Raw genomic sequence first — 56868 nt, forward strand, 5'->3', positions numbered from 1 at the left:
ATCCTAGTGTTTTTTGCTGTTCTGTGAATGAAATTGGGTTTTTCTCCTGGGAGACAGTCATTGTTTTGAAACAATCCTCCCCCTCCTCCCCACCTGCTAATTATCTCTTGGGGAAAAAGGTGGAACTGCAGCTGTAGGAACATTGACAGGGCTGTGTCTTGTTCTAAGAAAATCGTTTCAGGAAAAAGATTCATGAACAGTGCTGCAGAGTCACTCCATAGCATGTCTCAAAGCAGATAAGCTTTGGAAGGCAAAAAAAAATCAGCTTTTCCTGTCCAAACAGCAGATGGTTCCAGATAATTCCCAACAGCAGATATCATAATTAACCACTACTTCCTATATGAGCATTGCTAATGTTTCTCACCAAGCAACTTTTCTCCTCTGTCTTGACTAGTTCAAGGCCTCAAATACCTAAACACTGGATTTTGCTGCAGTTGGGTTGACCTTCCAGAAATGGCTACTGTGCCAAAATATCACATGTAATATTTGGAATACATGTATTTGCATGTGAAAAAGAACATACTAATAATCCAGCAAATGATGTTTATAAACTGTATGTAAATACAGAAAAAAAAACAAAACTGCAGAAGGACTCCCTGGGTAAAACTCAAGGATACCTGCTCAAAGTGCTTTTGAAGTGTCAAAAGTAGAGTGAATTCTTAGCTGAACCATACTGCAGTCATAATATTATCGTGCCTTCAGCTGAATTACTTCAAGCAGAAAACTGAAGATCTTGTAAATTAAGCAAGATTGTCTTGGGTCAACCCCTGAAGACAAAAATGTATGTGCTGTCACAACTGGTGCCAGCAACTCATTAGATAGCTTCTCAGTGGGCCTGAATAAGATGTTAGATGGTGCTTGATGCTGCAAGCACCTTCTTTTTGGTAAGAGTGACACAAGGTTGTGACAATTTGTTGTCCTTAAATATCATGCAATTCATCTTATGGTTGGATAAAAGTTTATACAGTTGGAAGGAGAGAAACAGAACATCTCTCAGGGCATCATGTAACTTTGCATAGACTGCACCAGACCTTCAGCTGAGAGAATTTTTCAGTTCTTTTTGAAACTTTTGTTCTGCATCCTATTTTTCCAACTGCTTTTTACATCTAAAGAGAAAAGATGAAACTCCAGACTGAAAATGTGTAGTATAGTAGCTATTACTGATAGCTCCCTCTCTGATGCTCTTATTACACAGTATCACTGTCTGCAAGAAGCACTCCCCTGTCTGAAAACCAAGATTTGGATACAAAAATTGGATTGAATACAAAATTGGATTGGATACAAAATTTTGATTGAAAATACAATATTTGGCTTGAAATGCCAGATTTGGGGCATTTACAACTACTAATGGCAATGGGAATGGGCACATCCAGTCTATCCAAAGCCCAAAATGCTCTTTGAGACAACCGCACAATTAACTTAGAGTTATAGATGAAGACTACTATGGCCTTCCAAAGAAAGAATAAAGCATTCTTTGTTTTCCCAGGGTGAGTGGCTAAATATTAAGCTGACTGAATTTGGCCTGTGAATGCATGATAAGAACAATAGAACTGAATGTGAAGGAGATCTCGTACTTGAAATTCAGGCCAGGTATTTTGTCCTCGTGCCCACGTGAATTCCCTTGCAAACAAGTGCTTCACTGTTACCTTGAGATGCCTGCTTCTCATACTCACCTTTGTGTGTAAATTACAAACAGTCTGTGGCAAGAACAATTATTTTTCATTAGTATAGTGTCTAGCAAGCCTCATCACCGCCAGCACCACGCTGCCAGGACCGAATGGCATTTCCAGCACTTTACAAACCACGAGATTTCAGGCCCTTTTTTCGGGCTGGTGGGGCTCGCTGAGCGCTGCGGGGCGCGCTGAGCTCCGTGCGAGCCAGGCGGGACAGGGCAGGCCCGGCAGCCGCGGCTCCGCCAGGGCCGGCCGGGGCAGCGCCGGGCTGTGACCTCAGGCGCCCGGCGCAGACCAACTCGTGCTCTGCAGTTCACCGAAGCCCTGTTGGCTTTAAGTTAATAATTCACCACTCACTTTCCATTTTTGAACAAGGTCTTTATTTGCGTGGTTCAAGGTTTAATCACCTTGTTAGCCACCGCTTTGAGCTGCTGTCCCACGGCCCGTGGGGAGGGGGCCGTGAGACCGTGACCATCACACGCGTGATGCTTTTTGCGAAAAACGGCGGAGACCCCACTGAGTCCGTCCCCCGACGCGAACCTGGCGCCTTCAATTGCAGCACCCTGAGAGCCGGGGGAGGCTCGGGGCGGGGCAGCGGGAAGCGCCAGGGCAGGGCCCGTTCCCTGAGGGGTTAACGGCGGCAAGATGGCGGCGCGCCGGCCCGCCCCTCTCCGCCCCCCGCGTGCGGAGCAGTGGCGCGCGGCCGGGCCCGCGGCTGTCGCGCGGTGATGAGTCACCGGCAGGCGCGCGGCGCGGGGGCGGCGGGCGCGCAGCGGGCGGCGAACATGGCCGGCGTTGCCGACGCCGCCGCCGCCGCCGCGCCGGGCAGCGGCGGGGAAGGGCGGCAGGACAGCGGCCGCGGGGAGCCGAAAACTCTCTGGGGGAGCAGCGAGCCGCGGCCGCCCACCGCCGGCCCGGGGCAGCCGTCCCCGCAGCAGCGAACGGAGACGTTAGGCTTCTACGAGAGCGACCGGGGCAGGAAGAAGAAGCGGAGCCTTTCGGGTGAGCGGCGGCGGCGGGGCCAGCGGGGTCCTCCTCGCGGCAGAGGGGGCCCCGGGACAGGGTGGCCCGCAGGGGGTACCGGTGTGGCCGTAGCGGCGTTGCCCAGGGCGGGCGGCTCTTGGTTCGCCCGTGCGAACTTGGGCGAGCGACTTGAAAAGTGCGCCGGGAGCGGGCGGGCCCCGGGAGCGGCGGGCGGCCCGCGGGGAGCTCTCCCTCAGCCCTGCCCGTGGGTTCGCTCCGTGAGGCGGGGTGCGCATGGCCGGCTGTGCCCCGGTCCCCGTACGGGGTGTTGGGGTGCGGAGCGCGGGCGGACGGGTCCCCGTGCCCTGTCACGCAGTTTTGTCAGCTGCTGCTCGGGAGGGGTGCGAGCAGCTCGGGCACCGTCCCTGGAGGGGTGCTGTGCCCGAAGGTGGGACTCCGGCTGTCGGGCTCGGTACCTGCCCGGTGCAGCGGTGCCTGGAGCGAGAGGGGCCGCTCGGAGCGCTCCCCGAGCCCCGCGGGCCGGGAGGCTGCGGGCTCGCTCGAGTTTCTTGCTGAAGTGCTAGAAGTGTTTGGTCGTCTCACCAGCTCTTGTTACCCGCTTACAGCTGCGACTGCAGTGGTCTTTGCCTCTGCTGCTGGCAGTGACGATGCTGTTAGAACTTGGAAGTACGCAGATTATTAGAAGTTATTTAAAGTAAATTAAATTTGCCAGCTGGGGATTCATAAGGAAAAATAAGGGGAAATGTCATGGCCTTTGTTATCAGTATGCAGCTATATTTACATTCAGACTTCAACCGGTTATTTCAGGTATCTACTAAGTAACTTTTTTAAATACCCCTGCAGTTTTTGTAAAACTTGTCAGTCACCGTGTCAGGATTAATTTAATGTTGTAAATTAATTTAAGGTTATAAATAGCTACATTGCTGCTGTGTTCTTAAATGATTGGCTTGCTGAAAATCTGGAAAGTGCTTGAAGTGTTAAACTTTCAAGGCTTTTGCAGTGTTGGCTTGAATGTGATAACACAGTCTTATCAAAAAAAAGAAAAGAAATAATAGGATTTAACTTGAGTAATATGTCAATAATTGAATGCTTTCCTTTGAGTTTGATGGGTGCAGTGTCTGTTTCTGATGTATTATATCATCAGACATGCAGCATCATGGGTTGCAGTTCTGTGGTGTTGGTGAACACTACAGAATGTAATTTTCATAGGTGTAAAGGAATTTGCTTGATTGTAGTAGCATGAGTTGCTTTTAGGTGAAAAAAAGAATGATCAAGATACATACCGATGTGCCTGAAAAACAACTGAACAAATAACTTTATAAAAAGGGGATTGTTACTGGAGGTGGTGGAGAATACTTAACTATGTTCATGCAATTTATTTGAAATTTTAAAATACCTCAAAATCTTCAGTGCTCTTTGATGTTTCATGGCAAGAAAACATAAGAACAGGCTTCTTGATTGAGCAACTAAAAATTCTAACTTGTCTGAGGGTAGCAGTATGTTAACTAATAAAGTAGGGGTTTCTTTGATGAAGCAGGACTAGTACTGTAAAGAGAAGTTGATTAGTGGAGAAGAAAATACTTTTTAAAATATATATTTTTTTGATTAATTGGTGTGCTTATGGAAGAAGTGTGTATTTAGGATTGACAGGAGTGAAGTGAGTGCCTGGAGCTGCTGTATTTAGGATTAAATTAATGATTATAGAATAGAAACTTAGTGAAGTGCAGTACATTTCACATTTCCTTAACTTTTCCTCTCCTTTCTGGTTAATGGTTATCCTTTGTGCAGCTATGCATTGAAGTATAACTTAGCTAAATCACTGTCTTCTTACCTTGAAGGAATTTGTGTCTTTTGTGTTTTTTGAAGATGCTTATGCTTTCCTGTCCTGAGGTGTGGAGGTAAATGAGCATACTGTAAGCATTAAGAGTATGAATCTGTCTGAACAGATTAAACTTGGACCACAGTCTAAAACTTTCTGACTGCAAAAGAGGGGAATTTGAAGTAGGGAAGGAATTTGAAGTAGGAGGTAGAGTTTACTTTTAAAAGAAAATGTTGCTTGATGCTTTGATAGCAGAATGAAGCTGTTTTTCAAATGATTTATTACTTTGTTCTGCCGTGGTGTCTCATGCTGTTCTTTTGGTTACTGTGTTTTTCCTACAGGGTCAGCCGCTAATCTGTTTCACAGCTGGCCCAGAGCTGAGCCTGGTGCTGGGTGGCAGTAAGCGCTCAGAAGGGAGGTGGCTCAGTGGCTGTGTGCTCCTGTGCATCCCCTGTCACTGGAGAGGGGATTTTGCACTCACACTCTGGAGCTTGTGTATTGATCAAGCTCAGTCAGGAGGATTGATTATCCCTCAATATCTAGGGCATGAAAGCGTAAAGTGTTGGAAACTTAAAATAATTTAAATAGTTAATTAAAATAATTAAAGTCGTTTTCAGCAATAGGCCTCTGAAATACTTTGTGTTAGGTAAGAAGGGGTGGGAACAAATAACCCATTAGCTAAAATCTTAGAATATCTGAAGTTGGCAGGGACTCAGAAGTTACCCCATGGTACTTGCTCGTATGCATATATTTACTGTGCAGGAAACTTCAGTTGTTTGAGATGGCTGTATCTTCAAGTTAGAGAAGGTTGGTTATTTGAGGTGGAAGAAAATACACCTGGGCATTTAACAGAGTAATTATTTGGTGTGCTTATACATACCTGTTTTTACTTTCAAGTTTTTAAACATTGAAGAATTGGAATAACCAAAAAAGTTAAAAGTGATAGTGTTACAAAGGGAGTCTCCAGAAAACAAGTTTGCAAGAGGTCTAAGCAGTGATTTCACAGAATGAACTTTGTTTGAAACTTTATATGTAAATATTTGTTTATTATTACCCATTAAGCAACATGTTGTTTTGTTTGTTTTAAAATAAATGCCTTTAGGCTTTGAGTGATTTTGGCCTACTTAGTAGAAGTAGATCACCCAAATCATTATCCAGTGACAAGCTCATACACAGGAAAATGGGTCAGTTCTCATCGTTTAAAGAAAATCATGATTTATTAACAATACATAATTAACAGGTAGTTAGTGAATTTTACAGTCAGTATATGATAAATCACAATACCAGACATATGGAGAATATTATTGCAGCACCACAAACTACAAAGTGCCTGTAATTTCCCCCAGGTTGTAATCACACCTCCCACCCAAGGTAATGCATGCTGTAAGCACACCCTCTTTTGCTTCTTTTATATTTCTGCTTGAGCTGATTCCTTCTTTGCTTTAAAACTCTGTAAACTTCTGGCTACTGTGAAAGTCTTCATCTTCAATGTGATGAATATTGAGAAGGCATTGCGTCAGACAGTTTTGGGTGAATTCTTCATGCAGAGTGTCAATACTTGCATTCTGCTCTTAACAGCTGTTACCTGAGTTGTTTTGCTAAGAATGTATATACAGCCTCTTCCTGCCCTGAAAAATGCAGAGCATTCTACCATGCAAGGTTACTTCTCCCTTCTCTGGTCCCTAAGACTTTGGCTGAAATTTGAATTTACCATTTGTGAACATGTGCTTGTATCATAGTAAGTGTCTCTAGCTTTTCATCTGTTTGTCTAGATGAGTGATTTTCATCTTCTGGGTATTGTGTGAACATTGAGAGTTTCTGGTTTTAAATGCCAATAACCGGAGATGTTGAACTTCATTGCAGTGTTCTGTCACTTCTGAAGTGTTACAAGGAGGTGATAATGTCAGACCTTGTCTGTGAGTGTTGAAACTTAAGTTCAACCTTCTTGTGCTGACAGCCTGAATTTCTTAATTATAATTTCATATGTTATAAATTTTGTAAGACTCTTCTGTGCAAAGTCTTTTTTAGGAGCCATATGAGCTGCTTAAACACAGGCCAGTCAGCCTTCAGGTTATTTACCTACAGCCATTAAAGCAGAGGAGATCTGTACGTGCTTGATGGCTTTTTGGTTGTGAAAGACCTGATCCCAAAGGTTCAGTGTGTTTGTACTGTTTGTGCACTGAATTGCTTGGGATCACACGTCTGTCATGTTTTGCTGTTGTGGAAAGCTATTCTTTAAAATAAAGAACAAGTTGCTAATGTTGCTGAGTGAGAAAATAGCTTTTAAGAAGTCAAAAATAGAGTTTAGTAAATTTAGGAGGTCTGATAATAGATTAAGGATTAGATTCACTCAGCATGTTGCATTTTGTGTAGCTGCTTTGAGTAATGTTTTGTAGAAGTGGATGTCTGATTGCCTGGGAAAAGTAGCTTGTTTGTTGGGAGGCAGCAGGGAAATGAATTGGAGAGCATTGGACTTGCATCTCCTGAAACTCCTTCCATGCAAAGTTATTTAACCATCAGCAAAACCTTCTGGGTTAGAGGCTATGCAAATGAAACATGTAGCAAGTAAAAAGTAACAAAAGTTAGCAGCTTCTCACCCTCTGGAGGTCATGCCTGAAGTGACTTCTGCCTATGTGTGTTTCTGAATAGATCTTTCCTTGCTGAGGTTCATCAGTGCTGAGCTAACAAGAGGTTATTTCCTTGAGCACAATGAAGCAAAATACACAGAGCGGCGAGAGAGAGTGTACACGTGCATGCGGATACCAAAAGAACTGGAAAAGGTGAAGTATGCTTTAACTTCTAAATCAATTTAGAGAAGAAATCTGTTGAATTAAATTATTTAAAGAACTATTTAAAACACTTTTGCTACAAGAACAAAATGTAAACCTCTATAATGATTATTTTTCAATGTAACTAACTTAAACATTTTTGTTTCAGGTTTTTTTGCCTGTTTGCTTGTTGCTGCTGGCAACTCATGTTATTAGTAGAGACAAACAAGTGCAGATGATGACAAATTATTTCAAATATAAAGATGTCATTGATTCTTAAAGGAATAATCAAGCAAAAGAAAACTTTTTACAGCAAAATGTAATTTTACATTAAAAACATTTTTTTCAAATATTTTTTCCTGTATAAAGTTCTCTGAAAATGGGAAGGTTTCAGTCTTATAAAAATATGGTGACAGATGAGTTTTTCTAAGGTTTTTAGCTTAATTTTTGTAGTCTTTTATTTTGCTTCTTGCCACTGTTTGCCGCATCTCTCCTCTCTGTCCCAGTGTTATAGCCCTTCCTGAGGGATTCTTGCCACCTCCTTTATGTCAGCTTAGATATTATTCTGGCCCTGCAGTGAGCCAAGGTTTTGTTCTGGCTTAACCATGTTGATTTGGGAGCAGCAGCAGCAGCAGTGTGCTCAGGATTGATGAGTAAGGCACCATTGGTAATAAGGTTTGGCTAGGCTGCAGTGTAATGATAACATTAAAATTAATACTGCTAAAATTCCCAAAATCTCTAGGGATGAAGTTACATAGGGCTAAATCATTTTAATTTAAACTGAAGGAAGAAGCTTGTTTTGCTCTTCTCCTACTTCAGTGTCCTGCTTTATGCATACTGCCTGTTTTGCATGAGCTGTGGCTCTTGTTGGACCATTCCAGGAGTTAAATCCGCTCATAGCTTGGCAGTGAATGTTATACTTTCCTTGCTCTGTTTGCTCTGTGCTAGAATAGTGAGCTGATTTGCTCAGCCAATAATCTTGAGAATCCAGAGTCTACACAAGGACAGAAGGGCAGCTTTATAACTAAAGATGAAAGAGCAGTGGAGGAGGGAGGAAGGTGGGCAGGATTCCTTTGGTCAGTAGTGTGCTCATGTTCCCCCTTCAGTATCATTAAATTCATCCTCAGCCGTGATGAGGCCTGGCTTTAGCAAATTAAATTCCCAGTCAGTTACTGCAGAAGATCACGGAATAAATGAGATTGGGATGGACCCATGGAGTAGTCCATGCCCTTGCTTAAAGCTGTGTAACCTACAACGGGTTGTTCAGGATTGAAGGCTTTGAACATCTCCAGGGATGGTGTCTTCACATCCTCCATATTTACACATTCCAGTTTATGATAGAATATTCATACTTCATATACTTATGGTAGAGACTCAGTTCAATGACACAGCATTTCTACATCATCTCCATTTTTAATTATGTAGATTATTACATGCTGTCTCCAAGGCACAGAAATTATTCTGAAGGATTGTAACCATAGATTTTCAATAAAATTTTAGGTGTGTAAGAACACGTAATATCCAGCAGTCTTTTTATAAATAAGATTAATGCTGTAAGTGGTGCAACTGATGGGTTTTGCATGGTAAATCAAACTTCAGTCTGTGCTTTGAATATGAAATATTATGAAACTGAATAATAAAGAGATTTTGAAAATGATTGTTATCTTTTTACACTGAGATTATGAAATATTTTTTTAGTTCTTTTCCTTGGCTTAGTCCACGTTAGTGTACATACTAACTTTATCAAATTGAGCACCTAGAAATCAACTAGATAGTGTACAGATCATCACCTGTTGCAGAAACTGCTTGCCAATGTGATACAAAAATCCACTTGCTTGAAATAAAGCATGTCAGGCACTCGTAAAGGAAGAGAAGAATTTTCTCGATGGTTTGTTTTGTTTACTACCTTATAATTACAGAATAAGAATGAAAACTATAATCAGGAAGAGTGAGAATAAATTGGAGTAAATTTATCAAAGCCTAATCTCGGGAGATATTACTTAATAGGCACTTATCTAACATCCATAGTTTTAGACAGGAGTTTAATGTTCAAAAGGTGGTATTTTTGTTGTTGCTCTGAGTATCTTTCTTTGTTTAGAGAAGCTAGATAATTCACCATGTAAGTGATACTTCCCCTCAGGCATTTTGTGTCTTAATAGTGGGAGCTTTTCATTTAGTAGGTTACTTATACTAAATAAGGTGGTCTGGTAGTTTCCATTCCTGCCATCTTAAGGGAACAGTTTTCAGTTGATCTCAAAGTTAAACTTTGTGCTCCTGTGTTAAATTATAGTTATGATGATGGAAAAGCTCTGTAGGCTTTTCTGTTAGTTCCTTAATGGAGCAGCAAAAATAATGTTTACAGAAAGGAGTAGAAGGTTTAGCACTGATTTTATTTCATTGGGTGCATGTAGTAAAAATATTAGGAAAATGAGGACATTCAGCAATAATTGCAAATCTTAATGCAAGTTTATAGAACGTGAAAAATGGTCATTGCACTTGGGGAGAAGAAATCTGTCTAAATCTAAAAGAAAAAGTAGCATTGTTTTTGAGATTATAAGGATGTCCTCAAAGAACACAAGCAAAATGACAGGCTATCTTTCTGTTTTGTTGGGGTTAAGGAGTTTAAAAATAGTAAGTATTCAGTTCTGGTCATCTTCATTGCTTTAATATTCAATACCTAGTTTAAAAGTTATTTTAAAATACATAGATAGCTTAATGACATATTAAGGCAGTGCATAAATTTATCTACAGTTCATGTAACCACTGCTCCTGATAACTTTGAATAATAACTAAAAATGATGATATTTTAGAAAATAGTACTTGAGATGAATGAGTAAATATCAGGAAAGAGACCTTAACATGATGATAGTATTGAAGTATTCTACCACTGTAGAATTGGTTGAAATAATATTATAAAGGAAAATAAAAATTCAGGAATGATGGCAGTACAGTTGTGCCTAAGTCAGTTTTATGTGGCTTGTAGATAGTTCTGGGGTGCAGTCTGTGGGATTGCTTTTGGAGTTACAATGTATGAGGTGTAAGAGGGCTCCCTGGACATGGGAGTGGCCATTGCACAAGCTAACAAAGAAGGTACTTTGAAAGGCAGAGGGACTGAGAGCTAAAAGTAATTTACTTGTACTTTGGTTTACACCCTTACCCCACTATCTTCCTTTCCCATCAGCAGTACATACAACTTCCACATGTAAATACATATCTGACAGGGATATGTGGGTCTGCTTAGATGTTGCTAGTCTTAATTGTGTAGCCAGTTAAACTGGCTTGTATAGGATTATCCTTGCAGGAAAAATTACTAGCTCATGGTCTGACAGAAGCATAAAACCATATTTCTAGACTTCATTTAGATAGAACACAGAATCATTTAAAGAGCAGATAAAGAAGGAATGTCATGTGGGGAGAGTCTGGTATATGGGAGTTGGAATTGTGGAGTTTATGTCTAGTTTAATTATCATAGAGTGGCTTGGCTTGTAGCCACAATGAATGGCTTTAATGTTTGTGTAAATTAAGGATAAGACATTTAAACTTCGTATGTTATATTCTTTGTATGAAAAAGAAAAAGAATTTCTGGATTCCTTGAAGGAGATCTACCACAGCTGTAATTAGCTGTGCAATAGAAAATTTACAAGGTAATAGAAAACTTTTTGGGGTGAGGAAATAATGTTGAAAAAGGAAATAGGAAGAAAATGGCTGTGCACATTTATGCACAACTCTGTTGGTTTTCCCCCTAAGGTTAAAACATGAACTTTGTTAACCTTACAGGAAAGTTACCATTGGAAAGTGAGTGGCAGCTATATTCAACTGCTGTTTATATATTAAATAAATGCTAAGTGCAGTGAGCTGTGAAAATCTACAAAAGCCTTCATTACTTGGACCTTGTGGTGCAGAATTGCTGAATAGTCTTCAAATGCATAGCATGTTAATTTTTTTTGTGGTTCAGCTGATTGAGCAAGTGAGAATATTGTGCTTATTTGGTTAATTAGTCTTATGTAAATGTATATTTCATAGCATAATTCTTTATAAACTTTTTGTGAATTTTATAAACTACTAACATACTTCTGTTTATTTTTGTAATTTAGTTGATGTTTTTTGGAATCTTTTTGTGCCTGGATGCTTTTCTGTATGTGTTCACCCTGCTTCCTTTGAGAGTTTTTCTGGCAATGTTCCGGTTCATCACTTTGCCTTGCTATGGCTTACGGTAAGTTGATTCAAGAGAAAGGTGTTGATACCCTTCAATGATATTTCACCATTTATGTGTATGCTTCATTTTATGGCCTTTCAGTACTGTTTGAACTACTAATGACTTCTTCCAGTGAAAAGTAGAAGTCTCAGTCTAAGCTAGCCAAAGTAAAAGTGTGTGTGTGTGTGACCTTTAAGCTTTACCAGCAGTCACTAACTGTCACCATTGCTTCCTTCAGACACAACAGTTTGATAACAGCACCACTTAGGCATATTCAGGTTAGTAAAGGAGAGAGATCTAACCTTACCTTATAGTTTTGTTCTTTTACCTAACATCTATGTGAACATTTTTTTTTAATTTCTTAGACTTGGCTCATGTATTTTGATAGGCTCTTTGATATCAAAACAGAAGTTGTTTATTTTTTAACAGTTAAAGCTTTCTTTATTTTCATGGAAAACTTTGCTGAAAAGATCCCTGAATAAAAAGTGTTCTTTTCTTTCCTCTGAAGAATCCTAGGGAGTGAAGCATGGAGAGGAAAACCAAGCAGAATATTAAGAAATATTAGATCTTAATGCCTTGATTTTCTGTTCATATCAATACTAAGAAGTTGCTAATACATAAAGTTTTTAGCTTTTCTGGTATAGGCATCAAAAATTGGATAGAATTAATCTCCTTCATAAAACCTGCTACTTCATGGTAAAGTTGGCTGTGTAAACCTTAAGTGTAGTCTAAAATAAAAGGAGCATTTGTATTGATGTAATTTTTTTTTCTTGATAAATAAAGACTTCAGGATCTTTATTCTAAATTTTCCAAAACATGAAGTTGATTTATGGTTACTGATTTTTTTTTTTAATTATGTTGTATTTGCATTATCAATATTATCTTTTATATGTGAAGATCTTTTAGATGCATAGTTTAGAAATGTATGTTCTGATTACAAGCAAATGCTAGTTAGTTGCAAAAAAATAATATTGTGAAATATAGTCCAAAGCTGAGATGTTTGTATTTGGTGATGCTAAACATAGGCACTAGATGGCAGTCTCTAATGTTTTATTGTGCTGTTAATTTTGCACTGAACCTCAGACTTAGTAGGTCAAGAGAGTTTTCTTAGCTGTGTAGAAATGACAGTTGTTTGGTTTTAGCCTGATGAAAAGGCAAATTCTGTGCCTATTTGTAGATATCTGTATAGATGCTATTACTAAATTCAGGTAAATGTAATGAAGTTCGGTGTATCATTTGAATCTTACTTTTTTCTGTTTTAAAAAATGTTCTTCCTCGTTTATAAACTCAGCTTTGCTTTTGGCAAAGAAATTTTCTGCTCTTCTGAAATTACAATTAAAGATTTCAAAGATCAATTACTGTTTTAGGTTGTTGCTCAATATGCTGACAAAATGACATTTGAAGCACCATATGCAGTCACATGGATGTGATATGTGTATATATGCATACATGCACCTGCAATGCTAATATTTAGTCTGCTTGCTTGACAGTATTTTGTGTGTCAGGGACAATAAAAAGTGCTTTAATCTGTTGAACTTGCCTGTGTTAAAGTGTTATCAAGTAAGATGCTGTGAAACTGCGATTATCTTGAGTGAAGAAGTCTTTGTTTTTGTAACAACTCCAGAAGCAATTCCTTCACAATTTCTTCCAATGTGTTGGAATTTAGTTCACTAGAATCTGCAGTTGTTCAGTAGAGGGTTTGTTTAATTCATTCATGTTCTAAAGTTTGTGGCTTTTTACTGAAAGTTTTCAGACTCATAGTATGTAATGGAACTTCTTCAGATGTAATAATTCTTATTTCCAAGTATTCAGAGCCTGCACTTTAAATTTTTGGAGTTTTTTTTGGTTTTTGTAGTTATGCTGATTTAATTTGTTATGGCAAAAAGTATTTGTGATTTTCTTCCAGCTCAGGAAATACATTTTTATGTATTTGTAACAAAATAGAGTTGAGTAAGTAAAGCACATTTGTAATTATAAAAGGTACTTACAAAGCAGGTGGCTGTTTATCTTCTGGCTTGTTCTTCCTTGCAAATATCAAATAAATGTTGACTAGTTGTTACTTGAACCTGCCACATCATATTCCATTCTGTGTAGTAAATAAAAGTGCTCCTCCCTTCATCCTGACTTTTCTTTCAACATCTCAGTGGAGTAATTGAGCAGTGAGTGTTCTGTTTCCCTTCCAGTTTTCTCTTCAGTTTATTTATTTCCTCATAATTCTATCTTCTCTTTTCAGTGTAGAGAAAGATTATATTACCCTTTTTTTTAACAATAAAACCACATTCTATATAAATGAGCTAATTCCTGTCTAGGGTATATTATGCAAAGTGCTTAAATGTAGGGGAAGTGGTTTATAGCCTCTTTCACATGTTGGAATATTTCATTTTACGGAGTTCCGAAAGGAAAGAAAGAGTAATGTATCTTAAAGAAAATAGTTTATTTTTTCTGCCTAGACAGTGTAAGCACTTCAGTTTGACTTCTATCATCCTTCCTCATCACTTGATCTTTCCTTTTAAGCAAATTTAGTTCTGTGTTTTTGTCAGAACTATATTGGTGCTGACAAAGCAATCTTTTAAAAAACTTCAAGAACTTTAGTCAGAAGAATCCAAGACTATCATTGAGTGAACTAAATGCTTTGTTTAATTACTGAGATCAAACTGGCAAGGGCTGAATCATCACATGGTTTTGGTAGTTTTGGCAGGTGCAACTTCATTAGTCTGTGCTCTATAAGTGGCAGGGTGCTTTTAAAAAAAATTAACAAGCACTTCACAAAATTAGATTACATCTTCTGAAATAAAAAAAAAAAAATCAGCTCTACTGTATTTTCTTTTGAGACAATAAAAAGAACTTTCCCAAATTATTCTCTTTGAATCTTATAGACTATTCTCACTTTATTAAAACATTCTTTGACAGCATCAAAGATTCATTGTTCCAGCGAAGTATGTGCCAAGGTAGACAGAGCAGTGGACCTGGTGGAGTTCTGTTTGAATTAGAGTCCTTGGTGACAGGTTCCTAAAACTGACTCTGCCCAAGGTTGAAAGTTTCATTTACAATTTAGACATTCATTTACAATTCAGACACTTTTTTGATCAATACCTCAGGCCCAGAGATTCTGGGTAGATTAATATCGCTGCCTGTTTTGAAGCTCTTTCATAGAGCTAACTTATTATTTTCCTTGAAAATATGTTGCATGCCAATAAAGGGCAATGTGGGATTGTGGAAAAGCTCTTCTGTATTATTTGTAAAGCACCATGATATGAAAGCTAAAATTGTGTGTTAGTGAAACTCTGATAAGACTCCCAATTTAATTATGTTTGAAGGCATTTTCCATCATCTCCACAAAACAAGAAAATATTTGGGAGGGAAAGTGAGGGGTTTTTCTCCAAATTGTAGTTTTCTCAAAAAAATACAGTAGAAGATTATGTATTTTCTTACATGTAAAGATAGATTGACAAAACCTTTACAAGAGACCTCCCACACACACCTCATCTTCAGGGGTTCCCCAGTTCCCACTGCCAGGAGTGGGTCCAGGGATGAGGGCAGCACCTTGATACTGGGAGCCCAACAAGATCCTGCTTTTGTGAGCAGCACCCACCCACCCCTCACATGCCCCAGCACCTCCAGTGCCTCACACCAGAGCTGAATCCCACCAGGAATTGGAGCATGGTGCTAATGACACCACTGTTGTGAGTTCAATCCCTGTGCAGGCCATTTATTTAAGAGTTGGACTTAATGATCCTTGTGGGTTCCCTTCCAACTCAGAATATTCTGTGAATTCTTCTATGTGGAAGTAGATATAGATAGATTGTAAATACCTGTTCTGTATTTTTCTTTTACTCTGCTCTCTGAAATAAGTGAATTTAGGTCCTGTCAGCAATAACATGAATAACTTCAGCTATACTGTATGTACATCTTAAAATTCTCATTGGCCTCCTGTGAGTTTACAGATTCCTGTTTTTCGGTAGGAAATAAATAGAACAACATTATTCCAAGAAAGAAACTGTAGAAACAAAGCAGATCTGGAACAATAAAACAAACAAATACAGTGGCATTCTTCTTATGGATGTTATTTATTTGTTCATGTTATCAGGCTATTAAAAAAAATTGAACCTCTGTTGTACACTTACTCCCAAGCCTTTTTTTTTCTTTGAGGAATTTAGCTATGAAATCCATAAACTTCCTTATCACCTGAAGTTCATTTAGGATGTTGTGCATCTGCCCACCAAAATGTGTAGCTTTCTACCAACCAAAAAAGGAAGATGCATTCATTTTTTTTCTGTAGTATACTCGCAGATCAAGTACTCCTTGCTCCTTTCCATAACAGTGCATAGTGTAGCAACATTACAACCTTCTCTTTCTTTCTTTCTTGTAAATCAGACCGAAGGGAAGAGCACTTTCACTTCCTTTATAGGATGGAATGTGGTGTCACAGGGATTCCTCCTTGGTGAGTAAATCCTGATTTTCTTTTTCCTTCTGTGCTGTCAGCCAAATTCATACATCTACAGGTAATCAGTAAAAAGGCTGGTTACAAATGGGTAGTATAGCTAAATTAACCAACATACCTCAAAGGAGAAACCAAAACTTAGTTTTAATAACAAACACATGAAATTGATTCAGTGCAATTTGTGGTAGGTGTATTTTCTTGTGTAACTTTACATCATTGTGGAAATGAGTTATCTTAGATTTAAAGCATTTTTCACATAGAGTGCCTATGGACCAATTTGGTCCAGTTTAAAAAAGAATATCTTGGAAAAACTATAGCCCCTGCTGTACTTCAGTTTATAGTGCCTTAGCCTTTTTGAGGTTTCTTCTAAGTACTGCTTCAGTCAGGTGCATAGCTATATTTTTGTTTGTACTTAAAGCAGGTATTTTCTGTAATGCTTAACCTCAGTCGTAGGGAGTTCAGAAAGTTCATTGCCAGGTGTCTTAGTATTAGACTCATAGATAATTCTATGTGTAATAAAATACAGCACTTCAGCATATGTTTGTTAACTATCTTCAGTTATATTTGATTCTGTTATTTAAAAAATAAAAGCCTAATGAAAGCTTATTCTAGTTGTCACTCTTTTGAAACCTCGTTTTTTTTTTTTATTTTTTTGAGACAGCTCTCATCGGGGCCTAACAGCAAGGTTGGTTTTGTTTCATTCTTAGCATGGTCTCGTGCTGTATTGTGTGCATGTAGAGGCTTTTTGTTGTTTGAGAAATGCAATGCCACCTAATTTTGGCAAGCTCGGCTCTCAGTTTCTTAGAAGTCCATATTTGGGACATATTTTTCTTATCAGTCTGTAGAATCACAACTGTACATCAGTGAAGTCCTGTATAGTGTATGGTGTATCACTTGTTAAAATCTCAAGCTGGAAATTAGATTTGCTCAAAGTAGTTTCTTTCCTGAAGCCAAACTTGAGCATAATTGTAGGAAAATATTTCAATAGATCACATAGTCCATTAAAAAAAATTTTAGTGTGTACTTATGTGGGCAAGTATACTCTTCAGACAACCTTGCTTGGATTTTATTTTCCCTTACATCTTTAATTATGCTAACAGGAAAATATACCTTTATGTGTTAATGTAATGATTTTTGTTAGTGCTTCATGTAAAATTAGAAATTCATGACACCACAGTTCTTTTATGAAGGATAGAGAGTTTGGTAAAAACTACACACAAAACAAAACCGTCCAAGTATCTTCAATGTAAAATGGAGAAAGAAAAGATACCTGAGCAAAACTTTAACTAGACCACAATATCAATAACTGAAATATATTATTACACTCCTCAGTGGTAGCCTGTTTGAAAGTGTTAGCATTGAATAAATAATACAGGTAGAAGAGGTTTGCTGTAAAATACATGCTTAAATTTGTAAAATGATAAAAGACGTCTTCAGTGCATTATTAGCAGAACAATAAACCCAAATAAAAAGGGCTTTATAAGTGTCAACATTTATAGAATTATTATTTTTACAAAAGCTTTAAAATATATATATGTGTATGTTATTAAGATGAAAATATCCATCTAAAACATTTTTGCAGTGACAGTGTATTCATATCTTTAAATTACTGTATATATGACATCAGTATTGGAAATTTTGTGTGTTGACTTCATAGAAGTAATTGTTTAGAGTAATGAATTATTATGAGTGAGAATTATTCATGTCATTTATTTGGATGAGACTAAATAGTCTAAACTAAAGGAACCCATTAAAATACAGTGAATTGTATCAATAAACAAGAAAATACTTGAATGCCTGTGGATTTACAAAAACCAAAACAATCAAAACCCAAATGACTCTAAAAGATGATTGGAAAACCATATGTAATCAGACTAGTGAAGAATTGAGGAGCACCAGGAGGCCTGTAAGATAAAAATAAAGGTATCATATGACATCATGTGACAGTCTGTGTAGTTAAGTTTAAAATAATATATTCAGAGTGCATATGGGTTTGATGCCAAAGTAACTAAATTCACAGACAAGTGTACTTGTCTGCAGATTACACAATGTAGTGAAAGCATTGTTCATTTTGTAGTTTCAGTTGCTGAAAAGCATACCAGAAGCAACTGTAGTGAGACTTCTTTTAAGTTTTTTTATACAGCAAGAACAAATTTCTTTTTGTCCAGGTTGCATTTCATGTTCCAAATGGTTTAACTACTTTAAATTCAATAAGCAAATCTTATTAAAATGCCCAACACACAATCTTGGTTTTCTTGGAAATCACTTGCTTAAGCAATCTTGTTCATTAGCTACTTGTGATTTTGAACATATTAAAGACAAATATTAGTAAACTGTGATTTAATTTTAATAACACTCTGCTTGATGCTGAGTAAATTCAGTTGTACAGCTTTTGGAACAAAAACAAGTTTGGAGGGGTAGATACCAATGCTTTGAAAACCATGAGCTGCTTTGCTTCTTTAATTTATTAAAGAGAAATTACTGTGAAATCCATCACACTGTTCAGTAGCAAACATTAAGGATCAGTAGCATGACCATCTGTGTAGTCACAGCCCCTATGGATGATGGAACCTAAAGCTTTTCAGCCAGTAGATGGAGACAGAAGTCTTAATGCTGTATAAAATGTGAATCATGGCATTTTGAGTATGATGTTAAATAGAAATACCTTGAAAATTACAGACAGATAACTAGTTCAACTAGTTCCTTAAACTTTGAATTGGGTTTGCTTATGATGAGCACTGGTTTTCACACTAGAATTTTCTTCATTGGGTAGGTGTTTTATGTAGATTGTGATATAAGTTTGACTTGATTTTGTAACAGAGGGGATTTTTTACAAGTGTCACAAGTCATCTTGGAAAAAAAAATTGTTGTTTTTCCTAAAACTTATCTAAGTTTGTGGGCAGCCAGTATATTTGGTAACATTCTAATTTGATAGTATTTTAATTTAATTTTATAGAATATACCAGTATTCTAGAAGTAATTATTTTGCATATTTGAGAGGCAGTTTGCTTGCTTTTAGCCTTCTGAAGGGAGGGGATATACACAGATCCAATGGTTTTCTAAACAGAGGAAAGACTTGGATTTACACTTCCTAAATTTGTCTCATGGTTCACAAACCATAAATTGGAAAGTTTGAAGCATGAGTATTAACCCTTGATTTTTGTAAAAAGTAGGTTTTTTCTGTAACACTGATTTGCTCAGTTCCTGGTTGATGTCAATCAGTGCATTGTGGAAATTTTGCCATAGTTTCACTTTGAACTGCTGTAAATACTGTGGGGTAAGCATTGAGTGTGGCATGGTTCTGCTTTTCTAACAACTGACTGGGCTGAAACAGAAACATGCTGAGGTGGAATAGAGAGGTATAGTGGTGTGGCTTGCATAGTATCACTATGTTAAATGTTAAATTAATAATAAGTTTGTATATCACCTAAAGTATGGATTTCTTTGTTCATGGTGTTCTGAGAAGTAAGGCTTTGTTTCAGTGGAGATTTTCTGTCAATTAGTAGATGTAAAGATAAGTATACCCAAAGGCTGAGGAGTTTGAACATCTTGTTAAGTACATGCTGTAGAATGGTGAAGTCTCTGTGTGATTTTTTTCTGTATTGTCATAATTTACTGGTTAAATTACAGTGCCAAGAGAGTTTATCTGTAAAGGAATGCTTGGATTTTCACTGAATTCATGCAGGTTGAAGGATCATCTCATGTTTAAACATTTTGGTGTAGTCAGTGATAGTAATAGTAAAGCAATATAAGATTTAACATAGTGGATAATAGAATGGATGTCTTACTCTTCCGTATTAAGATACTTGGCTGTTTGAAGAAGTTTTAAAATTTGATTCCTTGATAGTCTAGGCTATACAGCTAATGTGGGAACTTAAGACTTAGCATAATTAAACCACTTGTAAAATTCTGTAAAGTTCATCTTAGAGAGCATGACTCAAAGCAAAAAATATTTGAAGTAGTAATGGAATAATCATAGAATCATTGAATGGTTTGGGTTGGAAGGGACCTTAAAGATCACCAGTTCCAGCCCCCCTGCCATGGGCAGGGGCACCTTCCACTAAACCAGGTTGCTCAAATAATCCAGAAAATAATTATATGAAAAGATATAAATCATGTATCGTAACAAGGTGCATATCAAGGACAGTCCAGATGCTCTGGATCCTTTTATTTACTAGTTTGAGGTGTGAAAATTGTGAGGTAAATTATATCCAGCTAAATTTTGAAACCATGTAACATTATTTCTGGAATCTGGTAGGACATTAGAGGAACTACATCTTGGACACAGGCTCTCATGATACCGTCTTTCAAGAGCAGAGTTCACTAAAGCCAGGCAAGTGTTAATATTTAACTCACTTGTGCAGCATCACTGTATGCCTGGGATAGCTTTGAAGGAAAAGACTAACTGCTTTCTACAGAAAAATTCTTCTGCCCACTGCTTTGTTACCTTGCTGCCAGAATGATTGAAGTTGTATCGTTGTAGTGCGCTTTAATTATTGTTCTCATTTTGTCACTTATGAGAAATAAGACCCACATGTAATTTTCGTATTGGTATTCTGTCATACTTCATGCACAGCTGTAAAAATGTGCAGTGTTTGGAAGTGAGCTAAGCTGTTTCAGCTTCTCATATCTCCATTTAATGGTTTCTAAAGTTGTACAATATCACACTCTGAGTTTTCACATCAGCTCAGTAATGTCTAATTCTTAAAAACTTGGGTCCCTACTTTAAAGTGAGGTATTGAAATTACCAGCACTATGTTGTGTTTTTCTTGTTTGTTTTTTGGCTTTTTTGTAGTTGTCATAGCTTGGCCAATGTGAGCTTTTAATTTTGTTTCTTTGAGATTCCGTGGTACTCATGATGTGCATGACTACAGCAGTATGAGTTTGTGTGTGATACTAATCATGAGGTCCGATTAATTAGTGCTTAAGATATCCTGAAAGTACTTTTCAGTGTTGGCAGTGAGTAGTTACTGGAGACAATAAGTAAAAACACGTATTGAGAAAAATGAATGCAGAATGCTGGGATGCTATGACAGGCATGAAATCGCATCAACCTGTGTGTGTTTCTGTGTATTAAACAGCTTAATGCAGAGGATAGACAAATGATTTGTGACAAATACAGATTGAACTGTGTGCCTGATTGTGCACTAAAACTGCAGTGGTCAGCTCTCACTGAACACTGACTGCATCATTGCATTGCTGCAGGCTTTGCAATCAGTTCTGTGTAGCCACCAAAAGGTGACAAATCATGAGACCTAATCCATTTACTTGATTTCCTTGTCTTTGTAGGAAATAATTTTCTCTTTTCTATATTATATGCACACCTCAAAATCCTTTTTTAAATGTTATTAACCAAAGTGGAAGATGATTCTGCTACAATAAAAATGCTTCTATGGATTTATGGAGGAGACATGTTAATCTCTCTCAATTGGAAACATGTTAGTGGTACACTGTAGATTACTTGTTTAGTCAATATGAAAGGGTCTTTTCTAGTGTACAGTGAAAGAACACTGGAATATATTTTAAATACCAGGATCTTCTTACTCTTCTTACTTTCTAGAAAGCAGTTTTCTGTAGTTAATCTTTGCAGTAATCCCTTGTACGTAGTAGAGGGTTTAGATGATGACAGCTCTTCTGTCATCAAACTGAGGAAATTGAAACTGTGAGGATATTTTTGTGACTAAGATGTTGTGGTTTAGTCCCAGCTGGCAACTAAGTACCATGCAGCCACTCACTCACTCCTTCCTTCTTCTTCTCATGGGGAAGGGAATTGGAAAGTTTTGGTAAAGCTCATGGGTTGAGATAAAAACAATTTAATATTTGAAACAAAATCTGCTAATAATAATACTAAATATGATAATAATAATAGCAATGAAAAGGAGAAGGAGAGAATCTAACAGAACTCTAAGAGAAACAAGTGACAGAGTTGTCCACCAGCCACTGCCTGGTACCCAGCCAGTCCCTGAACAGTGATAGACCCCATTCTGGGTAACACTCCCAGTTTATATACTGGGTGTGATGCTCTGTGGTGTGGAATATCCCTTTGGCTAGTTTGGGACATCCTGTCCTGGCAATATTCTGTGCCAGCCTTCTGTGCAGCTCCTCACTAGTAGAGCAAATGACACTGAAAAATCCTTGACTCAGGGTAAGCACTTCTTAGTACCAACCAAAACATTCAGTGTGTTATCATCATTCTTACACTAAATCAAAAAAAACAGCTACTAAAAATAAAAGGTGCTGTGTCCCACCCCAAACCAGGACACTTGTTCTGAAGTTGTCACAGCATTACTGTTGGTCTGCTTCCCGTGTGAATGAGAAGCACAAGAAGTTATTAGAACTTTGGATAGAATATTGATAGATTGTATTTTTAATGAAAATGTCAAAAAAAAATATTGTTTATTGCAGTTTTTTTTCCTAGTCATACAGACAGACTAGTGAGAGACTAAATCCAAGTTAAGACAAGAGGACAAGAGGACTTCAAGTTATGCCAAGGGAGGCTTGGATCAGATAGTAGGAAAAATTTCTTCACCAAAATTATTGTAAAGCAATGGAACAGGTTGCTGCTCAGGGGAGTGGTGGAATCACCATCCCTGGAGGCACTTAAAAGATGGATAGACTGTGGTTTAATGATGGACTTGGCAATGATAAGTTAACAGGTGGATTCAATTATCTGAAAGGTCTTTTCCAACCTAAATGATTCTGAAATTCTCTAAAAATATTATTTGAATGGGATCTGTTCTACAAAAGTTTAATTCCTGTAAAGCACAGCAATCAAGAATTGTTGATCTGACTTTTTAGGGCAGTTTTTGAATTAAATTTCAGTGATAATCAAGTTTGTTCTGTACATAGCACATTCTCAAAATCTTTTCTAGGATGCTGTGTGCAAGTTTGTATGTGACTTCATACAGAATTAGTCTCCTGTGACAGTTTTCAGAGTTGAGACCTTTGAAGAGAAGTTGTGCTCCCGGTTTTATGTAGTCTCTTCTCAGAATTTGTAGTGCCTTGTCATGGTTGCTGTGTGCATTTACATTGGCTTCTCCTGAGTTGGTTTTACTTGAGTGTAGTCAGATGAGCATCAACACATGGAGAAGAGTGCTAGAGTTACCAGTACAGAACATCTGCAGTTTGTGACTCATGGTTGACCATCCTTGATGTTACTTGTAAGCAAGAAAACCTTTGACATGATATTCACAGTCTGTATTGACTTGTGGTCATCAAGGCATTTTCCTTTGAAAATCTTTCTGGACTCCTTCAGAAGCTTCATAAACAGATTCTACTCACTACTGCATTTCAGTGAGACCATCCTATTGTTAAAACTGGTACCTTAACAAAATTTTAAAAGACCCTGAATGAGATTTTCAGGTGGGTGTCTCTTTTGTTCATCAGGTTTTCCCTACCAGGTACTCACTACTTCTCTAATGATAAGGTAGTTGTTGGCTGGAAGAATGAAGATGCTGATATTCTGAGTAAAAAAATTCTCATTCTCTTTTTCATGTGCTAAGGCCTGGCATTACTGTTATGGCATAATAGTACCTTTATGACTGTATCCCAATCTGTAGTTCAGGGTTTGAGTGTTGGCTGGGAAACTTGTACAGAAATGACTGAATACACTTCCAAAATGGAAGTAGATTCGAGGAAAAGGAATATGCTGTTACTCAGCCTATGAACAGTAATCCTAATCATGACCTTGTTTAAGTCTTGTAAATATTTCATATATACTATTATATTTTAATAACTATAATCATTTAACTCAGATGTAATAAAATAAGGCAATAAATTTTCAAAGTGTGATTTTGCAGGTTGGGGAGGGTGCATTTTTTTTTTGTGTCATGCAAAGACAATCATAGCCTTTTTAAGCAGTGGGCAAAAGGTACACATCCAGTTTTCTTTATTTTTTTCAATTGGTGTTTGCAGTTAAAACTCAGTTTGGGGACTGAAGAAAGGAAGAAAATTCACTGAGGCATTTTGTCAAGGACTTGGGCTGAACTAAGATATGGCATGAACATTGTTTGTTACTGGAGCACTTCTGAAAGCAAGAAAATGTCTCTTAGGGAGAGAAAGCCTATGTAAGCAGTTCTGGTATGCTGGACTAGGTTGAATTCTTTTATTTAGAATGTAATTGTTTTTAATAGTTTATGCAGTAAAAACTATATAATAAAAGGAGCAGTTGCTCTCTGTTCAAAGTGTTATACTGTAAAATCTAAGAGTTCTGGGAACTTTGTTGCTCATACTGCCAGCAAGAGCATGACCTATTTGCCCAATGTGGAATGTCATTGTGTGGTTCCAGGAGTGATGGCATGTGTGAATGTTGTTTTCAGGGCGATTTCTTTTGCATGGAAAACAACAGAGAAACCCAAATTATAACACTCCAGGTGTGATTAAAATAGAATGACTGAGGTAGCAGACCCTTCTCTGCAGGGTCTGTGGAACTACTCCAGAGGTCATAAGTAGCTGTTTGGATGTTTTTTACAAATAGCATACATTTTTACAAGATAACTCTTAATTTTTTTTCTAAATGTGTTATCAGTTCATGGGAACATTGTCTAATGTCTGGATGACCTACTGATTTAAGAATACAGAAACTGAAAATTCATTACTTGAATTTTACTAATTGCTTGCAACTTCTTTGAAACATTAGCTTCTATAGAAGCATTTCAGTGTATTTAAAAAAATATATATATTTAATATAAATTATTTCCTCCTTTTTTATATTTAATTCTCAACCTTTTGATATAATTCAAAGGCTTTTTAACTGCTTTGCATCCTATTAATACTAAACTAAGTTAATAGACACGTGAATATGGCCTTGCTATTTCACTATCCTTATGTATACTGTCGTGGCAATTGAGATAAAGCTATTTTCTTCCTGTAGTTTTACTAGGAAGAAATTGTGTAATCATTCCTTTAGTCTGCTGGGTTACTCATGGAAAACTTCTGCATTTGGTTCACAATCCACCTCCAGCTCTGATGTCAAATTGTTTGCATTTACTGCTGCAGAGCTTAGAGCTAAATGAAGATACAGAATTTACAACCTCTTCCTCAGCATCTGGTTCATTATACTGAAATTGAAGATGACTGCTTCATATCTTTTTGATCATAGTGAATACAATTTCTGTACCTGAGGAAGTCAAAATCATAGAATTGTGTGGAAGTGGGAAGGTAAATTAGAAACCTAGGGCATGCATACAGAAGGTTATTGAAAAGTGGAATCTCTCAACAAATATAATGTTTCAATTACAGGGATGTGGCTAGTAAGAGACTGTGATCCTGTGATTGTGAGTGTGATCTATAAATGTGGGTCATAGTCGTGGTGGTGGAGCGAGGGGCAGGGGAGGAGGCATAATAAACTACATTAAAATATATCCATGATGAACAGCTTTGTACATTCATAATGACTTAGTAACATCTGTATTTGGTGGGTATATGACATTTAGTGGAACTTTTTGCCCTTTCTATTTCAGTGACAGACGTTTGCTGCAACCTGCTCAGGTATGTGACATGCTCAAAGGAGTTATATTGGTCATCTGCTACTTCATGATGCACTATGTTGACTACTCTATGATGTATCATCTGATAAGGGGACAGTCTGTCATAAAGCTCTACATCATCTATAACATGCTTGAGGTAAGGATGTTGACATCAGAATATGAAGCATGCTTTTGTCAGACAGTCTAAAATATTTTGTGTTCCAGTATTGACTTAGAATGTGGCACATCTGGTATTCTCACAAATCTGCACATAGCTAAGATAATAAGCTCAGATGCAGTGAAACAGGTTTGTGAACAATAAGGGTTTAGATACTGTTTCATAATGCCTAATATATGGAGCTTATTAATCAATTTCATAGCAAGAAACTTGAGAAATGGAAATGAAAGAAGTGTCTTATAAAGTGCCAGGTAATGAATGAGATTTTGAACTCATCAAGAAAAGTAGAAGCTGTTGATATGAAATAATGATAAGATCCTGAGAGAGAGAGGAGAAGGAGGGTAATAGAAAACATGGAATTGGCGTTTTAATTCATCATTATGGAAATACATTGTATGCAAGGACACACATTACAGCTTTACCTCAGTCCTGGCTAGCAGACACAAGCATTTAAGGTGAATGAATGAATGTAGAAAAGGAAATTCTGTTTTGAGAGGTAAGATAAATTGTGTCAAGAAAAACAGTTTCTGTTTTTCTATTAATATAAAGCATAAGATTTTTAATTGTGCGTCTATGATCAATGGTTCACAAAGTAAATAATGTTTTCATGGGCACAATCTTATCTCCATCCTGCAAATATAGGACATAGTAGGAATACAACCTCTTAAACAGACTCAATCAGAGCTTTGTACACAAAAGTTATTCTGCTAGGTATCTGGGATTCCTGAATGAAATATTAATCTTTATTTGAACATCTGTTGTACCCTTGTTTGAGGACTGCTGAAACAGGGTGACATTCTGCAAAATCTGAATATTTTGTCTGAAGGCATTTGTTCTTTAGTAATAAAATATGAAAATATTGCATAATGAACACACTTTGTTATAGTAAGTGAAATAAATATCATACAAGCCACTCCAGTTGTTTATTCATAGGGTTTTTGTTGCTTTTGATTTTACATTTGCTGGAAAATACATACAAATATTGAATTGGCACTGAGTTACTATCTAGATTTTAGTTGTGTGGGGAAATACTCATCCATATGTACTTCCATAATTGATGAGGGATTATCACTTACTAAATAAATCCATGTACTTAAAATAGTATTTCTCTTTATTTCACGACTACAAATCACTTAGTGCTGTACTTTATGTGTACTTTATGTACTCAGCTTTATGTGCTTACCACATTATTTGAAGCAATACTGCAGTGTTTCCTGTGAATTGGAAGCCATGTGACATTCTGTTTGGAATGAGGAATTGAATTACTTTGCTATGTTTGGCAGAACTAAAATTGTGTGTTTTAACTAAGAAAAGTGCTGCATTGTTTCTTTTAGGAAAGGGGGAAGTTTGTTACTACTCATGGTTATTAGAAAAATTACGTTAGACTTTGAATTTGGGAACAGTATTTAATTTCTATGGTGTCTCATGAAACCCAGCAGAGTGTGTGTTTTAAGGGGCTTTTTTACCATGACAGGTTGCAGCAGTATTGGCAGAAAATGTTCATGGTATCCCACTGAAAGACTTGGATAGTCAGCTTTCAACAGTTTGAATATTGGCTTGCTTAGAGTACTTTGGTGATTTTTATTAAAAGTCTTTGCTACTGATGCAAGCAATTCTTTTTAAGGAATTCTTAATATGCTCTTTTTTAAGCAATATGCTTTACATATTTTACCAAGTTTTCAAAATAAGGAAGATCTTTTCAGTCTAGTAAATCACCGAGCAGCAGAGATGTTTACAATGTCCTAATGTTTTCGGCTGTTGGCAAGTCCGGGGAGTATTGTCCTGGACAGATATGAGGAATGCAAAACCTTCAAATTATGTGCTGAATGCTCCCAGCTGACAGGCTAAGGGGAGCATTCAGCACATTTGGCTTAAATGACACTTTTCTTTTTTAGATTCAGACCCACCGGCTCCTGCTCCTTGTGAAGCCCCAGTGTGCGTTACGCTGGTGACAGCACTCACCATGGAATTCTGCTGGAGCCTGGAGCCGGCATGTAGGGTTTAGGTAAGTCACATTTGGAAAAGCAAGCAACAATATTGTGTGGTGGGTTTTAATATTTTCTATCCTTTCAGCAAAGAACCAAGGACTGCTTAAATAGAAAGGAAAGCAAAGCCACCATTTTATCTATTAAAACCCTCACAATATTGTGAACAAAAACTTACCAAACTCTTAAGTTTCTGTAGCTGGTGTTACTACACCAGGTGTAATTACTCAATGGGTCATCACAATGAGCAGGAACCAAATAATGCAGACAATCTCAATTTGCAAAATCTAAAAGCCGAAAACAATGCCACTGTAAATATCTCTCAAACTGATGGGGTTGGGAGCTTCAGATCTATGATAATTCATCTGCTCCTGGCTTTGTTCATTTTATTTCATAGGTGATTCTTAGAGCACGGCACATTGTACATCTGCTTGAGGCATCCTGTAAAATTTTGTTTTAATTCAATGTTCATATTTTAGCAAACTTCATTCAGTAATAGTGTCAGAAATAAGTATGACTTTACTCACTTCAATATCTTTACCTTGACAATTATTTAGTTTAAAAAGTCAGGAGATTATCTGAAGTCTAGGTTTGTGTTGTCCCAAGAACTTATTTTCTATCTAGTAGGATCAATACTTGCAGGAACATTGTGCACCTGGTTCTGTACTGCTGCATGTTGATTTAACATGTCCAAAATTGTTGTTTTACAGAAAGACACTAAGAGAAAATATTCCTTGTGTTTCTTAAGTAGAGATAATCAGTTTGTCATCTTAACCTGTTTCCATTTGGTTGAATTAGTAAGCAATGAGAGAGAGCTCTTTTTTTAGCCAGACATGCCAAGTTTAATTTTTGAAGTTCTGGTTTTGTTCCCCTGAGTAGCTTGGTTTTATAATTATTGAGCTGCAGTGTATAGACAGAAAAAATGTTCTTCTGTGTAATGATTTTCAGTTTTATATGTTTGTTGCTGATGAAATGTTGGGAACTGGTGGAACTCCCTATGACCTTTCTTGCTGTGGTATTAAATTACAAGTTCAAAATGCTGTCCATATGTTTTTTGTCTTTAGAATTACTGCTAGAGGCTTTTTTTTCCTATTTGTGTGTATATTCTTTGGATTATACTCCAGGTGTTTGTTGTTTTTTCAACATATTTTTCCTTTTTGGCAGACTTTCAAGTCCCTTTTAATAGCTTGTTTTTGTGTTATAGTACTTTTAATTTTGAATTCTGCTTTATGTAGACATTTGCATTAAGTATATACTTCAATGTATAGAAAGCAGTAAAGCCAAGTCTAATTTCAGGCTTTTTGTACCTGTAAGCTAATGTTATGTAGATGTAAGCTAATGTTCCATCTGGAATTCACTTTTTTATTGTTGGGTTTTTTCTATTAAACCCAGAGGGATGGGGAAAAACATTTTAAATGGTTTGATACAACATGCATACTACTTTATAAAAGGCTGAGGTTTAAGTTGTACTTGAGTATCTTTCAAGAAAGCATCTAAGATAACAATATATTATTGTATATTCCAAATACTGTTGCAAAGGGGATAGTAAATTTGAAAGGGAAAGTAAACTGCTTAATACACAAAAGGAATGGTGTTGCTGTGAAATCCAGAGAGAAAATGGAATAAGAGAGATCAAAAGTGATTTATATGTGAAACCTTTTTTAGATTGAGCTGTACTTTTAGTTTGAAGTGTTCTTGACCTGGGCTTACTCAAGTGCTGGAGAGAAAAAGGCAGTAAAGTTGTTCTTGTTTAGGTGGCTGATCGTCTGATTTCTTCATTTGGACAAGATATTTTGGATGCTCTTTATTGGACAGCTACAGAACCTAAGGAAAGAAAAAGAGCTCACATAGGTGTGATTCCTCACTTCTTCATGGCAGTGTTCTATGTCTGTATCCTTTTTCTTTGATAAATTACAAAATTTTCTAAGTTAAATTACAGCGTAATTGCTCTGAATTATTTTAATACATTTGAAAAATTGATAGTATTCCTAAATCAGTCTTCCTTTACTTGAAAAGTAAGATTGCCAGTACCACCTGCTTTAAAAGAAATAATCCTTTATGATGGTGTACCTGTAGTAAAATAAAAAGCCATAGTTGGATAGTTCATGGAAAATTTTATTTCTGATTTGGTTTTGAGTATTTTGGCTCACAAGGCCTTAAAGGTAGAGGAGTTTTGTTATTTAGTGGTATGTTAAATGCATCTAGCTTGAATATATTTTCTTGAAGTGAAAGGATAAACTCATGCATATTCAGGATGCAAATGTTCTTAGTGTGAAATAATCTTAAAATGAATTTATGACTCTAAAGACATACTGCAGCCCAGTAGTTTTGGTAAAGAATTTAAAATTCCTACAATTTTTCCCTATTTTTTCTGAAATCTTTAGGCTAATTCTGAATCTTTACCTGAGATTTTTTTCTTCAGATTGTATTGACGTTTCTCACAATTAATGTCATTGAGTTCTTTTAGAGCAAGAAAAATTAGCATCATTATTACATGCTACAAAGCACTGTGCATTTATTACATACATGTAAGTATTGTCTTGCTGTAAGTCTGGTTTACAGGAATGTGGAAACTTTCCTGTTAAACTTTGAAAGCAAAATAGGAGATCTGTGGTTCACTCCTCTTCAGTACTGTTGTGCAGAAAACCTGTTTCAAATATTCTTCCTTAACCCTGCTATGCAGTCCTGCATGCTATTCTCATAATGGTTCAGGCAACAACCCTTAATGTGGCCTTCAACTCCCACAATAAATCACTGCTTACCATCATGATGTCCAATAATGTAAGTATGTATCTTTATCATATAGCTACCCTCATTTGTTTCAGAATCCTATATCTTTGTGTATCATATATCTTAAATATTAATATTTTAAAATGACATCTTTTTTGATAATATTATTTGTTTAATGTCAGTTTTTTATGAGTAAAAACTAACTAACTGTTTCTAAAAATTGCAGTTCGTCGAAATAAAAGGAAGTGTTTTCAAGAAGTTTGAGAAGAACAATCTTTTTCAAATGTCAAATAGTGGTATGTATAGCAGTGCTGATCAGGAGAAAATGTGGAGGGAGACTGTTTATTTAATTAATTAATGTATTTAATATTATCAATGTATTTAATATTATTCTTACTGTAAACATTTTACCTTGGTGAATTTGAGTGTTCTGACTTGCATTCCTCTTCACCCATTTTACTGATTGGTTCAGTAGGATGAAACTGAGATCCACTTCAAGGAACACTTAGTCCTTTTATGGCAAGTTTTTTTTTGAGGTGCTAAAACAGCCTACTGGCTTTGTGCTGAAATCCCTGTGCTTCCAAGGGATCAAACCTTCTGTTTTCAAAAAATTGAATTTATAGTGTGCTGTATTGACACAGTGATCTCAGAATGCATGTTATTGGTTCCTTGTGAAGGTGGACCTTGAAATACCTCCCCCATAACCCTAAAACAAACAAAAAAAATCCCAAACAAACAGAAAAACAGTGCAACAAAGTAGCTGATATATGAGGGATATACCAGAGATTACTCTAATTTTTTTGCTCCCAGTAGACAGAAGGTACTTAGGAAACTTGCTTCTGGCACTTCTTAATTGTGTTGCTGCTTAGGATGAATTTTGGGCACTTGTACTCAGTGTGTCTCATGAGGAAAAGCTCTTCAGGTCTGTTCAAAGAATCTCCTTTGATGGAGATTCTTCCTAATACTGATATCAGCCATTTGAAATATGTATTGAATTATTGATTTCAAAGCCAGTAGGAATGATTGCACTTTAAGGTTGTGCTAGAGCTTCTTCGCTTGTACTGGTTTTGTAGAATCTCAGAATGCCCTGGACCAGAAGGGACCTCAAAGATTCTCTCATTCCAACCCCCTGCCATGGGCAGGGTCACCTTCCACTAGACCAGATTGCTCAGAGCCCCATCCACCTTGGTCCCCTCCTCCAGGGGACATCCACAGCTTCTTTGGGCAATCTGTGCCAGTGCCTCAGCACCCTCACAGTGAAGAATTCCTTCAGCATATCTGATTGGAATTTCCCCACTTTCATTTGTACAGATGAGCACAGAAAATAGAACATATTCTTTTCATTTCAGCCCAAAGTTTTTTAAACCAGATAACTCAAATGTGCAATAGGTTAAAAAAAATAAAATAGCTACTTATTTAAAAACAGATTATTCATATTTTTGTATCATAAGTTAAATTTTCAATAGGCTTATATCAGGTTTTGAGTTCGGACTATTGATATGACCTCTGTCTAATTCATCTGCAAACTTCAATATTACACGCAAATGTTCTGTAATTCTTGGATGAAAGACAACTTACATAAAACCTTAAATATATCACAGAGAATTATATAACAGAAAATTAACACTAAATTTTAAGCTTAAACCTCCCCCAAAAGATCTTCCCAGATATGTTGATAATGTTTATTCTGTGATAATAGTATTATTTTCAGTTCCAAGGTCTAGTTACTTATATTTTTAAAATCAGACATATATAACTTTACAGTGAGAATGCTAAAAGTGAAATTTACTTAACTATTGACAGGAAACCTAGATAAGGTTTATTATTAGTGCAGAAAATAGTTACAACTATGCATCTAGCTCTCCTGCCTAAAGGTGAGGCCTCTTTCATGTTGAAATAAGCAAGGGACTGATATTAGAAATTGCTAGCAATTTCCTCCATAAAAAGAAAAGGATATCAATATTTTATTTTATTGCTTCATTATTATTGAAGACCCATAATAGCAGAACCAGGTTGTCCTTTATCAGTTGGTAGAAGAAGTATTGCCATTCATTAGTGTGGGGATGGAAGCAGTGAGTATATATATAGAAGAGTGCACAAAACAAGCTAATTTATTCCTTTCAAACAGATCACTTTTCCTGGAACACCTTTCAGTATGGTTATAAATAGCAGTGTTTTTCTTCTCAGAGATAAATAACTGACAGATTTTTAGTAGAGCTTTTCACCTCTTTTGAACTTAACAGATTTACTGCATCACAGCCTCAGTAACAGTACTGATGGAACAGTATTGTTTCAATTCATGTATTCTGATCACTTTAGTATCCTTTAAATGTTTTATTTCATGCAGCTGAAATGATGGTGCATCTTTTGATAGTGTAGCTTTATGATGGTGGTGGCATGGTATGCCAGTACTTCATCCTGCCCTGGAACTGAGGCTAGTCTGGTCCTGTCAGCTGAGCTTCCAGTTAGCCTTTGGGGTGTCTTGTGTGTCCTAGAACAAATTGTGCTCAAACTGCATGCCTGGGCTGAACTAAACTTCTGAAAGGAAACACTAAATCTAGGCACTCCCATATAGTCCCCACCTTTCTCTGCTTCTTTCAGTAATTTTCTACTGATGTTTGCAGTCATCTAATGAAGCTTGGACACACTGAATGGATTCACCTTTTCTGGGCTCAGCTCAAAGTATTACTGTTATTAAACAGTATTTAAATAGTATTTAAATGTTTTCAATTCAGTGTAAAGGTACTGATTAGTACAAAGTAGGTAAATAATTTGAGCGGAATAATAGGAGTCTCACAGGGGCATCTGAGGAGTTTCTCACAAGTAGGTGAAACTCTCTTCTTATTTAGCATGTTAATCAAAAGAAAAATATGACATAGCAGAAAAGATGAGCAATGACCACAAGAGTAGATACTGTGTTCAAGAGAAGTTACTACAACTAAAATTCAAAAGCAAGTTTTCTTGTGAATTAAAGTGTGAAAACAGAAATGAACTGCACAAGCTGTACTTTCTAGGAAATGCCCTGTATCACACATTGAAATACCTTGCAGAGCCCTGCCTGGCTCAAGCTTCTACATAGTATGACATCAGGACAGGAAGTGCCACCAAGCTACTGGAAATTGTGAAATCATTTTCACTTGGCATTGTGCTCAGCACCAGTTGGTGGATAGCAAGCTGATGTGTGGCTGTATTATTTTTCCCAGTATTAACATTTCTGGACTTAGTGGAGTCAGTGATCCTTCTCACCTTTGTATGGCCATTTAAAATTCTACTGTAACTGCTAATCCACTAAAACTTCAGGATTAAAATAACTGTGAATCATCCACATATAAATGAATTGAACAGGACATGAAATATACATGAGTTAATTGTTATCTAATAAAACTAAACCTGTTATCTTTTAGGGGCAGATCAACAAAGACCTTGGGGCTTCTATAGCTGCTTGACACTGCAGCTACAAAATCTGGGACTTCAACCATGCTATTCCCACAGCTTTGATTTGTCAGCTGCAGCAAAACTACTTTTGCATTGTCGCCCTGACTTTTACAAGGAAATTTATGTACACCCAGGCAATCTAAACACTGCAGCCATTGGAAAGCACTTCTATACAGAAAGCCTTTTATTTGTTGTATCAGAAAGAAATATTTCCCTAAATTTAAATAGTATATTCTCTTTTTGAAATAGTTATCCGTAAACTAATTTTGTAGGGTCAGTATTAGAGAACAAGGAGACCAAATTATAAATAGAAGTTCTTTCATTATTGTGGAAAGCCCAGTATGCTGCCTTCCTTTATGCTTTTAAATGTCCTATTTTAATTTCAAGCTGTGCTCTAAATTAAATTTTTTCACAAAAGTCAATTGTACCTCATACAAAGAAGTGCATTAGATGTAGTGCATTAGGTTATTTCCTTCAGTTTGTTATTAGGCCTGACTCTTCCTTGTTTTTTAAATCTCTTGTCTCAAAAATTTAACATATTTATTCTAAAGTTTTAGGAACTTCAGTTTTCTTCTTTATAATTATGTACTTTTTCTTCTCTGTTCTTCTTTGTTCCAAATTTATAAGTCTCTGACTTTGATCACAATACCGAATAGCCTTTATTTTTGCCTTTGGTCTTTGAAATTTGAACTGCTTTCTTGTGTGGCTTTAGGTTTTTTTAATTCCATTATTCTAATCGAGTTGTTTATTTTAAGGATGAGGGATTTGGGGGCAGGACTGTGTTTGAGATTGGTGTGTCCTTGATGGTTCCTTGTTCAGTGTTTGATCCTTTCTTGTGCTCTGGTCACTTGATAAGAGGTAGTTGGCACTACAGCTATTTAGGAGTCGCTGAGATGTAAACCAAAAGATCTTCTTTCACTTCTTACATGCTACAATTTATAACTAGCTTTGGATCTAAACATATAAACAGCAGGATTAACATGATAATTTTTTTATCTTTCCGGTTTGGGAATCCTGCATAATGTGTCAGGGAATCTGGAAGGAAATAGCTGTGTGTTCTAAAGGCTATTTACCCCACTTCAGGATCTCTGTTCCTGAGCTCTCACTGTGATGCAGCCCAGGACACATTTGGCTCTCTGGGCTGTGAGCACACGTTGCCAGCTCGTGCCCAGCCTCTCATCCACCAGAACCCCCAAGTCCTTCTCAACAAGGCTGGTTTGATCTGTTCATCCCCAGCCTGTGTTGGTACCTGGGGTTGCCCCAGCCCAGATGCAGCACCTTGCACTTGGTCTTATTACACCTTTTGAAACCATGGGTCCAATTCTTGAGTTTGTCCAGGTCCTTCTGGATGACATCCTACCCTTCTGGTGTGGCGACCTCAGCACTCAGTCATCTGCAGTTTTGCTGAGGGTGCACTCAATTCCTTCATCTGTGTTGTTAGTGAAGATACTAAATAACATTGGTCCCAGTATGGACCCCTGAGGAGCAGCACCTGTCACTGATATCCATCCAGATTTCTGCACAATATGTCATCAGCACTGTATGTGCTGACAAGAGATTGGTCAAGGGGATAAATATATCTGAATTAGTGCTACATGTCAGGTTTTTAACACTTAGGGTCATAAACACTGAGGAAGTAAGCTTCTTAATCATGTCCTTGTGGAGGTAGCTGAGGACCATTTAAAATGTCATTGGCCTGACATTTTGGCTCTCGATTAACCCTGTCTTATAATGGCAAGGGTTATTGAAGCTATACTGTATCCTAACAGAAAAACAGTTATGTGCTGTGCTTATCATATATACTTAGTGGAATCCATGCAAAACTGAGTTGAAATGGTTTATATCACTGTTACTAAGCGTTGTCATAATGGAGAATGAAGAGATCACTTTTCTTTCCACTTTACTCTTTGTTATGCTGAAGCAGAATAGAATGATTGCCTCCTGCTAGTACCTGTGCTGTCTGGAACTAATCACTAACACTGGTGGTTTGTCACCATTTTGCCAAATTCACAATTACATTGACATACTTTGCCTTTGTTGTTCTTAAGAGCATGAGCAAGTGTGGACCCAGGGATGTAGCTTCACTTGTTCTGTAGTTCACCACATCATCCAAGAAGTGGCAATACATGGTACAGGAAAATCCCCTCACCAATTTAAAAAAACCAAATGTACATATACAACATCAAATAAGTTCATAATAAATGATGAAACATTACTGTACATATTTTGTATTCTGGAATTTTAATTAATATTTAGGACTGATTACCAGTGGTTGTTTTGGAAGCCTTTTTGGTCCTTGTCCATGAGGGTGAGAAATGAAATGAATTTTTGATTTGTTTGAGTTTGCTGTTGAAGCTGCTGTAAAGTGCCCTGTCTGCCTTGCTTGCAACTCTGACAGTTGATGAGAGGGATGAGGATGAAGAGCAGCAGCCACAGTTATTTGTCTCCCTCCTAACAGCCTTGAACAGCTGTGGCAGAGGAGATAACAGATTAGAAGGGAGGCCACTGAGAACAGGGGAAATAAGCAGAGGGGGAAAGTAGGTATCAGCCTGTCACCCAGTCTCAGAAATTAGTGGAAGAAAAATTGGTATTATTACAGCATTATAAGAAGAAATTTAAAGTCCAAAATGTCCCCTCTCAATTTAATCCTGTTGACTGGTGAGCTAACATATACCAAGCAGGTAATAAATGTCTGGAGGATTAGCTTGAGACATGCTTTAATGTTAGGCCTGAATTGATGTCCTTGCTTCCCACTTGAGAATATCTCTCTGTACAGGCCTCCATGGGACCTGAAAAACTAAAGATGAGATCTGTGTTTGTTATACATTGCTGATCAATGATGTGTCATGGCAATGTGGGAAATAGAAGATAAAACTATTTTGAAATTCAGTGTAAAAGTCTGAAAACTCAGTGATTATTTCCAAGTCATTAATGGGCATGATAAATCATGTAGATCAGTGAGTGCTTGACTGCATTTTCATCCATTTGTGACAGTGTCAAGTGGTGCATTGTCACTAGGTTTTTCAGACAATACTGTGTTCTGGTCATTTGGGCAATATTTTGTGAGTTCACAAGCATAGAAGAATGTACTTGTTGGAGTGTTATTGGCAGGAAATGAAGAAATTAGGGTTAGGTTTTACTTAAGTCCTTTTTTCTGCTTTAAATTTATTGTACCAAAATGTTTCCTTTTTCTCCCCCCCTCCCCATATATATGCCATTCATTCTATTTTGAAGGCTTGTACTTCCTCTGTCCCTTCCCCAGCCCATACTGACAAATGAATTTATGATATTATGCATGAAATCTCATTCGTCTTGAATTCTGTGTGCTTTTTCTTTCCTTCTCCTGGAGGATTTGTTCTTTTATCTTTTCAGAGCTGCCAGTATTTCCAAACTTCTGTTCTAAAATGAGGGATATTATTATACTGTAGTAACCGCAGCCACAAGTGTTGCTGTTGACCTGTAGTCAGTCAGAGATGATGGAAACTGTTGACACAAAGTCAATTTTTTTTGGTCCAGATTAATCCTTGTGTGTTCTTCTGAACATTTCTATTTCTTGTTTCCCAAAATCAGTAGGTAGAACCCCACACAATATTGGAGGCGCTTAAGAAAATGAACCCTTTGGATGTGCTGAAGAAAATTAACCTTTGGCCCACAAAGAAATTATTTTTGTGGTTACTGACAGGTGTAACAAGAAATAAGAGTGTCTTCACAGATTTTCTTAGTAGCTCTATCTTCTAAAAAGACTTCTTTGGACTTCCTAATTAGTGATGACATTATGTTTTAGGTTTTACCCTGCTTTGCAGCAATACATTTTCAGGAAGGTGGTTTTTAATACGCTAAAAAATGTGATGCTTCTTGAAGCAAGCTCTGTGTGTGTCATCTCTGGAAACAGAATACCAAATTAGAAAACAGTACTGCCTTGTCTGGGAGGCAAGGCATAGGACTTTGTTCTGAATTAGATTGCTCTTGTGCTACAGTGCTTATGTGATACATCCTGCTGTTCCCTTTAAGAGGGCAGTGTGAAAGACTGGTAGGAGCCTTCTAGCTAAGGTGTAACAGTCTTCAAACATTTTTTTTCTTCCTTTTACTGAACCCAGTATGCAACAATTTGAATATCTATGATCTGTAGAAAATGAAATGTACCTTGCTAATAGCTTGAAAGGAAGATAGATACATTCTTTTTATTTTAGTAACAGGAAGTGCTGGTTCTTTTTGCATCACAGAAGGAATAGATGGACTTTATCAAGAAGAATGATTATTTTGTTAATTTATTAGAAGAGGTGATAGTGAGTTTCTGCTGCTGGGTACCCTGAGGTGAGACAGCATTGGACAGACCAGTTCACAACCTTCTGCGGAAATCCTGTCCATGGTGTGGTTCCCAGCATTTCCCCCACCCTTTAAATCCAGTTAAATAATTAGTGGAAAATGTTATCTAATCCAAAAATTAATAAATGATAGAACCTCAAAATGAGTAGGTACCTTTATATGCAAATAAATGTTTCTTTGGAGTTGACAGATTTTTTTTTTTTTTTTTTTTAATCCAGATATAAAGGAGAGGTTCACTAATTACGTGCTGCTACTAATTGTATGTCTAAGAAATATGGAACAGTTCTCATGGAATCCAGGTGAGTAAACTACAAGAAAAAATTCTGTGCTATCAGGAGCTGTATCTCTTGCTTCTTCCCTCAATCTGAAAGATAAGGGTAATCAACACATTGAATTAACAAATCCTAATTTTGTCAATTACCTTAGATTCTCAGTTTTCTATTTCTGGTGTTCTTCTAAGAATGACTGTGTTCTTTCTGCTAGAAATATCTATTGTTATGCTATAAACATGTGTAGTTATCTTTTAAGCAGTGTCTGGAACAATTTCTTCCCAGCCCTTTCCTTTCCTTTGAGTACACTGTGAATGAAGAATCCCCTAGAAAGTAGCTAGTGAGATTGAAATGTGATAAAGATTTTGTTAAAAATACAATTCCTAATCTAAAATTGATTTTACTTAAGATTTTAATGACATATTTAATAAATATTGTATAAAACAGTGATTTTATTAAAACATTGTTTTAATAATTTTGACCCCTGATCTGTGTGGTATATTTTGCCTGAATCTTACCAGTCTACCTAAATTTTACCTTAAGTATCTAAAAGAGCAGATGCTTTGTCTATGTCTTATATATACTGAACACGTTGTATCTAGTACTTACAAAGGTTGTCTTCCTACTAGAGGTAGAGGTTTACAAAGTGAAGAGTTTAGAGCCTGGTCCTAACTGTGGTGTGATAGTACAGCACCGATAAGTTTTTAGGACAGCAATGGAGTAAGCAAGAATTTGCACACTGCATGCTCAGTGATATGTCAACTTACATATTCTTCAGACTCACGAGGATTTTTCATTGTTGAATAGAACAGTTATAAGTCTTTTTGTATGCTGACATTAAATTAAATGGCCTAACTTGTTTCTTCACAACCTTCAGATCACTTTTGGGTGTTATTCCCGGATGTTTGCATGGTGGTTGCTTCAGAAATTGCAGTGGATATTGTGAAACATGCCTTTATAACAAAATTCAATGACATCACGGCAGATGTAGGTATCCTGTTTGGAATGCTGGGTGCTATTTTAAATGGAATTTAATTTTGCTAATATTTTTTTAAATATTAAAATTTTTTCCAGTGCAGAAAACATAAAAATTGTTCTTTTCATATCCTTGATATCGCTTGGGAAAGCTTGCTAATTTCCTGATACAATATATATTTTTGAGGATCTTTTTAATGTGTAACTAACACCTCTGCTTCTAAATTAGTAGTTCCAGATCCATAAATTATTGCAAGTTTTGTATAAAAGCTCACATAATAGCTACAATTCACATTACTGGCAGATCATTTTGTGAAGTGATTTAAACTGAAAGAAGATTACTTGTTCTGCAGTCTAGACAGAGCTTGTAGCCTTCCCTAACAAAATGGACTGTAGGTTAAAATTCAGGCTTTTGGAAAAGCATATTTTGTTAGGCTGCTTTAACTCTATTATTGCATGTGTGTTAAAAGTGGAATCTGAAATCAGAGATCTTTTTTTCCCACTGTCCCTGGAGCACTAATAGGAAGTAGGTTATGTTAGTTTCCCACTCCTGAAATTTCTTAGCCCGCATATATTATCCAGTCCTTCTTTTAAAGCAGTAGATGAGGTTGCTTCTTGTGTGTTGCAGCATTACACATGGGCCATTTGTGTTCCACACTGTGAATTCAAACGTGCTCAATACATTTGTGAAGATATGAGCTAGTGTCTTTTCACTATTAAAACCACTTCTCAGAAAATGAGATCAGAACTTGTGAGGTGCTTTCTTTTTCAGCATCTCCAAAGTAACTACATTGTGAGGTGTAGAAACAAGTGTAATAGATGCACTTAATAAGCTCCCTTATGCCAGAGGCATTTATGCATGCCCTACTTTTGTATAGAGAGTGTGGAAAAGAGCAGTAATGAAGCCGTGGTAGCCAAAAATGTAGCATGCTTCAGAGTGCTGAAACAGCTGGAGGATGGGGGTAGTCACTGGCAAGTTTACAAGGTTTTTTTAATAAACTTTGTGGGGTTTGTGTATGAAGTTCTAAAGATTTATGGTTGCTACATGAGACTTTTTCTAGAATTATTAAAACCTGCAGTGCAAGTTGTTCTGCCACTTACCTTTACGATAGATGCTTTTCTTTCTTAATATGCTGAACTGCTTTAAAGAGAAGAAAAAAATTAGACGCAGTTTGATTTTTTCATAGGATTATTTGCTTAGCGTATAAGAAAGCTCTCTCATTTGTTTAATTTGATCCCAGGGCTAGCCTTCCTGTAGCTTAAAAGCAGTTATGAACTGGGGGGGGTGGGGGGGGGGGGAAACTAAGTGTGATTTCTTTTATTTCATGTTTCTCATGATCCTGAAATTCAGTAACTTTATGAAGTCCTGTTCAATTCCTAAAGCATAGCATAGGGTTGGTTGTTTGTGTGTATATATATATATATTTATGTATGCAAATTACTTTATTGCAGAAATAGAGGCTCATCTCTTGAAGAGTGTCATTAGATTTCAGAAAAACTGGCTTTGACTCTTTCAGCAAATGCATAAGTTCATAATACTTTATGGAAATACTTTATTGATATCTGTGTTGCTTTTACAATGTGTGATAACAAATTAATCACACATCTGATGTGCTGGATTTTTTCCAGGTCTACAGTGAATACAGAGCCAGTCTTGCATTTGACCTTGTTAGCAGTCGACAGAAGAATGTAAGCCTGAAAATAAAATGCTCTTTCCTGTATTAACTAAGACAATTGTTACAAGGGGAATATTGGAACCAACACTTAAAGAAATACATACAGTACTGTTACACTCCTGCAGCGCTGAAACTCTGCTCTGCTTTCTTTAATAAGAGATAACAGGAATGTTTCTTTATGATTTATATTATATCCAGTTGTTCAGGTCAGTTTGATCTTCATTTAATATACTACTGAGTGGTCTCTTCCAAATACACTTACAGTAAGGGGACAGTTGTGACAACTTCACATTTTTGACATACGTGGGAAGTAAGTAAACTTAACAGGGTAATTTCATATTACCCTGTTCTTTTCATGGTATTTTAACTGTTGGATTAAAGCACAGTATTCATTAGGAATTTATGTTTCTTTACAGACAGAGTGCACTGATGTTTAGAGATGTTTGTACTATGCATGTTACTGTCATGGCATGGGTATTTATAGAACACACTGACCACCTAATTTTAGGTAGTACCATTTTTTGGAGAGCTGTTTACTGCACACCTTGCATGGATGAGGACTCCTTAGGTTTCACTTGTTAGCATTCCACTCATCAGTGCTTTAGAAGTCTGCTGTAACTATAAATGAACTTCATTACTATGATTTCTGTAGTTTTCTTGGGCTTGTTTCTTGGGCTGTTGTGAGGAATGCAGTACGTAAACCTCATAAAGAAGCTTGACAATATCAGCTACAAATAATAATAATAAAAACACCAGTTCATTAGTTTTGAAAACTCCATTACTTTTCCTAAGGATCCTCTGTGGGAAATAAAATAGCATCATTTAGGCACTGACTTTGGTGTGATGTTCAATGCTGCAGGCAAGCTGTCATGTGAAGTACTTGTGTTTTGAGTACAAATGTAAAAACATTTTCAAAATAATTTTAACACAGTTATCTTAAGGCTAATTATAGATGTTTGTAGAATGATTTAAAATTGCTAGTGCAGTGGATAATTGTTCTTTTATCCCTGTAACAGTTTTTTCTGTAGAGAATTTGAGGATGAGTCAAATTAATACAAAAAGGTCTCTAAGCCGGTAATAATGTACAGATGAAATATCATAGTGGCTTTGGATTCAGTGTCCTAGTTGCTCTTGGTTTAGACATTTGTATTATACTCCAGTTGCTCTTGATTTAGGGCATTGAAACTAATCTTACTGGTCATGGTAGTATTACATTTTTGTCTGAGAGTGCAGCTATCTCCATTTGAATTCCAAAATGTGAATAGGTATACTTTATACCAGTATCATGTTTGTTAACAGAGCTTTATTCTTATCTGGAGGGTGTGCCAAGCTAAAATAAGCTCATTCCTTTGCATAAATAGTTCATTATTCTTCCTCTTTTTTTCCTAGGCATATACAGATTATAGTGATTCTGTTTCCAGAAGAATGGGTTTCATTCCTCTTCCACTGGCTGTTCTAGTAAGTATTATCATTCCTATCCATTTTCTGTCAATAAGATCTCACTTTGAGCATGTGTCCCTCTGAGATAGCTGGCTGGATGTTTTGAGGATGAAATAATCATCTGAGGTAACTGAAATTGTGCTGAAAGGTTGAGTTAACACTCAGTATAACCTGTATCTCATACTACTCGTGGCTTCACAAATGCTTTATTGTTTTCTCAGCCTTTCATAGAAAATCGAATCTATATTAATTTTGTGGAATTTGTAAGAACTTGAATTGTACCAGTGGAATTTAACTACATCTGTATTTACTAAACATGTATTCCTTTTGGCAGTTATCCTATTCATTCATTTGGAATAGTCAAAGCAGCTGGTTGCCAGAAGGTTAGCAGTAGTGCAGCAGTTTATTGAGGTTTTTCATGGGAGTCCTTGTGGCTGTCCCTGTAATGATGCTTAATGACTCTATATTCTTTTATATGAGGCACTGAGCTCCTGAGCTGTTGTTGAGTACATCACTCTGACATAGTTGACTTTGTTACAGATACATATTGCTATAAAATGAATGACTTAATTAATGAAACTGTCCACATGCTGTCCTGAATTAACTATTGCAGAATGTTTTCTCTAAATAGCTGTCCTGACTTTCCCCATACACACATAAGATACACACATACAGACAAGCAGTAATTATAATGCTGGGGATCTGTACATGCTTTGTCAGCAAATATGCTTTTTTTCCACTTCTTATTTTACTTGAAAGTCAGTGTTAAGGAAACATTGTCAAACTCTGGTTTTGGCAAAGTTGCAACTAAGTGCTGGTATAATACTCATACAAATCAAGATCTGGAGTAGTTAGTACTGCCAAGGGGAGCATTAGACTAAATTTCTGTTAATGTAAATGTTTCTACTTTTTCTTAAATTTACCAATTAAGAAATGTCTCTTACAACATTCTGTTAATAACTGTGTGCTAAATTTTAACTTTTATCTTTAAAACAGCTCATCAGAGTCGTAACAAGCTCAATAAAAGTACAAGGAGTCTTAGCTTATGTTTGTGTTGTGCTGTTCTACTGTGGGTAAGTAAATCCACACAATTGAAAAGTATTCACCATTATTTGATTACATATGTGCAAGAAGTTTCTGTTGATATGTCTGGATGTAAGGATAAACAGAATTTATATTCAGTAGAACATAAATGTAAAACCCTTATGCTCATAATCTGAAATTGACAGTGCAGATTTGTCCCTGGGTGCTGTGACTACATTGGGAGATTATAGCCCTCAATAAGTAACTTCAGTAATGGAAATAACTCATTGCAAAAAGACTGAGGCAATCTGAGAAACAAGCACCGTACTTCTGTGTAAAAAGGGAAATTGAATTCCAAGGAATGAAGTTTTCTGTAAAAAGACCAAAAGATTCAATAAGCAAACAAAAATAAGCAGTTCAAGTGCTCTGAGCAGATAATGAAATTTTCTCTCAGGTAGATAAATGCAAGGTTTACTTTGGCTTAGGAAACTACCATTAAAAAATAAAAATAAATGCAAGGCTCACATTTCCTAGGAAGGGTAGGTCATTAAGTAATCTTAGTTAAGAAATACAATGTTCAATGGCAGTTCATTTTCCATACCAAAGATGTGTAATTATCCCTTCAGCATCCCTTCACTGCCAAGTCAGTTTATACTTACCTTACCTTTAACTTCTCACCAGTTGATAGGTATTTCTAGACTGCATAAGTGTACTTTACATCCAGTTTAGTTTGCCTGTCTTGAGACACTTGCTGTGTACTATCTGTGTACTGTCTGTACTTTCTAGGAATGCTGTATACTGCGCTGTCATTGTTTGTTGTCTCTCAAAATTGATCATAAGCAATGAAGTGTGTTTCAAGCTATTGATGGAAGAAGGACCTGCCTGCAGTATTGTGGGAGTGCTTCTTCCAGTGTCCTATCAAGTTGTGTTTTAAGTGAAGGCAGCAAGGCTTGAGAATCATAAGACTTCTAAGGCTGAGGCAGTGGTTCAGCAGGAAGAGAGGAGACCATGCTGGAAGGGAGGAGACTACTGTTCTACAATAGCTTGTGAAAAGAACAGGATTACTACACGTTCTTTATTAATAAGTAGACTCTTATCTCTAATCTGACACTAATCTGCAAAAAATAGAGCTTGATCACATGTGTTTTGTCTACATCAGTGTAGGGACACATCTGTTTAGTGTCAGTTAATTAAGACTTTGAGATACTGCATATAGGCCAAATGGTAAAATTTTAGCCACATTGCTCTGTACCATACTTTGACTTTTTCCCCAGCATCCTACATGCTGTGCCCATGTTCTCCCTAAAGGTAGCTTTGTATAGTTCAAAGCACTATGCCCTGATCATCACATTCAAGCTGTGGTACACCAAGGTCAGCACTTTCATCCTGCTCCATGGTTTTTCCTTTTTCCCAATATGTGTAATATTTTCCTACCTCTACCATTCCACTGCTGCAACCTAGGATTTTTCACTCTCTGTGGCTTGGGGAATGGAGGGCAGAAAGAAGTAATGTGATTAATATTAAGTGTTAAATGCTGCTATTTAAAGACATAGGTCACAAAACTAAATACAGTTTGGTCTATTTTGTCCTTATGGAAAAGTGAGAACAAATTTTTACTCTTTCTGTGATCTCAGACTTGGAGCTAGCTTACCTCCCGCATCTTTCAAGTAATTTTTGTTCTGAACATAAATTTCAGCTTTTCATCAGATGTTAGAATATATATAGAATACAAACATAATAGCATAGATATGTGAGAAATGGCATGATAAAATCTGAAGCAGTTAGCTCAGCAAAGAATTGAGCCTATACTATGGATGGATTAATTTTGTATTGTTTATTAACAACTCTAGTTAATCTTTAATTGTAGTTAAAGAGTCTTGCCAAAAAACCCATGAGTTTTCTTTTTCTAGAATTTTGAACAACTGCTAACTTACATTGTTAGAAATTTGAGCCTGAGATAGGCTGGCAGAAAAGAATAAAGGAGAATTGCTAGAAATGCTTGCACAGTTTTCAATGAGAAGCTGGAACTGATACAGGGAAGTGGTGATTTATGGCCTTTTCAACTTCTGATCTCATTAAATCAGAGTCAAACTATGCTGTAGAAACCTATTCTCTCAGAACAAAAAACATGTTACATAAGAAGCATAAGAAAAACACCTCTAAAACATTAAAAATGAAGGAAAACTTCTCAACTGTCTGAAATAAAATCTGTCCCAATAATATAATAAAATTGAAGAGAAGCACAGCTTTCAACTGATATAAAATGATACCTTCTTTGTGGTTGCTTGGATACTAAAATGTCACTTTCTTCTGAGTACTGAAAGTGGTCTGCTCTGCTCATTCTTCCATTTCTCTATTGAAATAGAATAAACTTACTTTTTCTCTTAAAAGTGTAGAGTAGTTTGTTTTTTCGTTTGACAAGTTCTGATTACATTTACACAGAGAGATAGGGGAGCTGCTGCTGGAGTGTGCTTGGGTCACTTTATGATGAAGCAATTAGACCTGCTCCATGGGTCTGTGAATGTTCATTTCAAGTTGTCTTTTTAGTCTTTTAATGATGTACATGATAAACAGACTTCAGAGAGTGGAGAATGAATTTAGAGTCTGCATTTGGTTCACTGTTGTTACATAGCTTGATTTGCATAGAGAATATTTCATTCATCTTGCAGAGAACAGATCACTCTCCTTGTTGTTCTGCACTGGAGTGGACATTGTTCTATGAGTCGTGTGTTCCTACTAATGAAAATTAGATTTTGCAAAACTCAGTTGAATGGTAAAAAAGCACTTGATATTAGATGAGGCCTCCTTTTCTTCAAACAAGGAGACAGGTGGGAAAGGTACTCAGTGATGTTTGTGCTGCATTTTAGTCATAGTAGAAAAAGAATCTGCCATCATCTGGACTGTGCTATGATGGTAATGCAGTGCTGCCTCTTTGGATTTGTTGAATTTTATGCTCTGTCTCCTGTGATGTGAAAAAGGACTTAGTATGATTAGCCTGTAGTTTGTAAAAGCTAGATATAGGACTTGGCAGTGCAGGATTAATGGCTGGACTCAATGATCTTGGAAATCTCTTCCAACCTTAATGATTCCATGGTTCTGTATTTGCTGTGCTGTGGTTCCAAGTCTACTAAAGATCCTTGGCTGGGCACACTTAATTTGGGTACATTTATTTTGGACTTGCAGTGTTGAGGGCACTTTTTAATTGTGTGTTTAAATATTTAATGTCTTAAATGGCTGCTTAATTGTCCTTGTAGTCCTTTAGTTAAATAATAAAACTTGGTGTTTTTTTCTAGATGCTTTCTGGAAGAAAATTAAGCATTGAATCTGAAACAAATTGTTAGGAAAAATGTTACCTTTTGATCTTGATATTGAAAGGATTTAATTTTGTTAGCTAATCCTTCTAAGACAGCACTTACCATACTGCAATTATTTTCATATGAATAATTGCAGTATGAATAATATGCAATTATTTTAATGTGCTAATGCAAATATGTAAACAATTTTTTTTCCAGGTTAATATCTCTCAAAGTCCTTAACAGCATTGTACTGCTGGGGAAATCATGTCAATATGTAAAGGAAGCAAAAATGGAGGAGAAATTATTTAATCCTATCCTGACTGCCACCCCAGGGAAGCCAGCTGGCAAACAGCAAGGCACATTTAAATCTACCCAAGGTAAGGCCAGCTGCCTTGATTTGTTTTTTAGTGAAAATCTTTCAGACTAAATTTGATATTAAACCAGATGCATGGCAATGTTTGCTGCACAAACCCTGTTGCTGGACCTTAATTGTGCCATAGCACAGCTGTGAATACAAGTCTGTAAATATAGTAGAATTTATTGGTTTTAGCTCATGCACCTTCTTTAGGTAATCAATTCTCCTATCACTGTGATATGTGGAGGTGATAGAAACAATGGAATTGAAGCATGCTTTTGTTTTAAAATCACAGTCATAGAACGGTTTGGTTTGGGTTGGAAGGATCCTTTAACGACCATCTAGTCCAACCCCCTTTGCTATGTCACTGTGCAAATAAGGGAATATTTACACATCATCTGTGACAGTGCTTAAGTTTAGTAGGGAAGCAATCTGTATTTCTCATGGAAATCAAAGTAAAACATGGTAGGTTTATGCATAGGTATAGTTAATTGTAGTTGTCATGAACACATAATGGAAAGATTTATGAAATCCAGATAGGAATTTCAGTGGGTCTCTACCCCATTTCCAGTCTGTGCAGCACAACTTCCACTTACGGGTCCTCAGCATCAGCAGTTAATTTATAATGGGAATATGGCAGTATTGTGTTTGTGTGACACATTATAGGAGGAAACAGAAACTTTCATTGTTCCTGTCAACTCAATTGGATTGCATCTTCCTGTGGGAAAAGCTCAATGAGAGCCTTAGAGAACTTAACAGTGGGGCTTTTATTGTGTTCACTCAATGGCTTGCCAACAACTTGAACAGCTTGAAATGCAAGGTGCTCGTTAGTCGTCAGAGTGTCTGGCCAGCAAGGGGAGAGTTAAGAATCTGTCAGTGTTTGGCTTAAACCTCTGTATCTCATATGTGTCAAATCACATCAGGCAGAAACTTGGTGCAAATGTTTACTTTCAAGTTCATATAACTGCTTTACTTTCATGATGAAAGAATGTGATATGAATTGTTCATATTTGGATTCAGTTTTGCATTTCATTAGGGTACTATAATGATGATAATGTTTTAATTAAACATTCTATTAGTACATTTGTAAGTTGTATTTACTTATAGTGAGCCTTCAACTTACAATATGAAGGCTCAGTATAATGTAAATCCTGAAGACTCTTTTGAGCTGAAGTGGCAGGGATGCTTATTTTCTCCAACAGAAAGACTTTGAGCAAAAATTAGCAACCAAAAAGCTTTTGTGGATTTTATTGAGAGTATTCCTGGCTTCCACTGGTGATGAGAACTCAAATTTTACTCAAGTTTCTTGGGGATTTTATATTTTTTTAACACCTCTTTATTTACTAGAAATCTTGGTTATGTGAAAGAATTATTTTACCTTCCCCAGCTTTTGCATTATTACTGCTGGATGGACTCTGCAGTATTAGTTAGTCTCTGTGTCCCACTTACCAGGTTTTTACAATACAGTCTCTCAACCCATCTCTTCTTAGGATAAGGGTAAGGGAATAAATTGGTCTGGTCTCCTTTCTGCCAGCTTATAGTTTAAGTCAGCTAATTTCCTAAAGAGTTTCCACCTTGTCCACAAAAACAGTTGAAATTTTGAAGAATAAAATTCTAAACTTGCTCTTGAAGGATGGAATTACTGGTAATCATTTATAGGCTGACCAGCTACATCTGGAAGCTGCTGAGTTAGAAAATATTTACATTTGTAACCAAGTTCTAGAATTAAAATTACTTGTCTCCTTTTTCAATGCAAGTTTAGTACCTTTAATTTCCGTAAGATTGTAGAGGGTAACTCGTGTACCTCCAAGTAGTAGATGGCATACTGTGGACAGATGCTCTGCAGAAATAAGTTTTGTAGTAATTTGGATAGTGCTGCCATTCTGACAGGGAACATTTCCTTGGGCTGGTCTGCAGTACTCTCCACATCAGTCAGATTTTTTCAGATTCCTTTAGAAGCAATAGCTCAGTCTTTACTGAGGAGGAGATAATTTTTTTTCTTTTTTCTTCTCTCCTTGTGATTTGCTTGTGCATTTTAATTCTTTAAGTGTTTTAACAAAATATGGAAAAAATACATGGATATAACTTACCAATATCCTAGGTTAATGAAGCCAGTGTTCAGTTCCACTGAAGTAAGAGACAGGAATAAAAATAGACATCTTTAATAGCACTGCTTTAGAAGCCAGTGCATAGCAGTGCATGAGTCATTTATTAGCTATCCCTGGAGAAGGCAGGTTTATTGTACTTATCAAGAGGATTAGGCACATCTAGTTCCTGCTACAGAGATTCCTTTTGTTCATTTCAGTAGCAAACATTTGTGTGATTCACACAAGGACTGTCAAAAATCTTTTTGCTCAAGCCAACAAAAATAAGCATGTATGTCCTAACTTCTGCAGCTTATGTTCTTGCTGATTATTTAAACTTCTGTAGAATTTGTTTTTTCTGTCTATTTATTTTCTATATGTTTTCTAAATTAGAAAAGGAAATCTCTTACCGTAAAGCTAAGAAGAGGTAGTGGCTTCCAGAAAGCATTTTTCTGCTGTTCTGCTGACTTGCTGCAGCACACTTTTTCAGGATAGCTTTGGACAAATCTGGAAATTGCACATTGTATCAATATGCCTGTGTTAAATTCATTATTATCTTTGTAATTGTCTTCTGTTCCAACAGGAATTCCCACAGATGAAAACGGTTCTACATCAGTTACCAATCAACCAGTGCATCAGAAGGAGAATATGCCATCTTTACTTGTAACAAGCAATTCTGATCAATTTCTGACAACTCCTGATGGAGAAGAAAAAGATATAAGCCAAGACAGCTCAGAATTAAAACACAGGTCTGCAAAGAAAGACTTGTTGGAGATAGACAGGTTTACTATTTGTGGAAACAGAATTGACTAAGAATTTATTTTTTTTTAAATCTATGTGCTAAGGATACTGAGCTGTTGGGACAGCAGATGCTACCAGAATGGACAGTTGCCAAAAGGCAAATAAATATTTATTTAAAAACTTAAATTATTAATGGCAAAAAATTATTAATTTCTTTCTACAAGTAACTTGGCTTGGTATCTGGTCAGGTCAAGTAAGTGATCTTTATCTTGCCTCTTGGGAAATGTGGTGGATCGTGAGTCTCTAGCCTGGTGGCAGAGCTGCAGTATCACTTTTCTGGAACACAGACTGGAAAAAAGCATAACCCTGTTCTGCATTATGGAACCATGCTTCCAGAACACTATTTGTCATGAAGGTTCCTCCAGTGTAAGGATATTCCTGGAAATGTTTGGTGACTTGACCGGAAGCTTGCCTATCCAGTTACCGTGTTTTATTAAACATCTGCAAGCAGAATTCAAAACTTGTGCTTATATCAACAAACACATAAAGCATTGGTACATAAAACAGTAAGTCAAGATAGTTATTCTTGTCAACAAAAATATTTTCAAGATGTATCTTGAAAATCTTGTAATCAGAATAAAATTTTGCCTTTAAGTGAAAGACTTACTGCTTAGTATTTTATCTGAATACTAAACACCAAGGAAAGATCACAGTAATGAAGGTTCTGCTTAACTGGGCAATTATGAAGCATATTCATTTCATGTGTTGTGTGTCCTGCAAGGCAAATTATTTAGAAATTTTTTTTAAAAGCTGAGGATTTTTTGTTGCTGTAGGAAAAAATATTAAAGGGGCACTTCTAATGTTAAGGAATGGGAGTGTTAATTGCAGCAAGCAAGTGTTGTGTTGGAACTGTACGTGTGGCATTAACACAGCAGTAAAGAACATTGCACTGCATTTTGCATATAACTCTTAGAGGAATGACATCTGTGTATTAACTTGCCTGAGAACATGCCTATAAAAAGCTCACACTGACAATCAAACCATAATTATCCATTCAATGTAATTGATTGGTTGTAGTCAAACTTAAGTAGCTGGACTAGATCTATAAAGAGCATTTAAGCATTACAATGCATCTTAATTTCTGGTGTGAGATGCAGAGTTGGGAGGGTTGACAAAAGAAGTTTTGGAATCCTCAGACCAAGAGTGGATTAAATTTGAGCTCAAAACATAGGCTGGAGAGTTTTATCAGAAGAGACCCCTTAGCTAATGATTAATTCTTCATATGTTGTTAAAACACAGCATTAGCTTCCAAAATGCCTTTCAGACATTCAAGTAAGCACCAATTTTACTTTCCAAGGGAAGGTATCATACAAGTACTTCAGTACTGAACAAATGAAGACAATTTGCTCTTTCTAATTTCATAATTTGTCAGAATGGGAAAGCCACAGTTTCTTTGCTGTATGACCATGTGAAAGTTTAATATATCTGCTAATCCCTGAGACTTGCAGGACTAAAGTAATATAGCAGATGGAAGCAGTTGGACAGAGTTGTGTGTCTGAGCAGACTTGATAATGAGAGAACTCTGCTGTACAGTTTGGGGTTGTCTGCTCTGGTGGGAACTCCCTGCTGCAGTCTTTCAGCCTCTCCTCTCCCATAAGAGTGGTGGGAGTCATGGCCAAAATCTGTGGTTATGTTTAGGGATGAAAGTAAAAAGAAGAGGACTTGTGCTGTGGAAAAATTTGAAAATCTTTAATTTTTGATGTATTTTATACTAATTGGAGATGTTCACACATTGAAATTAAGATTATCTGTCAATTTGGTGTATCTTATTTTATAATTATTTAGCAGTTGCTAAAGAAAGCTTGAAATTGCTTTAATTTTTTTTTCTGTTGAATGACATTCTGTATCAATTTTATAAGTGCATCTTGTGTGAAACTCAATAAAATTCAATTTTTTAATATTTGTTTAAAAAAGGAAAAGTACAGCGTCAACATTTCTTTTTTAATATTCAGAGTTGGTGATCTTGCAAAGTATTTAATGTATTAATTTCCAATTTCCATAAGGTAGGATTCTTGCAAATGTGGGACTTGAATGAGTCTAAGAACTGGGTTATCAATGGCTTCAGATCTATTCCTGTAGCAGTTGGTTGTTACCACTTGTAGAAAGAAGATATTGATGCCAACCTATTATTAATTTGGTTTTTAAGGGCATGTGAGTGAACAAATCCCATGTCTCAGGGGAGTTGTACTTTCTGTAGTCAGTTACTACAGTTGGATTCACACCTCCCCAGCAAAGCCAAGTGTGAATGCAGGAGCAGCACAGGCAAAGCCCTTGCTGAGCCCTGGGGCACGAGTCCTGGCCTGAATCCTCCTGTTGGTCTGACACTTGAATTGTGGTGCCTGCTCTAAAGCAGCCCAGCTGGGCTTTGGGTATGGCTGGTACAGCCCTGCCTGCTGTGCAGGTGAGGCTTCATTCATCACCATAACAGCCAGGTGGACTCGAGGCACTGTGCAGAGGGCATGGCAAACACAGCACTTCCCTGAGCTCCCCAGGTCTGGAAGGGGCCCAGCTGGGCATTCCTTCCTTTTGCTGCAAGCTCTCTGATAGTTCTCATCTTTGTGTTCATGATTTATAGGGATTCCTTGGATCTCTAGCAGAGTATCTTTGATGAAAAATCACAGCTGCTTTCTGACCCTGGGTGGTGCTCTCAGAACTGTAGAGGTGGCTGAGTGGGAACAAACCACCAAACAAGAAAAAACAGCAACACCAAATTTCTCATCTATAGAAATTATTTAGGTTTTCTTGAAAAGCTCCTGTCTTAACAGTGATACAGATAAGAGCATCACAAGTTAAGTAGTGAATAAATTAAGTTCTTCAATTGATAAATCCTTTCAAAAATAAAATCTAGGAAACATTTCAGCTAAAGTCACAGTTGCCAAATTAATTCCAAAAGCACACATTGAGTACAGTGTATATTCATAATTAGTATTATTCATTATGGGAGCATTAAGAAACAACTGGTTTTGACAGGATTATTTAATTAATCTTTTCAAGCCTTTCAGATGTTCATCAGCCAAGCAGAATTTCCCCTCAAGCATAGTAGTTTTACAATCATAACCATGCTGTTAATTTACTCTCCTCTTAATTTAAAGTGAGTTTGTGAAAACTTTTCGACTTTGTCTTAATTTTTTGTGGTGCAAAATTTTGTGTAGTCCACTAATTTGTTCCAGAGTCTGTTTCTGTGACTCAGCATAATCGATGAGGTCGCTGTTGTTAAAGCCAGTGCTTGCCCAGCTGTGGCTGCTGTGCCAGCTCAGCTGTTGGGCTGGAGATGTGAACCTTCTTGGTGGTGGTGGTGAGCAAGGATGGATGCAACTTAATTACAGCACAAATGTAATCAGACTCTGTGAAGCTCCTGAAACATTTTGTCTTATAAACTAGGCTCTTTCATTGTGAGTAAACTAGGTGTTGTTCAACTCAGTCTTGGGGAGTCATAGCTTCAGAATGCTCTTCACAAATGCTAAACAAAATTTGCTTTTAAAACTTCTTCAGAATAAGTGCTCTTTCTTAGAAATTTGGACTGGCTTAATTTTGCTGAGTGCAGGGAAAAAAATAACTTTGTGTAAATACTGAGCAGCTGTCAGGGCAAGCTGCAGTTGGGACCACCTTTATCTCAAAGAAATTTTTCTGTATCTAATTATATAAAATATTTAGACTGTGAAGGCTGTCAGAAAACAATGTATAATTTCTGTAAGTCTTTTTCATAGTAACTTTCAGCAACCATACCTACCAAGCCTGAGTCTAGTTAGGCTTTTTTTAGGACTTCAGTATACCCTGATTTAGTAAAACACTGCCAGCAGAGTTGTAAAAGATCATAAATATATAACACTAAAGAACATTTATTAATAAGCTCACAGTTGTAATAACAAAAAAATCCAAAATTGCAATAAGTTTTAAGAAATTTCTCAATTTTGACCAAAACACTTATCATATTTGTGATGAAATAAACTCAGCTTTTAAAATGTGCCCGTGTTGTAACTCTGCTGCCCACCTGTTCCTCACAGCTGCAGCTTTAGGCTGTGTAGGCTGTCATTGCTTCCATTCATCACCACTGCCTGGGAGAGTGATGCTATCAAGCAGAGCTGAGGTTCATTCCCAGCTGGAGGCAGTTCTGTCTGGCAGATGAACTGCAAGGAAATATTGAGCATTGTGGGGAGAGGGAGAGAGAGGAGTCAATTTTTGTGGATAGGAAGATTTGGGTTCAGCAGCACTGCCTTGGGTTTTTTGCTCAGCAAAAAACTAGAACCCAAGGCAGTGCTGCTGAGCAGTTCTATGACAAGCTTTGCTCGATAAATCCTGTGTTCTGTAGGCAAACACGTTGCATGCATTATATGTTGTGTTTACTGCTTCCACATTTTTATATCAGAAATTACTACTCTTGGAGTGGTGGTATGAGAGCTGTGCTACAAGGCAGTATATTTTTAATAGAGCAATTTTTGGTGTTCAAGAAGTCTCAGGTTTTTTGTTGTTCTTCTTCCCATCCGTGCTCAGTTTGTTGGACAAGAGCAATAATAAGTTTATTGACAGTTTTCAGTATGTTCCTGTGATGCCCAGTCCTGACAGGTGCTTAGATCACAGAGTCACTGAATGGTTTGGGTTGGAAGGGACCTTAAATATCATCTAAGTCCAACCCCACTGCCATGGGCAGGGACACCTTTCTTTAGACCAGGTTGCTCTGAGCCCCATCCAGCCTGGCCTTGAACATTTCTGGGGATGGGGCAGCCACAGCTTCTCTGGGCAGCCTGTGCCAGTGTCCCACCAGTCTCACAGTAAAGAATTTCTTCCTAATCTAAACCTACTCCTAGTCTGAAGCCATTCCCCCTCGTCCTGCCCCTACATGCCCTTGTAAAAGTTTCTCCATCTTGTAGGCTCCCTGTCTGCTGTCCCAGAAAATACATTATCAAGGTAGCTCAGGAATCACTTGTTTGATACTGGCAGTTTAAGTGGAATTGCCGATTCTCAGGAAGTGATGCATTTGATATACTGAGAAGTGTGAAAGGAAACTTAAAATCCAGCACTGGACAGCATATTCTTAGGACTGATATACTAAATCAACACAGGAAGGTGTGTGAGTTGATGCTACAACTACAATCCTGGTACAGCTCTGAATGTCAGACCAAAACTTTCCTGCAGCTTGGATTTGAGCTTGGCACTCCTGTTAAAGGCAGCAATACAGCCACCAGCCACCTTTCTGTAGCCAAGGCAGCAGGAGCTGAGGTAGGTGAGTTCCTTCTGGGAACAATTCCTGAAGTACCATGTGTATCTAACCTGGAAGCTGTGGGACATTGTTTTCAGGCTGATGCTTTCTGCCCTTTGGAGTCTCTTGAGGTGTAACTGCAATGAAAATGAACCTTGTGTTGAAGCTCAGCACTAACCACTGATGGGAGACATTGTCCCTAATGCAATAGCAGAGGATACACCTGTTGGGCTGATCAATAAATCTGAGTGTCTTTAGTCACTTTAAATTACTTTAACACTGGAGTAAAGTGAATTCTGCTGTGTCTGAAGTGATGCTTTGTGGTGCCTGTTCAGCCATTCACTGACTGACCACGAGCTATTTTGCTTCCATGTGGGAACAAATAAATTCTCCAGCCAGTTTTTGTGCTAGACCCTCATTTCTCAAAAGCAAGGACCAAAGCCCCAGTAGTGATTCTTTGCATGGATGCTCTGCTAATCAGAGAAATTTTGTGGAATTTATTTACCTGCCTTGTTGAAGGCAAAGGAGGCATTGGAGTCATCCAACATCAGCTCCAGCTCTTCCACTACTGGCTTTTCAAAGCCTGGGCCAGTCACAGCTTGTAAAGAATCAGGGAAGAGAGTCCAGTGCACTAGGCCAGAGCAGCTGGAGTGCTCTAGAAAGCCAATGTCAAAATTTTGATCTTTCTGGTTCTATTCTGCTGCTATTCCCCCCTTGTTGCTGTGTGTTGGCCACATGGTCCAGCCATGCACCTTGGTGCCAGAGCTGCCTTGTTCAGCTGTGTCTGCTTGCTTTGTTCCAGGGCTCACTGCTCACTCACTTGTTTTACCTATTATTTTTAATCTTGTTAATCAAGCCTGTTTCACAGTATGAGAAGCTGGATAGAGCTACTGATTCTAGCTCAGGTCCTGTCCAATGCAGTGTCCAATCCTGATATTAACATCTTTCTCTATCTCAAATGACAATCTTCTTGAACAGCAAATATGTACACTGCAAATGCTGTTATTACCTTCCCACTATCTGCTTTAAGTCTTCCTTACTGAAATTTAACCCTCCCTATTTTTTGTCCATCTGTGGCATGGAGAATAGATTTTGCCTCTCCCTCCCTTTTCTTCTTACATCCTTGGCAGCTGAGACTGCTTTGTGTTTCCCTTCAGGCTCCTGCTGAACCCCACAATGAGTTCAGCTTCTGTTTGTGTGGAGAGTGTGTCCCATGCTCACTCTGAGCACAGAACTCCAGCTGATACCTTCCATCCCAGCTGAGCTGAACCTGAGGATTACATCAGCCAGTTTTAGCTGCCATATCCTGGTATGGAAATTCCCTCTTAAAAACAGGATGCCACTTCTGACCCAGGAGAGTTTGAATGTGCTGCAGGAACTAGAAGCTTCCAATGGAACTGCCTGATTATTCCCAAGCCTGCACTCGTGCTGTATATACTGCTGCCAAAATGTAAAATCCTGTATTAGAGCTGCTTCAGTTCAATTTCTTTACCATCTGTTTCTGTGGTTAGTCAAGTTTGCTTTGAACTCCTGTCAGGTAGTGTATCCACAGCCTCCACTTCACCTTTCTCTGGCACCTGCCCAATATTGCTGATTAAAAACACTGAGTGGCAATGGAGCATGAAGAGACCCCTGCAAAACCCTACTGCTGTGTGAGGATGAAATGGTGATAAATAGTCCCCAAGCAGGATTTCCCAAGAAGCTTTATCAGCTGCTCCAAGCAATTTTAATCTCTACTATGTTTCCTTAGT

General features: G+C 37.2%; 1 protein-coding gene across 3 annotated transcripts; it reads left to right on the top strand.

The window, feature by feature from the left end:
• Positions 1-2380: 2380 nt before the first annotated feature.
• TAPT1 (transmembrane anterior posterior transformation 1) lies at positions 2381-51818 on the top strand. Of its 3 annotated transcripts, XM_054633344.2 has the most exons (15): positions 2381-2675; positions 7126-7256; positions 11339-11457; positions 16542-16565; positions 25342-25504; positions 29265-29400; positions 30194-30291; positions 30467-30536; positions 38220-38300; positions 39148-39257; positions 40875-40934; positions 42311-42379; positions 43358-43434; positions 46897-47057; positions 49703-51818. In XM_054633344.2, the coding sequence occupies exons 1-15, from the start codon at positions 2402-2404 to the stop codon at positions 49930-49932; spliced, it is 1803 nt and encodes a 600-aa protein (XP_054489319.2). In that variant the 5' UTR covers positions 2381-2401; the 3' UTR covers positions 49933-51818. The 3 variants fall into 3 exon arrangements, with proteins under 3 accessions (XP_054489319.2, XP_054489320.2, XP_077033804.1); XM_054633345.2 differs by lacking the exon at positions 16542-16565; XM_077177689.1 differs by lacking the exons at positions 2381-2675; positions 7126-7256 and adding an exon at positions 15814-15880.
• The last annotated feature ends 5050 nt before the right edge of the window (positions 51819-56868 follow it).

This window comes from Agelaius phoeniceus, chromosome 4 (genome assembly GCF_051311805.1).
Source record: "Agelaius phoeniceus isolate bAgePho1 chromosome 4, bAgePho1.hap1, whole genome shotgun sequence".
NCBI classification, from domain to species: domain Eukaryota; kingdom Metazoa; phylum Chordata; class Aves; order Passeriformes; family Icteridae; genus Agelaius; species Agelaius phoeniceus.

Excerpts from the sequence above, each read along its gene's own strand:
- TAPT1 (XM_054633344.2), top strand. The coding sequence starts at position 2,402 with ATGAGTCACCGGCAGGCGCGCGGCGCGGGGGCGGCGGGCGCGCAGCGG. Across the intron at positions 7,257-11,338 it reads TACCAAAAGAACTGGAAAAG|TTGATGTTTTTTGGAATCTT; the intron begins GTGAAGTATGCT and ends TTTGTAATTTAG. Across the intron at positions 30,292-30,466 it reads CCATCATGATGTCCAATAAT|TTCGTCGAAATAAAAGGAAG; the intron begins GTAAGTATGTAT and ends TAAAAATTGCAG.